The sequence below is a fragment of the Dendropsophus ebraccatus genome, chromosome 1, assembly GCF_027789765.1.
Source record: "Dendropsophus ebraccatus isolate aDenEbr1 chromosome 1, aDenEbr1.pat, whole genome shotgun sequence".
NCBI lineage: Eukaryota > Metazoa > Chordata > Amphibia > Anura > Hylidae > Dendropsophus > Dendropsophus ebraccatus.
The window spans coordinates 143,970,223-144,042,311 of NC_091454.1; the positions used below are offsets into that span (position 1 = coordinate 143,970,223).

Below are 72,089 nucleotides of genomic sequence, written 5' to 3' on the forward strand. Positions count from 1 at the left end.
ATGCTGAGACCAAAACTCTATGGAGAACAGGTAATTGGTTCTGAATCCCCCAAAATGTCCTCCCAAAATGAGAAAGAAATGTAGATTTAACAGAAAACTAGTAGACAACTAATATGGATTAAGCAAGTCCTTACATACAACAGTCAAAAGAGCTACTGGAAGCTGTACATTACTTTCTATGTAGAGAACAGGCCCGGATTGGTAATCTGGCATACCGGGCAAATGCCCGTGGGCTGCCTGATTGCCAATCCGAAGGGCCGCCTAGTGTGCATGTTAAACTGTATATTAATATAAACCAATAATGCAGCGGCTGCATGCCACCACGCTGCTGATAAATCTTCTGAAGAGGGCCACTTGCTGACACTGCTCACAGTTTCATCCTGTCTCAGTGCCGTGAGGTGCACACGCTGCTGGATTCTGCAGAGCCGTCACTGACGGCACAGAGGAGGAGGGGGAGACAGAGCCAGCTGTCTCCTGTTGCCTGAGTGACTACTCACATGTCTGCAGCCAAGCAGGAGAGAAGAGGAGCGCTGGCTGGCGCAGTGACCTCCCCTGCAGGTAGATTCCCCTGGACCGGTTGGAAGGTCCCTGTAGGGGCTGCTCTCCTCTGATTCCTAGCCCCAGACAGGTGCAGAAGCCAATTTTCAAGCAATGTCCGGAGCTAACATGTATTCTATGTTTCCTGTTTGGCTCCGCCCCCTGACCTATAGCCCTGCCCCGCACCGGCCCGTGATGCAGTTCAGGACAATGCCAGATTACACACCTTCTTCTAGCAGCCAGCTCAGCTCCCTCAGGAGCCCCCAAGCCTTCCAGAAGGGTGAGTTAGTTGCACTACTGTTTTTCAGCGGATTAATCCTATATTGATAAAAGCCCACGTGACAGGAATAGGGACTGAAATTCTGCCCACCACCTGTTCCTGTCATCCTAGTGATATGACTTTTGGGGGGCTGAATCCCTACAGAGGTCGTAGCAATAGCAGATAAAGGGAAACTATCAGCCTGCAAACTAACTTGCTGGTACCCCTGCAGCTGCGGACATCATGTCTGTGACAACGGCCCCAGAGCGCCCCCTCAACCCACCTGCCGCCTCATTCAGTGACGTCTACCAATGTACAGATGGCTGCTGTTCCTGCACTTGCGCATCAAAGACCGGAATGAATGTGCATAAGTAGGCGTCACAGAATGAGGCGGCAGGTGGCGTGAGGGGGTGCTCTGGAGGGGGGCAGAGGAATGCCCGCAGTGCTCCCAACTAGCTGATATGCATATTTGCTTTAGATAAAACGACACCAAAAAAAACAGGACCAAGGAAAAAAAAGTTTGTAGCCACAGACACGATGTCCGCAGCTGCAGGGGATAACAGCGGGTTTGTTTGCACTCACCTTTAAAGTCCCCTGATGCATGCAATACAGGCTGGATGAATCATGATTTCTGGTCCAGTTTTGCAGATTTTTTTGTGTGTTTTAAATTTATTTATGTGCACACTATAGAATTTGGGTGGAAATTTCAAGTGGAGTCCGGGCAGCGGTCTTCACTTGAAGTTCCGCCTGTCCCATAGACTCAATGATATTCTGAAGCTCAATCCGCCCAAAGAATTGACAAGTCAATATCATTGAGTCTTTGGGAGAGGCGGAACTTCAAGTGCAGACCACTGCACAGACTCCGCTTGAAATTTCCACCCAAATTCTGTAGTGGAAACATACCCTTACGCTATGTTCACACAACGTGAGAGACCGGCCGTTCCTTGACCCCGGCCGGGTCACGGAACGGCTGGTCTCTGCACGGATCTCTGCAGTACCGGCCGGATGATCTTTTGGCCGCAGGGTTCTGATGCGGGTGCATCAGCGCGCGCCCGCATCAGAACCTCCCACAGCATACAATGAAGCAAGCAGCCAGAGCCGCTCGCTTCATTATGTGAACTGACAGGGTTTTCTACGGCCGCAATTCATTGAATTGCGGCCGCAGAAAACTGACATGTCAGTTATTTGCGGCCCCGTACTGGATCCCGGCAGGAGCGTATACGATGTGTATATGCTCCGGTCGGGATCCCATAGAAGATAAGGCTATGTCCACATCGCACAAAGTATGGCCATTGTTGCCGATGGCAACAACGGCCGCACTTTTACGTAGTGTGAACATAGCCTTACTGTATAGGTATAGAGTTGTGGCTACAGAAAAGAGGGGCAAAAAATGCCTCAGCAAGAAAGACATTGTCATGGTGGTTGGAGCCAGGTGAAATAGGAAACAATGGGGGGCATTTGTTAAGTCTGGTGTTTTTTGTGCCGGGCTCACAAATGTTCCTGCAACTCTGACAGTGTGGAGATTTATGTAGAGGTGCACTGCCTCTACATAAATCCTGAGCTGGTTTCCTTATTTTTCAATTCGCAAAATCATAAATTCATAAAATTCATAAATTCCGCCCCCCCACACACACTTCTGGTGATGTGGCACTACAACAAAGAGAATATTTACATCCAGACATTCATATATTTCCAGGATGAATAAAAGAGGAACAAGATGCTCTGGAATCCTTAATGGATAAATCATTTGCATAGTTGTATTCCCTAAAGCAGACTGGTGGCAGATTCTCTATCAGGCTCCCACACAAAATTTTGCTCAGTTTTTTGCAACCAAAACCAGGAGTTGATTGACAACACATATAGGCTATATTCACACACTTATACTTCTAATCCCACCTGGACATACAATGATAACTCAATCTATATCCTCAAAAGGTATTAGTCCAGATAATCCTCAAAACATCAACACCTCATATATTCACACACTGTTAAATTGAGTGGCTGGCCGTAATTTATTGGCAAATAACGGCCATTATTTCAAAACACTGGCAGTTGTCTTGAAATAATGGCCGTTATTTGCTGTTGCAAAAAACTGACCAAAATACTAAGCAAAAATACTGTGTGGGAACATAGTCTAATAGTACATGTAGTGCATATGATCAGCTCTGTATTCTGTACTACAGTTGGCAGTGTGATCATACTTTCCAGTTTATTATGTGTTATACGGTTCTTTGTGTAGTGTTAGTGAGGACTTAACCCTAACTGTGTGATTAGTTTCTGTGGTACTTTTTTTTTCTTCTTCTTGTGATGATGGTGGAGGTCACCTATTAAAATGAGTGGCAAGGGTTGTGACCTAGTAAGTTGGAGTTTGCCACAGCGTGCATTCCGCTCTGTATTAAAGGGCTACTCCGACGAAAATCTTTTACTTTCATATCAACTGATGTCAGAAAGTTATATAGATTTGTAATTTACTTTTGTTTAAAAATCTCAAGTCTTCCAGTACTTATCAGCTGCTGTATGTCCTGCAGGAAGTGGTGTATTCTTTCCAGTCTGACACAGTGCTCTTTGATGCCACCTCTGTCCATGTCAGGAACTGTCCACAGCAGGAGAGGTTTTCTATGGAGATTTGCTGCTGCTCTGGACAGTTACTGACATGGATAGAGATGGCAGCAGAGAGCTCTGTGTCAGACTTGAGAGAATACACCACTTCCTGCAGGACATAAAGCAGCTGATAAGTACTGGAAGGTTTGAGATTTTTTAAATAGAAGTAATTTACAAATCTGTATAACTTTCTGACACCAGTTCATTTAAAAAAACAAGATATTTGCTGGAGTACCCCTTCTTTGTTTGATAATTGGCCTGTCTAAAAAGTTTTTATCACAGAAACCTCGGCTGATCTTATCTTTTGCACAGGCAGTAAAATATATAGCTATCCCCCGCACATCTCACTGCACAATAGCAATAAATTTCAATGGCCACATGAACAATACAGTGATCGTTCGTGCAGCCCGGCTGCTCGATTACTCGTACATTCTGAGGGCACTGCAAATGAGCGCCGGGGGTATTGTATGTGGGCTGGTAGGGTTTGACTGCCAGGGCTGCTTTTTAGTCCCAGTCCGGCCCTGGTAGAGGACTGTAGCATTTTCAGGGTCCTGTACAGATCACACAGGGTCCCAGAAAAATAAAATGAAGCCGCCCTCATCTGGTCTACAGGTAGAGAGCAGTACAGAACATGTAGTATCACACTGTAGTGTAGAGAATCACTACTAGATAGCCAACCAGTGCATGCACTACAGTAATACTGGGGTTTTACCAGTAAAATGGCCCCTTTTATTGGTCAATCATCTAGGTACTTACATGTTCTGCAGATCCTGACCGTCTGTAGCATTGTATGTTGAGTCTGGTCTCAAGTTATGATGGTCCAGAAAGCAACATTGTATGTTGAAAATATTGTATCTTGAGGCCATTGTAAATTGAGCGATTACTGTATATAGAAAAACTAGAGATATGGCATTGTGCCAATTGCTGCTGTGGAGTGGGTCGGCTTATAAGTAACACTGGCCGTGAATTTTTCGCTCCTACATATCCCTGCTTCACATACACCTGGATCCCACATTGGAACCGGTTACATTGGAAAGCACTGCAATCTGCAGGCTTAAAGGGAACCTGTCACCCCCCCGTGCCGGGGTGACAGGCTCCCGACCCCCCGTTAGAGCCCCCTATACTCACCTAATCCCGCCGGGTCCCGCTTCTGGAGGTGGTCGGGTGATGAAGATCTCAGCCGCTGCAGCCAGGCGCGCGCGCTGAGAGATGAGTCCAACACCCATAGAGAATGACAGGAGAGTCACAGCATAATGCTGTGACTTTGGCGTGTTAGATGCATCCAGGCATGCTTCTCCTGCTGTCCCAGATGCATTCCAGAGGTGTTAGCATCATTTTTTAAAGTGTCATTGTGCACTTGCTGACCTGGTGGTCGAATTTTGATTTCCAAGAGTCAAGCATTTTTCTCCTTTAAAGGAGAAGTCCAGCGAAAATTGTTATTAAAGTATTATATTGCTCCCCAAAAGTTATCCAAATCACCAATACACACTTATTACTTAAATAAAAATTTTGGCCGGACTTCTCCTTTAATGGGATTAGATATTCAATCGAATAGTCTATTATTGGGGTCTATTCGACTCGATATTCAAAAATTCGAATATTTCACTATTCGCTCATCTCTATTCACACACAGTAAAATAAAAGCAAAATACGAACATACAGTACGAAAAAATGTCAGTAGTAAAGTGGTACTTTAAAGTCTATGGAAAAATGTTTGTCTCTGTACACACACATAAAGCAAACATCAGCTGTTTTTTCTTAGACTTTAAAGCAGACATTTCAGCAGCTTTTTTGCTGACTAAAGTAAAGGCAGTGTACAATACGGCTTCTTGGCTGGAATCAAGGGATATACCTCTTATTTTAATCTGTCACTCCAGTGCAGAAGAAAAATAAAAAAATAAACATATATATATATATTCCCATACACCTTTAATAACTTACGGCTTATCGCTTGTCTGTCAGTTATTTCTCCTGTCCACAGCCTGTCTTGCCCATACACAGGAACGTTCAGCGGTCAAGCCACAGCCAGAGTGGCTTTTCTATCCTAGAACAAAGGGGTCAGGCAGTGATTTTCTATCACGACTGACTCCTACCTCCACCGACATAATCTGTTGGTAAAGCCTCTTATACCTTATATCGACATGAGCAGCAAGTACAGCCAACAGAAGTATAAGGTGTATGGGGACCTTAAGAAAATGTATTTTTCTCTTTTTTACAGATGTATTTTGTTTTTATTTTACTGTATGTGAACATAGTCTTAGAAGCATGAGGCGTAGACTGATCAGAAAGTAGAAGCATTTGTTGCTAATAGTCTAAGGGTTAGTATCAAATAGATAAACACATAATGATTCTCATGCCAGTATGAAGATTTGCAAGAACAACATGAACAGGAGCAGCTCAATTCCAACAATCTGTTTAATTTTACCTCACTATTGTCTCATGTGCACATCAAATAGCAAGGGGATGTCATATGAGAAGGAGCAGTTATACACAGTGCATGTCTGCATTAGCAGGTATAAATATTCTTGCAGCTCTGCAGCTGTTGCTGGAAGTTATAGTCCCATAACAGCTGTAGAGTCATACGCCAGTAAGTGCTAACCTCTAATTGTTTATTATACATTTGACTTGCCAATTTCTGTGATTCTGCATGCTAATAGATCATTAGATTTTCCCAAATTAACATAAGTGGTGTAAAAAGAATGGACAGGGCAATGTAGAATGTGAATTACATCTTATTATTAATAGAAGGAAAAAAAGAGGGTCAGCTCACCACCAAATCCAATGGGGGAGATTTATCAAACTGGTGTATAGTAGAATTGTCTCAGTTGCCCCTAGCAACCAATCAGATTTCACCTTTCATTCCTCACAGATTCTTTTAAAAATGAAAAGTGGAATCTGATTGGTTGCTAGGGGCAACTGAGACAATTCTACTTTACACCAGTTTGATAAATCTCCCCCTTTATGTTCTCCCCATGGAACAGGTTTATACATCCAGAAGTACAGATGATAAGATGGTCAGGCTGACTCCTGATAATACATAATGTGTGAAGATCTCCAGCTCCAGATCTATACATAAAAGTGCTAACTTTTATTAGGACTTATTACTATTTGAAAAAAAATAATCCATAAAATAAACAAATAAATGTTGACATTTCCAATAGTAACAGTTCTTACGCATGGTGTAAATTACAGATAAGACTTTTATGGCTAAAATACTGAGTGTGTGAGGAATGGTACACCTCCCCCCCCCCCCCCCCCCCCCCCCCCCCCGCATCACAGGCTAGGAGGAAAGACCAATGGTAAGACCATGGAGAAGAGACACGGGTATACTCTACTGAAAACAATCTAGTAGACGTACACCAGATTGCTGCATTGCTGAATGTAAACAGCAAGGAGGATCACGTTGTAGGCCAGATTCACAAGCCTGTGATTAAAAAGTCTGCAAGCCCGTTTATATCACGGACTGAACTCTGTCTGTAATGGGACTCCCTGCTTTATAATTTATAGATATGATAGCCCAGTGTTTTAACTGTTCCGGAGCTCACTGTATCATAATGAATTATGATGCAGGGAGTCCCTTTCAGATTTCAGTCAGTGATATACATGGCTTATGGACTGTATATTACGGATGCTTGAATCGTGACACAGGATCCAGAAGGCTTCTCGAGTAGAGGGAGCCTGAGTCCAGTTCCTGCCCTGCAAAAGTAATTGTACCATCCCAAACCCAATGATCTTAAAGGAGAAGTCTGGTGTTTTCTAAAAGCTGGCAGCCTGCAGGGGGAGGGGGAAAATTTATTTAAAATATGCACTTACCTCACCCCGTGTCAGCGGTGAGCAGCCGAAGCAGCTGTGGGACCCCGGTTGGAAATCATTTTCCTTAAGTTGTGCTGCCTGTCCCGGCTGATGGACTGGCTGCTCAGCCAATTAGTGACTGGAGCGGCGCCCCGCCCCACTAACTGACTGGCTGAGCGTCCAGCCCATCAGTTGGGTCATGACGTGGAGATCCTGGAGCGGAGGTCCCATTGCCGCTCCAACCGCTCACCGCGGGCACAGGGAGAGGTAAGTTGTTACTTGAAATCAATTTCCTCCCCTCCCTCTGCAGGCTGCCGGCTTTTAGAAAATGACAGACTTCTCCTTTAAGGTAAGTTGTGTAACCATTATCTTTTTAACACAGGTGTTTAGTAAGACTATACAGTACATGTGGCATACTGATGTGTTCTTTCAAATTGCAAGTTGTACAACCAATATACAGGCATTTACATGCACTGCATATAGCTGAGTAAACTACATCAGTAGTTTCACAGTTTATAAACATTTTGATAAAATATGAATTGCCTGTCACAATAGTTGAGTTGAGATTAGTGGAATTCACATACTTTGCATCTAGGATGGTTACATTTGCAATTACCAAGTTGTGAGGCTGCTAATCATAGCAAGTGAAACTAGATAATCTAGATGTCAAAAACAAAGCAAAATAAAAATTCCCTTCAAAGTCGGGCATTACGGCTGCTTGTAGCCACTATTAGGTGTCCCGTACTTGACATGCAAATTCTTTGAGCGGAGGCACACAAGAAATCCCATTGAAGCAATAGGACAGGCAGAATGTCAAAGAAGAACCTTAGGATAGGTCATCAATATCATATCATCACTGCAGATCAGCTGAATGAAGGTGTTGGGGCACATTTATCAAGACTGGCATACTCGTGTGCTGTTCTTAAAGCCCCACCCTCTGCCCCCCATGGGTTTACTAAGAGGCCCACACCTCTAAGTAAATCTGGCAGGACTTACGCCTGCCACGTCGTGGGCAGAGCAGGTGTATGTTACAACCGTGTCTGCGGAACGTACGTCTTCCCGCAGCCGCGCTGTCGCCCCTGGCGTCAGTCGGGCTCGTTCCCCTGGCTGCACAGGGTCCCGGACGTGCCCAGGCTTCTTCTCCTCCCGCATGGTCTGGCATGGTGTGCATCCTCATCTCCTAGGGAGTGCACACGCCAGCTCTGCTTAAACTTAAAGGAACAGTGTATCCCTGGCTGTGCACATAATCACCTCCCTATAAAGCTGCACCTGTCCTCACATTCCCTGTTTTAGCCTCCGCATGCTTTCAATAGTGTGTGGTCCTAGCTCACCGTGTTTCCTGCTCGTGTTTCCTGCCCGTGTTTCCTGCCCTTTGGTTCCATCCATTCCTGATTGCAGCTACCTGTCTGCTGCTCTGGTTCCTGCCGAAAGTTCCAGCTGAGCCCCAGCCTGTGTGTCTCTGCTGCACCCCTCCCACTGCCACTAGCAGCCAAGAAAGGGGTAGCGACCTGGGGGTTGCCTTGCGGTGGGTCCTGGTGAAGACCAGCGGCCCCTTAGACTCCACTCCCTGGTGCGGCTTACATCATCGTTAGTGGTGGTACAGCAGATCCACGGCTCCAGTCGTTACAGTGTAGATTTCTGCCATGACTTATACCTGTTCCCAGGCATAAACCATGATAAATCAGGTACCACGCTGTGGTGACTGCTCTGCTGGTGTGCAGTGACAGACGGCCAGTCACAGTTTAGATGGAACAGTGTGACTCCACTGATGTAGTGGTTGGCCGAGGTATAGCCCTGCCTGTTGGTATTTTGTTGTGACGCCAGTGCCGGTTGGGCACACAGGTATGCTGGCACACCTGCTTTTACTTTGAGTGGGCTGGCTATACCTTTCTCCCTGTGGTCAGTAACCTTCTGGGATGTTTGGGGGTCACTTGGGCAATTATCACTGTGGTCGGGAGTGGAGTAGTCACCCACCCGGACTATTGGCACTTTCTGTGGCTACCCACAGAAAGGGGAGATAACCCAAGGAAGCTGTAATTACTGTGTAGGTGCTTGGTGAAAAACCACATTAGAGTCCCATTAGAATAAATATACTTTCTTTACTGTAGAAATACTTGATACAGGAACATACAATATACTTTCGTCTTGATAAGTTACTTTAGACTTGAGAAACCAGATCTGTACTGAGAGTTGAAATAGTGATACTGAGAGGTTCTGGTACTGAGAGGTAGAAAAGGATCAAAAGAGTAGAGAGGAGGATGTCAAGAGAGTCCCAACCCAAGTAGTACTGTGCTCTGCCAGAACGTTGGAGGTAGAATAAGTAGAATACTTGAAAGTAGAGAGAATACTTGTGCCCATGTTTTGACTCCTTGGTTTTCGCACCACCTATTGCCCACCAGCCCTTGTTACCTGGGATGAGCAGAGTGGTCAGAGTTCTCTGATTACCCCGCGCTACGAGATGCCTAGGCTTCTAGCAACTTTGCTTTATCGGGATCAGTTCCTTTACTTCTTGTGTATGCTGTCCTGCACTGCGTTGAGATGTCCATGGCGTGGGTTGGAATGATCCCTGACTTGTCCTTTCCAGTAGTGACTTAAAGGGGTAGTGCGGCGGTAAAAAATTATTCACAGAATAACACACATTACAAAGTTATACAACTTTGTAATGTATGATATGTCTGTGAATGGCCCCCTTCCCTGTGTCCCACCACCCCCACCCGTGTACCCGGAAGTGTAGTGCATTATACATACCTGATCCGTGCCGACACGCGTCCGCCATCTTGTGCCAAACGTCATCTTCGGCCGGCCGTCCCGAACACCTCTGATCTTCCCGAGTGCCGGCCGGCCAAAGATGAATAGTGTATACTTGTGTTGCTTGAAGGAAAACTGTGTCTAGGTCTCGCATATATATGTGCTCTTCTCAACATCTAGACCACACATGAACTAGGGACCTGGCAGGAGCCAGGGCCCAACTTGACTGCTGTGGGGAGCATCCTAGCTTGTGTCCTTCCTCTACAGAATCCAAAGTAAAAGACCTCTACACTTTCTCTACCCATGTGACTTCCTTCCTACAGCATATGTAAAATGTGCTGTGAGTGGGTGAGGAGTGCGTGTGAAGGATGCAAAGAGAAAGATGAAAGGTGAGAAGAAGAAAAAACTCTCATTGGTGCACAGATCCATGTGGTACAGAAGAAAACAATAACCCTTTAATTTCTACAGATGTGCAGTCTCTAGATATGAATACTTGTAACAACGACATCTAGTGGTTAAACTTTGGTACTGCTACATTACCATTTACACTTATAAGTACCTTCTTTTGTGAAGGGTGTAACCAATAGCAACACCCATGGTGGGACACCACAATGCCTCCTCCCCACCTTGCCAAGCCCCCTTCCCGCCCATTATGTGAGTGGGGCTTATGCAATGGAAATTGTGTGGTTTGGGCAAAAATTGGTGTATGCCAGGGGCGCAGTTCATAAATCTGCTCCATTGTGGGTACAACCATGCCTATATGTGATGGACATAATTTTGCCAGCATTATCTGGGAAAATCGTGTGGTCCGTATCTTGTGCCGCATCCTTTGAGCGTGCTTCCATAGTAAAGTACATCAATCATTACAAATAATGTTATACCAAATGTACTTACCCATCCGTCCTGTCACCACTTTGAGTCTTATGGCAGGCTTGGATACTAAAACAAGAGGCAGTCTTTTTAAAGGGTACCTGTTAGTAGTTCCATACTGCCTGAGCTACAGGCAGCATGAGACACTGACAGGCTCCTTATCCATATGATCTATTATTCACACAGAATAACTGTGCTGCTATAAAGTGGTTATAGTTGTTACTATGGCTGGGAATGTGGCTCCTCATCATCAGAATGGTCATGCATATCATGGTAGATGTGTCAATTGGAATGGCACAATGCTTATGACTCACTAGTCACAAGTATATTATCTATTTCTGTTAAATAGCACAGCCATTTAGAGTGAATAATCGATCATTGTGATAAGGGAGCCTGTCAGTGTTTCATGCTGCTAGTGGTTCAGGCATCATGGAACTACTGACAGGTTCCCTACAAATCAACTTTATGTTGACCTCGGTTCTATTTATATGTGTTTGTACTATGCTTTGTCTTGCACTTGGCTACCTGGAATGAATACTTGAATTTGTACTGATGTGACCTGGCTTGTTCACTATCTCTATTAGGCTGGGTTCACACTACGTATATTTCAGTCAGTATTATGGTCCTCATAGTGCAACCAAAACCAGGAGTGGATTAAAAACACAGAAAGGATCTGTTCACACAATGGTGAAATTGAGTGGATGGCCGTCATATAACAGTAAATAACGGCCATTATTTCAATATAACAGCCGTTGTTTTTAAATAACAGCAAATATTTGCCATTAAATGGCGGCCATCCACTCAATTTCAACATTGTGTGAACAGAGCCTATCTGTGTTTTTAATCCACTCTTGGTTTTGGTTGCAATACTGACTAAAAATATACTGACTGAAATATAAATATACTGACTGAAATATACGTAGTGTGAAATCAGCCTTATACTGCATCTTGGTCCCTGGTTCGGCTTGGCTCCAGTTACATTTTTGTCTAATTCATGTTTCTTGACATTTGCCTCATCTGATGACACTCAGGCCTATTCCAGTACAGCAGATTATAAGCGACCATCTATACGGGATCTGGAATCACAATATCATTGTCCTACCAGTATCTGCAAAGTAATACAGTGGTACCTTGGTTTAAGAGTAACTTGGATTAAGAGCGTTTTGCAAGAAGAGGTTTTTCAAAATTGTGACTTGGTTTAAGAGCATCGCTTTGGTTTAAGAGCTCCCTGTACTGGGTGGGAGGGTGAGTGGGGGAGGGGCATGGTCTCCATAGCGGGGTCTACAGCACTGTACTCTCACCCAGGAAGTCTCCCTCACCTTCTAAATCATGACAGATCCACTTCAGGCTGGGGCTTACATATGGGGACAGGACTGTGGGGGTAATCTCTTCATAGCTGTAACCCCTCTCTCCCCGGTGGGAGTGCTGCATTTATGTGCCCACATCTGCCCTTCTCACTCCTTCTATACTCATGTATAGACAAGTTTCTGTTACTGTACTCCTGCACAGCTCTGTGATTCTCACTTCCTGGTCAATGCTGAACCCACCCCCTTCCCCATTGCTTTCATGTGACCACACAGATCTCTGACAGCAGCCCTGCTTCTCTATTCTAGCCTGTTGTACTACACTACTGCACTATGGGGATCTGCAGTTCCATCCTGTATATACAAACTGCTTCTGTGTTATCAAGGTTATGCAGTTACTATACATTATACACCACATGCTGATTGCTATACTGTACAGTAACTTATATTATCACGTATTCAGCTGTTTCTCATTGTTTGTGTCATCTGTTTTACATGTTGTTCAGAATAAAAAATCATTATATTTGGGGTGTGGAGCCAATTGTCTACATTTCAATGATTTCTTATGGGAAAATTTGCTTTGGTTTAAGAGTGGATTTGGATTACAAGCACAGTCCCAGAACGAATTATGCTTGTAATCCAAGGCACCACTGTATTATCTGTTGTCTTAGCTGGTAGCAAAATGACTGTTCTTTGTATTGTACTATTCTGTCAGGGTGCTCACGGCTGACATAAATTTGCACAACAGTGTGTGCCAAAAATAAAAAGTTGCCTTTAATAAATTACACTTACACAAACAAGAATCCATAAATGTAAGTTGTAAAAGTAAGCATACATTAAAATTTAAAGTTGCAAATTTTTGAGCAACGAAGTGAATGCACAACAATTTGCAAACGTTTGACACATACAGCCATTTTTAAATGCTTGGCAAATTCTCTTATTTAAAATGGAAGAAAATGAGCATATAATTTTTGTCTGGATGCTTCACTAATGACCATGTGTAGACCGTTTGTAATACATATATCACCAGATAATAGTGCCAGTCATTGTATAATAGTGCCACCTACCTTGGCCTCCCTTATTGCATGACATACAGTTTATGTACCATAAATGTATACACATTTGGTTATCTGGACTGTGATAGAAAAATAGTGTATGTACATAGCAATTCAATTAATTTATTACCTGATTTCTACTGCTAATCTCATTATCTTGCATGCATCTTTACTTTCAATTTCTCTGGAGGACAGAGCTATATGGTAAGTGGGATGTTTGAAGGTTAATAGTCTGGAAATGCATTGCTGCTATGAGATTGGTATGTTGCAGCAGAAAGTACATTGACCTTTGGAGAGCAATCACCCCCCAGATATTGGATAGTGGTTTTGATGAAAGCTTTTTCCTTCTAATACAATGAGCCTATGTTATTGCAGTAGCCCTTTATATATTAGTACTACATATAGGGCTAATGATTTACTATGCTGGAAGAGACAAAGACACGTTACACTTTAGACTTGCTATTTATCCTCTTTAATTGTATACATGTGAGGTGAAGATTTTGCTGGCGCAGGGACAGAAAGACATGTGAGGTCACAGTAGGAGATGTGAGGTTACAGGGTGGGTTATGAAGGGCCCCACTCTAGTGCCCCCCAGTTTATACGAAAAGGTTAAAAAGTGCACCATATATTGCCCATATTATATTAGTGTGCAGAGATGTCAACATGACACCTATTTAATCAGTTGTTCACACTGCTTTTTTCTATGCATAAAAACCCTTCAGATCTGCCATTTCATCCATTCAAACATTCCACTCATTCACCTGCTCAAGAAATATATATATATATATATATATATATATATATATATATATATATATATATATATATATCTTTTAACAATTTAACAACTGTCTCAAATGTTTCTATAGCTATATTTTCTTTTACTATTTTCTATGTATTAGACCCCATTTCAGTCTTCAGCTCTGTTCCTTCTTCCCTTTTTTTGGCACATATGGTAACACAGTCTGGGTGCTCTTGTCACACACAGTCTGGGTGCTGCAGTTCCTTGTGCCCCTCTTGACTCCAGTCATTCCTCCTTTACTGCTTCTTATAACATTACAAGGTACAGCAGGCCTAGGAGGTTCTCGAGGAGTGTCTTGGCTATAGGGGGGGTCTTCACTGTCATCACAACATAGTGCATGGTACAGAACTTTGTCACTGAACCTAACTCGGTCTCTGGAGCCAGGGGTTCTTGTTGGTACGGACTTCTGCGGCGGGACAGGAGCTTCTTCACTAGAAGAATCTGGACCATTGGGTGTAGCTCCACCATTAAGTAGCCTAAAGTCAGGAGGACGGTCTGAGCCATCTCCAGAGTCAGAAGGGGTGGAGGCTTCTAGAAAAGAACAGAATTCCCAGCTGTCTGAACTCAGGAAATCCAGGGGTCCCAGGTCACACAAAGGACCTCCTTTTTCACTGCTTGATGTGCTGCTTACAGTCCCTGGGGTCCAGTCATCAGCGTCCAGCTCAAACTCAAAGTCCGAAGTAAGTCTGTCTATCTGCTCCACCACCTAAAACATACATACACTGTGTTACATGGCTGTTGTCATGAAATAAATATTATCACAACAAAAGGCTCACACTTTTTAAAAAACATTTGTACTGGTATTCTAGTTTTGATGTAGCATTATATGTCTGTTGCCTAACTGTACTCAATATTTTTGAAATATATAAAAAGCAGATGAAACGTCCACTCATCGGCTGATTTGATCCTTTTTTGCAGATGGAAAAATGATTGTTATTGTTGACCACCCTGTCTAAACAATGGCCACCCTATACAGCAATCAATTATTGTGCTTTGTAAAGGCTCTAAACAGGTTCTAGAGAGATCTATTCTTATACCAAATTCCTATAATACAAAGCACTAGGGTCCTAAATATTTGGTTTAACCTTTCTTTCACATTTGTGAATGAAATTAATATATAGAGTTAAAGGGAACCTGTCACACGGCATTACTGTGCAAAGCCCGTCCGACCCCCCCGGTGGAGCCCTGGATACTTACCCTTTCCTGCAAGTCTCGTTCCTGGAACTGGTCCCGGGATGGAGATATCGCCTTTGGAAGCCGAGCGCACGCTCTGCAGAGATGAGTCTGACACCCATAGAGAATGACGGCTCATCTCTGGTAATTTGCATACAGCACGCGCTCACCTTCCGGCGCCGATATCTCCGTCCAGGAGCGGGACTTGCAGGAAAGGGTAAGTATCCGGTGCTCCACCAGGGGTCGGGCGGGCTCAGTGCCGTAATGCCAGGTGACAGGTTCCCTTTAATCTACTTGCATATAAACAGGAGATTCACGCTTGTATCTACTGCTCATCTGAAAATATCTGCTGATCTTAAACTATCATTTCCATGGAAACCATACATATATTATGGACAAGTGTTTTAGTCAACCCCTCATCTTCATGTCATTGAAAATAAACAGTTGCGTTTTTATGCCAGTATGTTGCAGCAGGGTGGGCATACAATGGCTTTTATGGAACACTTATATCATATCAGTTCATGCAGTTTAATGGTAAATTCTTAATTAGGTTTATAGTTAATAATAACTACAGTATATGTGTGCACGTGTACTTTGTATTACTATGCTCCTAAGGGCTATTTGGAATAAAGAAGAAATAACTAAGCAGCTATAAAATAGAGAACAGTCATAAGGGAGCCACAGCAAGAAGGAAGGAGAGCGCAGGAACAGAACAAGGCTAACTGAAACCATCAGGGGTAGGGAAAAAGCATTAAAGCGGCACTATCAGCAGGTTCTTCCAAGAGAACCTGCTGATATGTCGCAGTAGCTGTGTCCCTCAGTAGTATATGGCAGGAAGTTTAACCCCTCTCCTCCCCCGCATTGTTTGTAAAATTGCTAAATGCTCTTATGCAAATTACTTGCTTAAAAGAGAAGTCCGGCCAAAAGTATTTTTTAAAATGTTATTACTTATGGAAAGTTAGACAAATTTCTAATGAACATTTATTATGGGAAATGCACATATACTGCTATTTCCCTTAATTTATTAGATCATGGAGTGTTAGAATTCTCTCAGAAACCGTGACATCACGACGAATGGTGTAATTCCTATGGAGTGTCTAGCAGGGGGCGCACTATATATAGAAGTCAATGAGTACCATTGACTTCTATATATAGTGGGCCCCTGCTGGACACTCTATTGAATCAATGGATGTGTATGTAAAAATGTTATGTACAGTACGTTTTGATTGAATACATTTATGGAATACTTTGGGGAGCAAGTGTCCTTGCTCCCCAAAGTATCCCATAAATGTATTCAATGAATACATTTGGAGGGCACAGAGCAGGGAGGGAGAGAGGTGCCTGTGCATCTACCTCCCCCCTCCCTCCCTGCTCAGTGCTGGGCACATATACACAGTACTACTACTCCCATCCTCTGCTCATAGTATGAGCTGAGGGTGGGGGAGTAGTACCTGTGCTATCCCCATTACGCCACCGCTGCACAGATGCTCATCACAAGGGCTTCATCATGCCCCCTCTGCTGCTCCCCCTCCTTCCAGTTTCCAATTTCTAACTATCCCGCCGCCACTGGCCGGAGGGGGAGCAGCGGAGGGGGCATGATGAAGCCCTTGTGATGAGCAGCTGTGCAGCGGTGGCGTAATGGGGATAGCACAGGTACTACTCCCCCATCCTCTGCTCATACTATGAGCAGAGGATGGGGGAGTAGTACTGTGTATATGTGCCCAGCACCGAGCAGGGAGGGAGGGGGGAGGTAGATGCACAGGCACCTCTCTCCCTCCCTGCTCTGTGCCCTCCAAATGTATTTATTGAATACATTTATGGGATACTTTGGGGAGCAAGGACACTTGCTCCCCAAAGTATTCCATAAATGTATTCAATCAAAACGTACTGTACATAACATTTTTACATAAACATCCATTGGTTCAATAGAGTGTCCAGCAGGGGCTCACTATATATAGAAGTCAACGGTACTCATTGACTTCTATATATAGTGCTCCCCCTGCTGGACACTCCATAGGAATTACACCCGTCGTCGTGATGTCACGGTTTCTGAGAGAATTCTAACACTCCATGATCTAATAAATTAAGGGAAATAGCAGTATATGTGAATTTCCCATAATTAATGTACATTAGAAATGTGTCTAACTTTCCATAAGTAATAACATATTAAAAAATACTTTTGGCCGGACTTCTCCTTTTAAGAGCATTTAGGACGTTGCTCGGGGCCGGGGAGCATCGGTGCACCCTGCCCAGCCCCCCCCCCCCCACTATGAATATTGAATATTCATATACGCATAGGGGACTCTATACACGGCGCCTGCGCAGGGAAGCAGGGCCGCCGCCGAACCTCTCCGAGATCTCTCAGGAGGTACGTATAAGGTATGTATAAGGAGGGTCAGCGGCGGCCCGGGGGATTCACGCATGCGAAGGAAGCAGCCCGTCTCCGACGGGACTGCTTCCCTTCGCAGCCGCCATTTATACAGCCCACTATGCATATATGAATATGCATAGTGGGTGGGACGGGTGGGGGCGGTCTGGGCGGGCCCCGAGCAACGCCCTAAATGCTCTTAAGCAAGTAATTTGCATAAGAGCATTTAGCAATTTTACAAACAATTCGGGGGAGGAGAGGGGCAAAAATAACTGCCATATACTACTGAGGGACACAGCTACTGCAGCCTGTTAGCATGTTCTTTGGTGCCGCTTTAAGACTATGTTCACATTACGTAAAATAACGGTCATTGTTCGCGCCGCAAAACTACGGCCGTTGTTTTGAGGTCCCTATAATGACTGCAATGCAATGTAACTACAGCCGTTGAATTCACACTACGTATCAGATAACGGCCGTTGTTTATACAGCCCCGTGAAAAATGAACATGTCAATTATTTCCGGACGGTAATACTGCAACAACGGCCGTAGATTTCAATGCGGGTGCGAATGTAAAACTTATGTCTGCCGAATTAAACTTGATTTTGATGTAAAAAAATTTCTGAGTGGTTTCTCGGGCTGGGCGCAGTATTTAAAGTACATGACCTGTTTCATCCTGTTTATAAACATGCTAGGAATCAAAATTAAACAACGGCCATAGTTTCACGGCCTGTACGATCGTAATTCTACGGCCGTAGTTTTAGTTGCAAAAGTCCGGCCGGTGAAAACAACGGCCGTTATTTTACGTAGTGTGAACATAGCCTAAAGCCTAGGATAGTTGCATCAGCAAAATAGCTAAGGAAGTGTTGGGGAGCATTTATAAGTATTTCATTCTGTGGTGCTGTATATAGTTATGCCCTTACTTTATGGCTTAACATATATTAGTGGGCACAAATTATATTAGTGGTCTCTCATGAAGAATTAGACGAATTAGTTTGGCCTCCAAAAAAATAAAAAATAAAACGCCAGAAAAACTGCCAAAGATTACCTTGGCTTTTTTTCCTGCCATTTTTTTTGCCTTTGATATTTTTGTAATAAACAGAAGAAATTACAATGCTCTCTATGGGAGAGAAACACTACAGTATGTAGAAAAAAAAACACAAAATCCTCACCATGTTGCGTTTTGGAAATACCGCCACAGACCAATACAAAAAAACAGCAGACAGGAGAGATAAACGCCACAGTAAAAAAAGGGAAGTATGGCATTTTATAAAATTCCATTGACTTAAAGCTAACTTCTGGCTGAAGCGTATTTGCTAAAAAAAAAAAAAAAATTCCATGGCGTTTGTTTTGGTTTTTTAGCAAAATGTTTATTCAGTGTGAAACCAGCCTTACAGATTTTTCATATTTTTCATTGGGCTTGAGAGCCTCTATATTACTAGATGTAAAATGGCATGTGGTGCTGGAGTGTACAGTGATATCGTGTTACTACATGTATGAATACAAACATAAACTCAAGCAAAATAAATAAAGATACAGTCTGATGGATTTTTGGAGTAAAAAAATGTACACTTACCTCTCTCAGTTCTTTGGCCACTTCCTTGAGATCCCGTAAGATTCCTTCTAGCTGACCAATTACAGCCCGGACTCTCCCTCGAATTCTCTCCCTCTCCCCAGCTCTGCAGCTGCGTCCCCCTTGCTCCGTGGTCTTCCCCACCCCCCGAGAGCACATGATTCAGAGAGAGGCCTCCAGCCTCCTCTACAGCTTCTCTCCTCTGGGGGGAGCTCTGCATCTTAACGTCTAACCCCCCTCTTGCCCTGCACCCCCTCCCTTTACACAGCTACACACAACACTGCCCAGCCTCCTTTTTAGGAGGGCTAATAAATGTCAAATAAAACTAATCCTGGGATAGCGTACTATAAAGTTGGTAGACAGATGATGCAAAACTGTAACTGTTTAATAGTGGATGCTGAAGATGCACAAGAAGTTTAGGAGGCAGGGTTGTGCAAGTCATGAAGATTTTAAGTGTTGCTACCTGTAAAAAGGAAATAAGAATTTAAATTGAAGGTAAAGGTATAAAATTTTTTCATTATTATTTAATTTAATTTTTTAAGTTAAAGAGAAAACAGTCATTGTACACCACCTCAGCTGACACTATACTGTACACAGAAAGCAAATCAAGAGTTATATTCGGAGTTGAAGAATTAAAACAATGGGAGACATTTACAAAGGAGTCTAATATGTGTAACTATTCAAATGAGGATTGGTGGATATTTTTTTTCCAATATTTTGTGACTGATTTATTAAGATTTAACACTGCCATAGTGAATGCATCTAAGTAAAAAGTTGCAGAAAAATTCGCAAAAATGCAAAAAATGCGCACGCATATTCACCTGGTACTGAACAGATGTAGGTCTGCACCTGTTTGTTCAACTTTCTAAAAAGTCGCAAATGATAGATTGGGCGCTAATCCTGGATTATGGAAACTTTTGGGTGAAAAATCAAAACAGGCAGAGTAAAAAAGTCACATCTAAAAATTATTTGCCTGTTGAATACTGGGGTATAAATAGACCATAAATGGGTGAAAAATTATTATATTATTATTATTACAATTATTCACCTAAAAATAGGTGCAAAACCCTTGATAAATTTCCCCCAATGTCTACAAAATGTACATAAGATTCAACTTTACTTGCTAATCAAGTCCACACACAGTACACATTTCAAACTGGTGTTAAGTAGAATTGTCTTAGTTGCCCCTAGCAACCAATCTGATTCCACCTTTGATTCCTCACAGGTTCTTTGGAAAATGAAAGGTGGAATCTGATTGGTTGCTAGGGGCAACTAAAACAATTCTACTTTACATCATTTTGATAAATCTCCCCCATAGAGTTATGTTTGTTACAACTCAGCAGTCAACAACTGCAATTCATATCCAGAGAATGTAAATTGTATATTCATTACAAAAATACATAGAATGTAGTCACCAGTATGCTAAAAACAATTACATTCCCACGCTGTATTGAAAGGAAAAGTATATGCGGATCCTGGTAGGCAGGCACTCCTAGACCACCCGTCAAGAGATCCTTAAAGGGAGACTACTGCTTATCAGGGTCTGCACCTCTAATTTTCCCTTAAATAGATACTAATTACATATGGTGATGCCATTGCCTTCCCTACAGTTTACAACCTCAGGCTAACGTAATGTATTCACTTTGTATCTTGCAGTTTTTGCCATGTCTTGTTATATCATTATAGATCTCTTCATAACATTATGTAATACTGAAAAGAAAACACTGTCCCAAACTAACCAATAAAGTCTACATCTAGACACATGTTTGTTGCAACCTATGGAGGGTCCAACTTGTACCAAGTTGGAAAACCACAGCAATGACCTGTAGATCCACTGTGCCCCTAGATCTTGCACCTAAGTGCATATTCAAGTCTTCATAGAGGCTAATCTCTACCTCCTAACAAACTCTACACTCAAGAATGATTACCTTAATAGGTCAGTCAATTTTAACAGTAAACTGTGTGCTTCAACCATTGCTTACTGATGCTGGGCCATGCCATAATTTTTCTAGGAACACTCTTTTACCCAATGATTGGTCCTGGTAAAAGTACCCTAACACTACAGCACAACACCGGGTTAATACATGGCCCATATTGTCCACCATCTGTTATCATCTGTAACATTTATGGCATATCAAGAGGAGCAAAATCACATTTAAAACAATGAAATATATTTCAATTTAATGGCAAATGGTTGGGTGAACTAACACCACGTTTCCCTGAAAATAAGAGAGTGTCTTATATTAAGTTTTGCTCCCAAAAATGGTCTATGTCTTATTTTCAGGGGATGTCTTATTTTTCCATGAAGAATTCACAAAAAAATGAACAAAAAAATGTTGACATTTATTATATCCTGTATAGCAGTTGTCATCACAAACCAGAATAACCAGACCCTGGTGGTGGAGGATGGCGGCGGGGTTCTTATGTTTGAGGGATGCCTTACTTTCAGGGGGATGCCTCTTTTTATGTTATCCTGTAAATCCTTTACTATGCCTTATTTTCGGAGGATGTCTTATTTTCGGGGAAACAGGGTAGTAGGGATTTGAGCTATGATATGAACTAGCTGTTAAAAAGGAAGGATCATCAACCTTCTGATCTCAGGAGCATCCCTGCAGATAGAGCCTTTAGATCTACACCAAAGTGAGTGTTACGCTGTAGGGGGCAACCTTTTATTTTGCCCTGTCCTTCAAACCACACATGCATGATCTTACCACCTTCTGTCTCCTTCAGCTCAAAAGCTTTAACTGAATTAACTTTATTCTCAGTCTTGGTTCAACCAAAATTTCTTCTACATCATCCATGTGGTGCTACAATTTCCTGATCTGACTACTGCCTACTCTGTAGCCTTTTCTCTAACCCAGTTTTCGGGCTCGTTCACACTGAGCAAAAGCAGCTGAATTTCTGCACTGAATCAGCGCTGAAATTTCAGCCGTTAAAATAGGTGCAGAGCTAATTTCCATTGTGTTGAATGGAAATTCTGCTCTGCAGTTCACACAGTGGAATTTCCGCACTGAACTAATCCGCTTTCTGCCAGAAGAATGAACATGTTCATTCTTCCGCTAGCGGAAGCCTATACAAATCAATGGGGCTCTGATTTTCTGTTTCAGCGCGGAATACGCGCGTATTCAGCGCGGAATACAAGCGTAATACAAGCGGAAATTACTCGCTGAATCAGCGCGGAAATGGGGAAAAGGGGGGGGGAGGAGGATTCTAGTATATGTTCTGGTATAGTCTAGTTTACTCACCAAATACTCGCTGAATTTCAGCGCTGAATGCATGCGGATTCAGCGCGGATTCCTCGAGTATTCCGCGCTGAATTTGTCAAGAGCTGATTACGAGCTGAACACTTTCCTAGCAGAATACGCAGGGATTCTGCTTACATTCTGCTTATATTCTGCTCGGAATTCAGCGTCAGTTGATTTCAGGCGGAAATATTTCCTTGCGTAATCTGCTCCTTTTGCTCTGTGTGAACGTAGCCTACCCCTACAATTCATTCTTAAGCCTGCTGACCAGCTAGTCTACCTTTCCCTTGGTCCTCTACTGTCTTTGTTTCATGATCATCTCTTAGGGTCCTATTACATGGAATGATTTTTAACGATTAACGACTAAACGATCGCAAACGAGATTGTTTATCGTTAACCTGAAATCGTTCACCATATTACACAGAACGATAATCGTTAGTTACGATCGTTACTACGATCGTTATTGTGATTGTTACTGTGATCATTTATTCCTGATCCCAGCAAAACAATAGGCAATGTGCAATTACACTGAACGATTAGTGAAAAAATGCGGAACTTGAGCGAACAAATGTGGAATTACAGTGAACGACTAACGATAATTTTAGGATCTAAATCAACGATTAACGACTGTTACACAGAACGATTATCGTTTAAATACGAACGATTTAACGATTTTTTACTCGATAATCGTCCCGTGTAATAGGGCCCTTACTTGCTTACCAGTTGTCCATCAAACTCATTTCAAAATAAGACCAGAGACATGCTGGTCTGCCTGCAATCTGACCCTCCAGACATCTGCACACTAATCCGATAACTCCTCACATATTATGCAGTCACAAGACCTTTTATCTGTTCAAGATGGCAAGTGAACAGAAATTGTATAAAAGTATATAGATCTGAGCAGCTTTAACAAGGGATAAATTGTTATGACTAAATGACTGGGCCAAATAAGTACATGACAAGAAGCCTCTATATTTTCCATCTCTTTAGTCTTGATCATGTACTGAGAAAAAAAGGCTTATCCATTCAGGCCCCATCTACCAACTTGCAAGACTATAAAGGGCATGTATCCCCTACATATTCATTTAATCAGTAAAGACAGATATTGAATTATGTTCTTTTATTCCACTCTTTTTCTATTTTCTGATCTTGTCTGAGCAGTTTTTAACAGCATTTAGTGACATGCTTTACCGCAAACCCAATGGACATTAACAACAATAGGCAGGACCTGATCACTTGAGATGAACGTAAAACATTACTGCACGTACTCTATGACCTTTGAAAAGGTCATTTCATAAGGAGCTGCTATTGTCTTATAATGGGGCTTTTATTGTCTTATACTATTGTCTTATATTGTCTATCTACTGGTGTCACCTGTCACTGTAATGCTGTACAGATCAATATACAGCAGCCTTCTGCTTATTAACAAAGACAGAACAGGAAGTTCCAGCTGTGTTTCAACCTAATGTTGGAAATTAAAACTGCAGTGTTTCAGGATTATTTTATAAAACACAAAGTAAAATGGAAATTAAAAAATAATAATAATAATTTCTTATAAAATACGTTTAACATAAAAACTTCCCTTTAATGTTTTTCTTTCCAGGACTTTTAAATGTAAAACGTTTTATCAAGGGACTATGTCTACAGGCATATAAGAAGGCAGCATAAAGTAATAACAGATACCCTAAGCAGTTTGTCCATTGCTTATCATTATGCAGTAGTTTTCATAAAATCTCAGTTTTTCAAGTGAAGCATTAGAGCCGTATCAATGATCTGCACACACTAGAGTCCTCCGTATTCATAAGCAATGGGCTCCCATGACAGGATGTACAGTAATGGGTAGTAGTTGTCTATTAGAGGTAGGAGGGCAGGATTTGTACTGATCTTAGGTTATATGGCTCTTGATAAGGAATGAATGTCTATGGGGGCCTTTTCTATGTCAAGATAGCAAATGTTTGAATGTGTTAGATTTCTATATGCCCGAATCCTAGTGTGCATGTACTGTATATGGGGGGATCGGGAGAGATAGCTGTTGGCCAAATGAACAGCTAACTAAAATGTATGTTCAGCTTTATACACCCACATTATCTACCTGCCTTGTCAGCTTTTCTGTAGATTTTCCAGTGCTTGCTGATAATACTGCTAATGATAATACTACCTTTCCTATAACTAGAAGTCATCAGAAGTGAAAGGGCGGAAAAAAAGAGAAGGCTGGAAATCTTCGGCTTCAGACAGGCAGGAGCAAGAAGTGAGTTGATCCAACAATGTCAGAAACCAGAAGCTTCATACTGGTGGTTTCCTGCAATGTTGTATGACATGTAGGGGAGCCGACTGCTCCCATTAAGCAGTACAGCTCACAAAAGAAGGCTGTCACAAGCTCTAAGCAACTGAAAGCCCCTCTGACAGTACAAGCATGATGCACAGGATGCACATGGGCCTGGGGTTAGGCCCCTAGTGCTGTGCCTGACAAACTGATTTTATTACAACTATTGCATACTAACAAGTAACTAACACACTGCTGTAGGCAGGGTGTCTGTACCTACTATTATATTGCTCTTAAGTCCATGATGGCTTAGAGATGTTTTGATGGCACAAGGAGAGTCATGGATTTATTGTTATGGCCGTATATACAGGTCACTACGTGTAGTTATGTCAATGAGTGTGAATATTGCAGAAAGTATCCAAGGGTGGTCTGAGAAAAGGTTTTCTTATGTTCCAGAAAAGCCAAACTGCAGTCCATGGGTTGTATTTGGCAGTACAGCTAAGCCATCTATAAGTGAATAATGCAAAGCTTCAATATCAGACCGTCCTTGGACAACATTGGGGGGATTTTTTGGGAAAAGTTGTCTGACCATTAATTTTACACTCATCTCCCATAAGGTAAAGCTCATTGGATGAGAAAAAGTAAGAAGCAGCAAGAATGGCAAGATAAATGACAGTGGAGTATAGGGGTTCAATAGACTATAACAAAGACCTAGGTAAGCACAGATGCAGCTCCAGTGGTTAAAAAGATGTTTAGGTTTACTTTGTTATGCCTAGAAACTCAGGTATTAATCACTGTCATTGTATTTGTACCATTATCGCTATGCGTGTGCTTACAACTGATAGAAAAGGAGGAAAAGTGAATTATAATTAGTTAGGCAGGTTTATAAACATGCGGGAGCCTTTTAGCCGTCACAGTTCAAAATCCAAGCATTAGAACATAGTACATAGTCATAGCATGAAAATAACAAGATTTATATACCTTAAACTAACATCATATTTTCCAATAGCAGCTACTTTTTCATTATATACAGCGTACATACACTAATAGGGTAAGATGTATACAACAATAAAGTACTGTTTAGACTTTTTTACATTCATGGCATTATGTGCCCACATTCTTCAGAACACAATCCAAAGTGATACATTTCCTAAAAGTAGTAGATACTGTAGCAAAATAATTACTCTTTTCCCATCTTCTCATGAAATAGTCAATCTAAACAGGAATTTGTCATTCCCGCTCCATTAGGCCTGCAGCTTTGACAGAGTAACACAGAAGCAGTATAGTAGTTACCCAGAAAGCCACTAACATTAATAGGGGGAATATCCTGCTCCAATCCAATTATAATGCCAGATTTATCAGAATGAAGGATTAGGTAATTTACTATAGGAAGTTGTTGTTCATTCCTATAACACCACAGAACGATTTTGAATTGGAGTTAAATGTAAGTAGAATTATATTATAATGTGTTCCCCAATTCTGCCCCACCATTTTTGATCAGGGAAATAATCCTCTCCCCACTTTCCTGTGCTGTCTAGCACTTCCTAATTTTGTACCCATGAGCAACCCCCTTCCCTTGACAGTTTGCCTGACTAGTTAGAAAGCACTGAGCATATATCTGACACACAACGCTAGAAAAAGCTATAAGGTGCCTCTGTACATGCCCAGAATTAATTTCAGATACCAGATATTTATATTGGTTTGGACTGGACATGTGTAGTATTCTAGGAAGTTACATGACTGGCTGTACCCTCTGGCAACAAGAAACAAAATCTGCAAAATGTACAAAATGAGGAGAGGTCAGTATCCATCATCTGAACAGACCAGGGGTCAAGACCAGTTGAGTATGCATGCACAACAGGTATGATGAATCGGAATAGGTTGGCTTAGAACTTGATGGACTGGGACGCACAATGAAATTAGGTAGACCATAGAAGACCAAGTGAGACATCCGATGCAATGTACTGTGCTAAAAAAACAGGTGAGAGAGACTAAGACTAAGCCAGAATAGGAACCAAGACCATACACAAAGCCAGGCCATGCTTGAGAGAGACACCAGTGCAGCCCTAAAGTGTTGGCATACCTTAAAGGGGAACTCCAGCGAAAAGATTTGCCAGAGATTTGTAATTTACTCCTATTAAAAGTCTTCTGGTACTTATCAGCTGCTATATGTCCTACATATCTATGTCTATGATATACAGCAGCTGATAAGACTTTTTTTTTAATAGAAGTAAATTGCAAATCTCTATCACTTTCTGACACCAGTTAATTTGAAAAAAATAAAAAAAACATTTGCTAGAGTTGCCCTTTAATTATGTTTTGGAGGCCGATTGGAAAGTACAGTATACTAAAACTAATACTTGCCAGCTCTTCTCTTCTCAGTGTCCCACATACTCACCTCTCCCCATTCATGTTTTTTTTTCTACTCTTGGGTGCCTCTGCAGATAATGTATTGAGTCTGATACCCAAGAGTAGAGGAAAGCAGGAATGGGGGGAGGTGAGTATCTGAGGTATACAGGAATGGTCTCTATCATTTGTATACTGGTCTGGGATGTATAAACAGAAGGGTTCTAGTCTTAGGTCGGTATATTGGGGGCGGGGTCTGGACTGTGGATAGTATACAGGAATGTTCTGGCCTAGGGTCTGTATACTGTGTTTGTCTGTATACAATTGATGTCTATCTAGGCTGGAGTTTTTATTTTGGGGGTCTGGCGTGTTATTGTAATCATTTTAAGTCCACTGGAAATGTGATTGAAATGCTGAAAAATGATCTTCCATCTCAAAAATTGTAGTAATAATGAAAAAATTGTATAGAATAAACATTCATGGATCCATTAGTTAGGTGGCATATGGTAAACGTTGTCTATGAATAAACCATATTGTGTTCTCATATTAACAATATATATCACACAAGAAATTCTATATATTCACACACAAAATAATATAATCTGTAATGCCTTCTTACCATTCATCCTACCAGACACAGAATCTGTCCCCCCAAAATATTTAGCCTGGTGAATGTCCAATCATTGTGTGACTTTATGCTAAGCAAGTGATGTATTTCCAGTGAGAGATTATTTATAGAAATAGGAGGACCTCCTGTAGAGAGGTTAAGTGGAGCATGCATGGCCTCATTATAATAACAGGGGGGGGGGGTATTACAAATGGTTGTCAGATGCAGAATATTATTATTATTATTATTATTATTATGTATCTTTTTTTTCTATTGACTTCTACATTTTCCTCCATGCCCTCATCCATGCTGTATACTTTGCTTCTCTCTCCACCCCACCCCCAATCCTCCATCTCCTTCTCTCCTTCACATTTTGCCAGGAGTGTGAAGGGGAGAATGTAGCTGTATCTTACCTGGTCATGGAGATGGCTGATCTGACTATGCTTGGCAACTGCAAAAGACAGAGGGAGACCTTCTGTGTTTTATTATTGTTCAGCTCTGATGATTAGAAAATGACATCCAGGCAACCCCAGTGTTACACGCAATCCAGACCAGGGAGTTCTGCCTCCCAATAATTCTCACAAGGCCACCAGAAGAAGAAATGTTTCCTTTATATGTCCAAATCCAGATCCCATATAAAACAGCGGGGGTTGTTTACAGGGATTGGGATAAGTGAAGAGCAGTTTCTCCAACCTATATAGATAGATAGATAATATGTTAGTAATGTCACCTCCTTTCCTTCAGCCTTTCTCCATGCCCTTCTCCTCCACCATTTCTCCAGAAACTCCAGCTTCACCTTTGCATAGGCGATATATGGGATCATTTGTTATACAATGTCTTCCTTCCCTTTCCTTCTCTCAGGGTCCCATATTTTTCCTCTTTTTTCCTTGCATGCTTTACATAATAATCATGTCTATTTGCTTGCAACCTCTATATGTACATGTGTTCTTGCTTTCTCCCTCTACAGCTCCACATTTCTCCCATTCCATCTCTCCAATAATCCTACCTTTCTATGTATTCCAATGTAATATGTCCCTCACCGTGCAGTGTTGAGCATTTGCCTTTCTCCCTCCTGTGGTAGCCAGGAGCAGACACACAGCTCAGGCCTCATCTCTCCCTCTCTGGTCCTGATGCTGGCACACAGCTGATTCAGTGCTGGATGCTTCAGCCCTCTGCGACATTCCTTCTTCTCTTCCCTTCTCTTCTTCCTCTGCTGGCCTGTGGGAGGGGGCACTCTCACTCCTCTCTTTCTATCATGGGGGATGCACAGCTATCACTCGCTGTGTCTCTGGATTCCCCCTTGTCAAGCACAGTGGCCAGAGCGTGTGCCCCAGCTCTGCCTAAGAAAAAGAGGAGGGGGAGGGAGGAAGTGATGGAGGAGGGAAAGATACTGAACATTGTATGGACCTGCAGACTATTGCCTTGATTTCCGATAGACACCTATGTTGTGTCCTTTACTATACTGGAACATTTACTTAACTGTCTCCCTGCTAGGAATGCGCTATGTCCCAAAATGTTCTTGTATAGAGCACTGCTGCATTAACCCCTCCCCTGCCAGAGAACTGCAGTATGTTTATCTGAACTCATTTATACATTAATAGTCAGGCCATGTAGCCTTATACCCTGTTTTTGGTAACCCCTTCTCCTACCACTTCAAAAAAGAGAGAATATCAGTGAAATGCAGATTTTTTTGCTGTGTCGGCTTCATTTGACCATAACATCTGGCGTGGCCTGTCCTTTATAAACCTCTATATGCCTGAACCATATGACCAAAAAAATAGTCATGTAATGACACTAGTTGTTTGGGAAGGGTTCTGTAAAAATTCTGACTTTGCTGGACATATATAGCATTCACTCACTGTTGTTCTCTGTTATCTACCATTATTACATTCGATATGCCTCAGACATTGGACCTCAAACGTAGCACATAAGTACATTGGGTGTCTAAGATGGTTTTCGTAATGGTCCTGGCCTTGTCGGATGTATACAGCCCTGCTGTTTTGTATTATCAGCCATTATCATAGGATTATATCCAGAGGACATATACACAGTTGTTCCTTGTCAGTCATTTCTGGACTCCTCCAAGTTTTATGGGCATGCTGCAATAAGTAGAAGACTATTAGGTAGGTTTTACAGTAGTGTAATATGGACTGACTACGGTTGACGGATCTGAACTATTGAGATCATGGTGATCTGTGATGTTGTAAGTCCGGGTTAGAATACAGGATTTTTGGCCAACATATAAACACAAAAATGGCCTGTATTATACCAGTGTAAAATTGGCCTTTGGTGCAGTCTCAATCATCCAAAACGTCTAATTTGATGGTTTTTATTGCCTATGTTTTTATCTGGCAGGAACAGGTTATGCGCTTTACTAGATAATTCTAGATGGGACGATACAGTGCAGCTGTTGCTCATAGCAACCAGTTTGATTATTGTTTTTATTTTAAAACCAGCCTTGAAAGGATGCGTGCTGGAATTGCTACATTTTACATTATTTTAAATAATTACAGCTTCTAGTTAAACTATGACAATAAATAAGGTCAAGTTCAGTCATAGCAGGTGGCGGGCATAAATCTGGACTCTGCGGGGGGATTTATTAAGACCGACATTTCATGCATTCCTAAAAGGAACCAGTCAGTACCCGGACTAGACCCAATGTGGTGACAATGTAGGTGGCAGGACCCTTGTGAGCATAGTACCTTTAGTGAATTCGTCCATGCAGTAGATTCTGAGCAATCCTGGGTCTCATACTGTAATCATGAGTCAAAGACAATTTGTGGCTCAGCGTTTATCACCACTACTTCATGCTGGGGGACTGAGGCCAATGCCTTCAGTTAGGACACTTAACGCGCATGCACAGCTCCTCCTGCCTATGGTGCCTGTGCAAAGCTGTGGGCCGGCCAGCAGTAAGGGTACGTGCACACTACGGAAATGCGACGTAAAATCCGTCACGGAATCTGCCGCTCACGGACTGTGGCACACGCGCGTCTCTGCCCGTGTCATAGACTCCATTTTATGCACGAGTGGATTCCGCTTTCCGTCCAAAGAATGAACCCTGTGTGCCACAGTCCATGAGTGGGCGCGAGCAGTGGCTTCCGCAACAGATTTTACTTCACATTTCCGTAGTGTGCAGATACCCTAAATGTGCATAAAAAAGAGGGAGGAGAAAGTAGTGGTGAGGACCCCCTACTCCTCTTCGACTCTTGATTACAGTACGAGACCCAAGATTGCCCAGAATCTACTGCACGGCTTGCATTCACAAAAGGCACCATGCTCACAAGGGGCCAGTCACCGACGCTACACTGTCAATACATAGGGTCCAGGTTTTGTCAGATTCTCTTTAAAAATGGTGGCACCTGGTGGCACACAGGCTCACAAAATCCCAATGCACACCAGAACTTTTCTGTACTCAAGCAGTGAAACCTGGTGTACATTTCACTCTCTTATTTCTAAAAATGCGTCCACACCCACTGTCCCGACCTCTCCCCACTGCTCTGGCGGGAGCAGGGCATAAGGCCATGATGCAAATAATTAATACACAAAACAAGTGATTATACATAAATTATGTGAATATTTGCCTATTTATCTGTCCCTTGCATCTTCCTCTGCATGTGTGGTGTACCCCCGGTGTGATGTTATATCGGAGGAGCGGCTAGTCACTTGCTAGGTATTGTAGTGTGACACCACTTCTATGGTGCATGGCCGAGATACAGCCGGACCTTAAAGTGTTGTCACGTGATGCCAGTACCTGGTGGGCACACAGGTGTGCTAGCACGCCTGCTTTTATTTTAGGAGGTCGGCGGTACCCTTTTCCCCTGTGGTCAGTTTCCTGCCAGGATGCTACCGGGTCCCTTGGGATGATGCAGTCACGGATGATATAGTCACGGATGGCCAGATTGGTATAGTGACCCTCCACTCACAGAAAGGGGAGAATGTCCCAAGGTTGCGGTGTGTGTACTGTGTTGTTGTTGGTGAAAAATCACAGACTCTTGAAATAACGTTGAGTTGGTTTACTACTTGTAAATGTGCAGCAGGTAATACAGAACGTCTCTGAGATACACTTTACAAAGTTCCAATAAACACTTGATAAGAGGACGACCAGATCTGTAGGATAAGTGCAGTGTAGGAGATAGTCGTTTTGGTTGAGTTGTGCGGTGTAAAACAAGAAGTAGAGTAGCAGAGAGGAGGATGCTGTGAGAGTCTCAACTCATGTAGTATTGTGCTATGCTGGGATGTTGGAGGATGAGGTAGAATACTTGTAAGAAGAATAAGAATATGAAGAACACCTGTGCCCGTGTATTGACCTTTGACTTTAGTCTTCAGACCACCTTATACCCACTAGATTTGGCTGAACCCTTTTAATGAGTGACACAGGCCCCAGACTTTGTTACCTGGGATGAGTGGAATGCTGAGGGTTCCCTGCTGACACCTGCACTGCGAGACAAAGTTCATAGGCTCCCGCAACTTAGCTCTGTCCGGATCAGTTCCTGGCTCTGTGGCTCTAGTATGGATACTGTCCTGCACTGTGACTTCTCCTTGTCCTCGGCGTGGGTTAAGGTTGTCTCTGGCTAGTCCTCTCTTAGGGTGCCTTCACACCTACCCGATTCACAGCGGATCTCAGTTCTGCGGATTCGAAGCGAGAACCGCTGCGGATCCGGTATCAATTCATCCCTATGATAGCACATATTCGCAGCGGGATTAACATCCCGCTGTGAATATGTGCTTTAACTCCCTGGTGCCCGCAGCCCCTCCGTCGCATCCCCGGCGCATCCCCCCATCCCGGCCACATCCCACCATCAGCCCACCCCCAGCCGGCCGCCGCCCGCATCCTGCCGCCGAGAGCATACAGTACCTGCTCGGCGGCGCGGCTGCAGTGAGGCTCCCGGCTCCGCTCCCGCTTAGATCAGCTGAGCGGGACCGGAGCCGGGAGTCTCACAGCAGCCGCGCCGCCGAGCAGGTAATGTATGCTCGCGGCGGCGGGCCGGAGATGGGCTGATGGGGGGGATGTGGCCGGGATGGGGGGGATGTGCCGCCGCCGGGGATGGGGGATGCGACGGAGGGGCTGCGGGCACCAGGGAGTAAAAGCACATATTCGCAGCGGGATGTTAATCCCGCTGCGAATATGTGCTATCATAGGGATGAACTGATACCGGATCCGCAGCGGTTCTCGCTTCGAATCCGCAGAAGTGAGATCCGCTGTGAATCCGGTAGGTGTGAAGGCACCCTAAAGAGGAGTTTAACAGTGCATAGTGCTTTAGGCTGCGTTCACACTACGTATATTTCAGTCAGTATATGTATATTTCAGTCAGTATACTTTAGTCAGTATTGCAACCAAAACCAGGAGTGGATTAAAAACACAGAAAGGATCTGTCCACACAATGTTGAAATTGAGTGGATGGCCGCCATTTAATGCCAAATATTTGCTGTTATTTTAAAACAACGGCTGTTATATTGAAATAATGGCAGTTATTTACCGTTATATGGCGGCCATCCACTCAATTTCAACATTGTGTAAGCAGATCCTTTCTGTGTTTTTAATCCACTCCTGGTTTTGGTTACAATACTGACTGAAATATACTGACTGAAATATACGTAGTGTGAACGCAGCCTCAGAGTGTAACTAATGAAGAAGTTGGTAGCAGCGTACTGTCTTGCATCCTTCCCATGCGGGGTACTGACTAAGACTGACCTTCTCTTCCTGTCTACCGCTTGACTCACTTCCTCCCTAGCATGTAAGGTGCACTGAGAGTGGAAAGGAGTAGGAAGGAGATGATAGGAGAGAAGAAAGCAGAAATCCTACTGGTCTACAGATTCTGGTGACACATAAACAGTGCTTGTTGTACAGTATTAGTAAATGAACTCACTATATATACTGACAGCAGCTCCCTTTGTACTTGATAGAGCTAAAATCATCAGACTCCCCTCCTCCAGGCTGTGATTACAGACCAGGAGCCGAATCTACTTTGGAGATACACGCTGCCCCAGTGCCTAGAAAAACACTGACTTGCATATGGTGTGGAAAAGAATATAAGTAAATAGAAAAGGTTCACAAAATATGGGGAGAAAGCCTGCAGCAAGTTTTAATAGCCCATTTTTTAACATATAGGATGACATTTATGAAAAGTACACTGGTCTTAAGTTAGGACCCATCCCCAATTGCCCCACTAGATTCAATAAGAGGGCCTGACCTGCATCTGCCGTACGGTGAGGGCAGCAATCTACACCTGCTGAGCTCCTGCTCCTGAGCCTGCAAGCAGGTGTAAATCATGGTATATCAGGCGCGGGTAGGAGGCCCCTGAGTGGGGATACAGAAGGTGTATGCCAGGGAGAAGGGGCGAATCTGTAAAGTAGTAAATAGTAAATGTCCCCCATGATGCCCTGACCCAAGGCGCAAGCAGGCCTGCTCTTTCTAATGTTAATCAATGGAGCAGGCAGGCCAGTTTGCGCGATGGTGGCAGTGCTCCTGCTCCAGCTGATAGTTCCCCTTTAAGGCAATACAGGACTATGTGACAGGCCTCATACATATTACAAAGTGGCTTTGCACCATAAACATAAATGCAGTAAATAGCCCATTAAAATCCAGCTACAGTAGTTGTTATTTTGTTTCATTAAGGCTCTTTCACATTTACATTATGCTCTTTCCCTCAGGTGTGCTGATATGTTCGATACCGAATAGCACAGACTGCAGTACAATTCTTCCCACTGAAGTACCAGAACCCCAGATGGAAACCCTGCAGATCCTGTTATAGGTCAATAAAAGTCAATATGAGTCATTTTCTATAGTAATGAATATGATTTGTTTCCAACCTTAATATGTAATACGGTGTAGCTGGTTTCTTATGTATTCATTATATGTGATTTTGCTTCAAGTAATTTGTCTGAGCACATGGAAATTCTTATTATAACAAAAATAATAGGCAACTATGTCACTCTGATATTCTTTAAGCATCCTTCAGACATACATTTTATGTGGCTGTTTTTTAGTTTAAAAGAATCCACCACAAAAAATCCCTAAAAACTGCAGGCAGATTCTACTGCTTTTTGAGTTTCTCTAAACATTTTATTCTGTCGCTTTTCCCAAGATAGTGGTCTATAGGATTTTGGAAAAAATGCTACTGAGCCAAAGAATGGCAAAAAGGGCAGAAAAAATGCCAGACAGAAGAATGCCTATTGACTCCCAGATAATATCTGGCTGCAGCAGACAGAGAATATGACATTTTAATTGGCTTGGCTTGATTTCAAAGAAACCCAACAGTGGGTTAAAAAATCTTAACGGACAGGGGGTGAAATAAAAAAAAAAAACGATGCTTACCGCTCCACCCGCGCTGCACCACATCAAGGAGCTAATGAAAGAGGACACATTGCCACAGTGTTTGTAGCAAATTCTAGATTACATTCCTTAAGGATATGTTCACACTGAGCACTAGGCGAGGATTTGAAAAGGAAATTTTTCTCTTCTTGAGTTGGAGCAGAATTTGTACAGAAGAGGCACAGAATTTGAGCTAAATTTGAATGGAATTTGAGCGGAATTCGAGCAGAAAGTGGAAATTCAAAGCCCCTGATAGGGTGGTATTACACGAAGCGATTTTTTTCAATTAACGATTAACGATAAACGATCTCCAACGATCGCAATAGCGGTTGCCTAATAATCGTTCGTTTTACTACACGGAAAGATTATCGGTTATATTGGAGCAACAAAATTCAAGAACACTCCCCTTTCAATTTGCGAATGAACAGGGAACGGCTAACGACATCTTATTCAAACGAACGATGTGCGAACGATGTGTAAAAGACAAACGATAAAAATAGATTCAAAACCTATTAAACTACCAGCGACCAATCGTTCGTCGTTTAATCGTTGTCTACTATTACACTTAAAGATAATCGTTCAAATACGACCGATTGAACGATTATTCGAACGATAATCGCTTCGTGTAATACCACCCTTAGAGTTTGTTCATTGTGTGTGAATTCGATTGGAAGAACCAGCCAACGCCCAATCTCTCTCTGACCTGATTCACACAGGTCATACTGTGCTGGCAGGGAGCCGACACGCAGCTTCTTGCTTCTCCTGACTCCTCTTCTCTGGTGCTCGTGGGGTTAAGCCTTCAGGTGTAGGTAGCTGCTCCTGAGTCTTGCTCCATTCAGAGCACAGGAGCTGCTTTCTGGTTGCTATTGGTCTCCATCACTGCTGTCAGACTCCTTGCTCCTATCAGCGGCTGGGGCGGGAGTTCTGGCAGCATTTAGTCTTGACTTTACAGGCAGAAGTTGCCAGTGTATGTTTGGTGTCCAGCTACACCAGTGTATCCATTATACTGCTTGTTATTTGACACTTGGACTCTGCCTCATCCTTCTGTAATGCGTTACCTCTTGTGCTTGACCTTGGACTGGACTCCGTGACTTTGCTTACTGATTTTGACGTTACCTCCTGTTGCCGACTCGGACTGTCTGACCTGTTATTATGTACCTGTCTGTGTGTTCTGTCTACTGCCCTGTATCCCTAGTTAGGGCCCTATTCCACGGGACGATTATCGTTCAGATTATCGTTAAGTTGTTCGAATCTAAGCGATAATCGTTTGGTTGAATAGCAGTTAACGATTAATGACTGAATGAGAAATCGTTGATCGTTTAATAAGACCTGGTCCTATTTTTATCGTTGCTCGTACGCAAATCGTTCGCATTGAATAAGACGTCTGTCACGGCCGCGGCGGCGTCCCGTGTTCCGGGCCGCCGCCGCGACCTCCTCCTGCCCCATGCAGCCGCCGGGGTCCTTGTGCAGGGACCCGGCGCTGCTGCTAGTTCGGCCCCTGGGGGCGCCTCACTTCTCCTCCGCTCCTGTCTCCGTCTGTGCCGGCCGGCGCGCGCGTCCCCGCCTCCTAGGGCGCGTGCGCGCCGGCTGTCTCAGATTTAAAGGGCCAGTCCGTCCCTAATTGGTAGTTGCACCCAATCACTCCCTATAAATCCAAGCATGCCCTGTCCCTCGTGTTGGAGCCTCTACATGCTTCCCATAGCGTTTGGCCCAGCCCCCTGTTGTTCCTGATTCCTATCCGCTACCTGGTCCCAAGTCCTTGTTCCTGATACCTATCCGCTACCTGGTCCCTAATCCTTGTTCCTGGTTCCTGCTCCCCTGTCACTTCATTGCTCCTGTGTTCAGCCCGTCACCTGCGGTTACGCCTACAGACCTCTGCCAGCACCATCTCCTGCCTACTGCTCCTGCCACGCCTCGCCTGCCGTCACTAGCAACCAAGCCAGGGGTAGCGACCTGGGGGTCGCCTGCCGCAGCAAGTCCATCCCGCCTTGCGGCGGGCTCTGGAGAAAACCAGCGGCCCCTTAGACTCCGCTCCCTGGTGAGGTCAGTGCCATCGCTGGTGACTGTCCAGTGGATCCACTATTTCAGGCGTTACAGTAGGCTCCAACCATGGATCCCGGCGAGGTGCCTGATATCCGTGACATAGCCCGAGTGGTCGCCCAACAGGCGCAACAAATCCAGCAACAGTTGCAGCAGATCCAGCAACTCACTGCCGCCTTACAGCAGCATACTACAGCCCAGCGCACACCACCTCCTGCTGCTTTTTCTACACTTCAACTGGCTCTCCCAAGCAAATACTCTGGTGACTCCAAGTTGTGCAGAGGATTCCTGACCCAATGCACCATGCATATCGAACTTCTAAGCAGTCAGTTTGCCACCGAGCGCTCTAAAGTGGCTTTCATCATCAGCCTATTGGAAGGTAGAGCTCTGGCCTGGGCCACACCACTGTGGGACCAGACCCGCTTCTGCCATGAGGCGTAATGAGCATTCCGCCTCAGGCGGCAGATTCTGCGGTCCTGCAGGGGGCGGCAAAGTGTTCCCCCTGCTGTCATTTTAGTTAAGTTTCACTTAACTAAAATGACAGCAGCCCCGCAGCCGCTCACATGTCCCGCAGCATCCGTCCAGCCGCCCACACTCACGGATGTCCCCCATGTCCCGCCGGGCTCCAATGACGTCACACAGCAGCTCTCATCTTCCTCCAGGCTGTGGTGAGTGCCAGGGGTCGGCAGAGGTCGCGTTCAGGCATTCGGGACGGCGATTGGGACGGCGGGGGGTGAGTGTGGTCAGCAGGGGGGGGGTGGGGTGGCGGATGGCGGTGTTGGCGGCGGTATTCGGGTTGTTACGGGCGTGCACGGGGGGGGGGGGGGGAGTTGCCAGTGAGGGGGCGGCCACCTGAGGTTTGCCTCAGGCGGCGGGGAAGCCAGAATCGGCCGTGTGGGACCGTGATGATCCTGTGGCTGCTAATCTCCGAATTTTCCTGGCCGAGTTCCGCTCTGTCTTTGAGGAACCTGCCCGTGCGTCTTCGGCTGAGACTGCTCTCCTCAACCTATCCAAAGGAACTTCCTCTGTTGGTGACTACGCCATCCAGTTCCGCACCCTGGCGGCAGAATTAGACTGGAATGAGGCCGCTCTAATAGCCACCTTCAAGAGGGGCCTGTCCAGTCGGGTGAGAGACGTACTTTCCGCCCGAGACCTACCTACCTCCCTGAACGAACTCATCCTACTGGCCACCAGGGTCGATACTCGTTTTTCTGAGAGAGAGGAGGAGGTCTGGCATGAACGGCGACTAGGCCTGTCCCGTCGCCATCACCAGCTGGCGCCGGTCTTCCAGAATCCTGACGTTCCGGAGTCCCAGTCGACTCCTGAGATTCCTATGCAGGTGGAACGGGCTCACCTGACGCCTGATGAAAGACTTCGTCGTCTGGAGCTGAATCTCTGCCTCTACTGCGGTGGTTCGGATCACTTTCGGCTGAGATGTCCCCAACGTCCTCAAGCGTCCGGGAAACTCCAGCACCTAGGTCCGGTGGGAGAGGTCTCCCTGAGTGTGAATGCCACCTCTCCAAGTTTGTCTGTGCCAGTTTCCATCCAGACACCCTCAGGACAAACTCACCAGACTACTGCCTTTCTCGATTCTGGGTCAGCAGGCAGTTTTATTGCAGCTACATTGGTCCAGAGATGGCGGCTACCCGTGACCCCACTAGCCAGACCCTTGACTATCTCCTCGGTCACGGGCGAGATTCTTACCGACCATGTGCACTACCAGACCGCACCTCTAGTCCTCCAGGTGGGCACTTCACATCTGGAAAAGATCTCCTTCTACGTCCTGCCCCATTCTTCTTCCACCATCCTCCTGGGACTCCCTTGGCTGCAATTACATGCCCCTAAACTGGACTGGAGAACCGGGAAGATTCTCAGTTGGGGTCAGGACTGTTCCAACCAGTGTCTGAGGTCACCTCAGCCCAAGCATTCTATGCTGCTAGTTCGGCCCCTGGGGGCGCCTCACCTCTCCTCCGCTCCTGTCTCCGTCTGTGCCGGCCGGCGCGCGCGTCCCCGCCTCCTAGGGCGCGTGCGCGCCGGCTGTCTCAGATTTAAAGGGCCAGTCCGTCCCTAATTGGTAGTTGCACCCAATCACTCCCTATAAATCCCAGCATGCCCTGTCCCTCGTGTTGGAGCCTCTACATGCTTCCCATAGCGTTTGGCCCAGCACCCTGTTGTTCCTGATTCCTATCCGCTACCTGGTCCCAAGTCCTTGTTCCTGATACCTATCCGCTACCTGGTCCCTAGTCCTTGTTCCTGGTTCCTGCTCCCCTGTCACTTCATTGCTCCTGTGTTCAGCCCGTCACCTGCGGTTACGCCTACAGACCTCTGCCAGCACCATCTCCTGCCTACTGCTCCTGCCACGCCTCGCCTGCCGTCACTAGCAACCAAGCCAGGGGTAGCGACCTGGGGGTCGCCTGCCGCAGCAAGTCCATCCCGCCTTGCGGCGGGCTCTGGTGAAAACCAGCGGCCCCCTACACTCCGCTCCCTGGTGAGGTCAGTGCCATCGCTGGTGACGGTCCAGTGGATCCACTACTCCAGGCGTTACAACGTCGTTTGGTCATATGCAGTAGTGACAAACGCAATAGCGATGACAAGACAACCGCAAGAACGATCATAAGTAACGATTATCGTTCCATGTAAATGGGTGAACGATTTCAGGTCTTTCGCAATAGCGGTCGTTTGGATTGTTTATCGTTAACGATTATGTGAAAGATAATCATCCCGTGGAATAGGGCCCTTAGGCTAGGGACTGTCCCCCAGTCACTGCGCTGGGGTTAGCCTAGGGGGGCAAGTAGGCAGGGACAGGGGTTGTGGGTCAAGAGAAGGGACTGTCATCTTTCCGGACCCCAGGACTCCCTGACAGCCCCAATGAGTTCTATGGGATTTCTCTAGCAGAATTTGCCCAAAGAATTGACATTTCAATTCTTTGGGCAGAAGGCAGATCCACAGCGGAACATTCCACGCGTAAATTCCATTGTGTGAACAACATAGAAGAAATCCCATTGAACACAATGGGACATTGCTCTTTACATATTTTACAGGCGGAACATGCATAAAATTGAGCTTGAAATTCCTTGCCTATTCCTCAGTGTGATCATACATATCAGGGCTGTGAGCATTTAGACCTTAGGTCTAGCTGGACTGCACCAGAAGCCATATAAAGTACAGCCTCTCTAGAGGACTATTGTAATGCATTGGTCTGTGATCTTGGAACCTCAGGCAGACTTTATAAGGAGGGTCTACCCGGCTGACAACAATGGCAACTAGGTATCATGGTAACCAATCGGCACTCTGCGATTGCACTGTAGAGGTGCTGATCAGGGACCTGACGGCCCATCTATCATTTAGCCTTTTGAATGATGTAAGTATTGATCATGGCACTTATAGGGGTAAACTGCTGGTAAACAAACTGAAGTAACGGGAGTGACAGCAGAAGACCTGGCCTCCTACTTCAAACCTAAAATTTACACTATGCGCTTTGACATCACCTCCCAGCCACAAAGGTCTATAGATCCCATTCCCTCTCCCACTTCCTTATCACCCTTAGCTTTGCATCCACTGACAGAGACAGAATGCTACAAGCTCCTGTCATCCTACTACCTGCCCTAGTGACCCTATTCCCTTACAACTAATCCAGTCACTCTCTCCTGCTGTCACTACTCACCTCCCGACGATATTCAACCTCTCCATCTTTCCTTCCTCCTCTAAAAATTCTGTAATAACAGAAGAATGAAATAGTGAAAGTCAGCTCAACTCAGTAGTGAATTATAATAGGTCTGTTTCGGGCAGTAGCCCAGGGCCCTGAGCTTCTGGGGGGCCCAAGGCCACCTAAAAAGACTGATACTTTTAGTGGCAAAATGTCTTTTGACTACAGTTCTGCCATGATGTGCAAAAAATCGTGGCTTTTCTACAGCAATTTTGCATAATTCAGGGCATCATGACATTATCTATCCCGTACTATGAACACTAAGCTAGTGCTGCCATAGTTACAGTGTGTGTGGGGGGTCCGACACCGGCCTACCGCCAATTCAGCAATGGAAGAGAAATAGGTGGTGGTCCCAGCACTCCAGAATTAAAATTCCAAAAACTTTTATTGCATGTCAAGATAGATAAAAAGCTCAGACAGTGAAGGGGAAGAGGAATTATCAAACAATATGGGGAAGTTGGAAGAATGGAGATAAATGGGCATGATCTTATGATTAACGGGATGGTATATTTGATTGTGACCTATTTGTGTTCTATATTTTTTTGTCTGGTTTGCTCTTCTCGCAGTGGTGGCTCGGCGGGGGAGGGGTTGGAAGGGACTGGGCATGGGAGGTTGAGGGTGTAGGGGTGGACGGGGTAGGTTGGAAGAGATATGGGTTTATTTGCAAGGGTGGTAATGATAGGCTAATAGAATGAAATTGCTTGCAAGTGACTAAAGCTGATGGCAATAGTATAGAAGGGATAACTAAAAAAAAAGATAAAAAGAGAGCTCATGTAGTGGCTGCCAAAAAATGCGCGCTTAATCATGGTTAAAGGGGTTATCCAGCACTACAAAAAGATGGCCACTTTCCCTCTACTGTTGTCTCCAGTTTGGGTGGGGTTTTGAAACTCAGTTCCATTGAAGTAAATGGAGCTTTAATTGCAAACCACACCTGAACTGGAGACAACAGTGGGGGGAAAAGTGGCCATGTTTTTGTAGCGCTGGATAACCCCTTTAAGCAAGACCATGATTAAGCGTGCATGCGCGCGAAATGCATTGTTTTTTTGGCCAGCCACTACATGAGCTCTCTTTTTATCTATTTTGATATGCAATAAAAGTTTTTGAAATTTTATTTCTGGAGTGCTGGGACCACCACCTATTTCTCTTCCCTTCTGTAATAACCCCACTACTGAAAAAAACTCTCTTGACCCGTCAACCATCGACCCGTCTCTAATCTCTCTTTCATCTCTAAACTCCTGTAACGCCTGGTCTATTCTTGCCTAACCTGCTATCTCTCTGATAACTCTCTACTTCATCGCCTACAGTCTGGCTTCCGGTTCCTTCATTCCACTTAAACTGCTCTCAAAAAGTTGTCAAACGATCTCCTGAAAGCCAAGTCACCAAGAAACTACTCCTTGCTGTTTTTCTTTGATCTCTCGGCAACGGTTATGCTATACACAATTGGCTCCTCCTTTCAAGACTCTGCTCTCTTGGCCTCAAGGACTCTCCTGGTTTGCTTCCTACGGGTGGGTTCACATTGAGGAATTCTCGCAGATAAACTCCGCAAAATTCCGCCGGCTGTAAGCACTCACGGATGCGCGCCTTTCCGCCGGCTTCTGTCACGGCCGCGGCGGCGACCTCCCTCTGTCCCATGCAGCTGCCGGGGTCCTTGTGCAGGGACCCGGCGCTGCTACATGTTCGGCCCCGGGGGGCGCCTTACCTGGTCCCGCTCCTGTCTCCGTCTGTGCCGGCCGGCGCGCGCGTCCCCGCCTCCTAGGGCGCGCGCGCGCCGGCTGTCTCAGATTTAAAAGGCCAGTCCGCCCCTAATTGGTGTTGCACTCAACCACTCCCTATAAATTCCTACCCTGCCCCACTACAGGGGTTGGAGCCTCTATATGCTTCCCATAGCGTTTGGCCCAGCTCCCTGTTGTTCCTGACCTTAGTCCTTTTTCCTGTCTTCAGTCCTTGTCCCTAGTCCTTGCCCGCTGCCTTCCCATTGTTCCTGAGTCCTGTCCGCCACCTGCGAGCACGTCTACTATCCTCTGCCTGCACTATCTCCTGCCTACTGCTCCTGCCACACCTCGCCTGCCGTCACTAGCAACCAAGCCAGGGGTAGCGACTTGGGGGTCGCCTGCCGCAGCAAGTCCATCCCGCCTTGCGGCGGGCTCTGGTGAAAACCAGCGGCCCCTTAGACTCCGCTCCCTGGTGAGGTTAGTGCCATCGCTGGTGACGGCCCAGTGGATCCACTACTCCAGGCGTTACAGCTTCATAGACACCATTCTATGGGCCGGCTGATTTCGCATTCCGCCAAAAGAATGGACATGTCAGTTCTTTCGGCGGAATGCAGAATCAGCCGGCCCATAGAATGGTGTCTGTGGTGCAGGTGGAAAGGCGCACATCTGTGAGCGCGTATAGACAGCGGAATTCTGCGGAGTTTATCCGCGAGAATTCCTCAATATGAACCCACCCTCACTCTCTGACTGTTCATTCAGTGTATCCTTCTCTGCCTCTATTTGTTATTCTTTACCTCTTACTGTTGGGGTTCACCAAGGATCACTCCTCCCTCTGTACAGGCCCTATTGGACAGACCATCAGCATTTGGCCTTCAATACCATCTCTACACTAATGACAGTCAGCTATACACCTTTTTTCTGTGACATCACTCCTGAATTCCTCCAAAATACCAGTGACAGTCTTTCTGCTATCTCTAGTATTATGACCTCTCTATTTCTTTTTTTTTTTTTAACATAGTTTATTGAAGTTTTACATAAATACAGGGTCATAAAAAACAATCATACCATTAGTGAATTATATATAAAGTACGACAGGTATATAAAATTAAATAACATAACAAAGCATAACTCTATTTCTCGAGCTCACTCTTTCTATAATGGAACTTCTTGTATACCCTCCCTGTAACCAACTTAAACCTGACATCTCACTATCAGTCTGTGGTACTAGCATAACTCCTGTACATTAAACTCAATGTCTTGTGGTTATGTTAGACTCTGATCTATCTTTTACTCCCTATAGTCAAGATCTTGCACACTCCTTTCACCTACAACTCAAAAAAAAAAAAAAAAATCTCCAGAATCCGCCCATTTCTTACCATTGATACAGCTTAGACTGTTAGTGTCACCCTGATCCATTCTTGACTACTGTAACTCCCTACTAATTGGTCTACATTTCTCTAAACCCTCACCTCTCCAGTCTATCCTGAATGCAGCAGCCAGACTTATCTCCCTCTGCAGCCATTACACTGCCGTCTCCCCCCATGCAAGTCACTGTACTGGTTGCTTATTAAATCCAGGATTCAGTTCAAACTCCTCACCCTCACCTATAAAGCTCTTCACAATTCTGCTCCTACATACATCTCCTCTCTTATCTCCACCTACCATCCTACCCGTGCTCTATGTTCTGCTAAAGAACTTACTCTAACATCTTCCATAATCAGAACCTCTCACTCCTGTCTCCAAGGCTTCTCTCGTGCTGCATCAGTTCTCTGGAATGCTTTACCCAAAGACATTAGACCCATTCCCAACACTCACAGTTTTGAGTGTACCCTAAAGACTCAACTTTTCAGGCGTGCTTATAACATTCCTAAACCTTTTACTCTATATCTTAGACGGTTCCATGCACTGTAGCTAAACTGGCTCACCCAAACATATAGGCACTTTCCGAATCTATGTACAACGACTGGACCGTTTGCAAGCCCTTACTGCCTCTTGTGTCACTCCCAGTGTGGTGTCCCTCCACGGGTGTTGCTTATTGTTGCACCCTTCGCAAAAGTCTGTACTCCAAGTAAACTGTGGTAATGAAGCAGTACCTAAGTTTTACCACAAGATATCACTGTTGTATGTAACTGTACTTATGTTTTACACAGCTGCAGGTAACCAAAGGGTTATTGTTTATTGTGATCTGTACACCAATGAGGACCTTCTCTTCTTCTCTACCTGTCTCTGAGCTCCTTTCTTCTATGCTTGTCTTCTCCACCACTCACAGGGGATATTATACCACCTGTAGGAGGTTGTCACATGCGAAGAGGAAGCATACACCCACTTTAGTCGGTAGTTTTGGTATGGTCGTTAAGTAGAGAGGAGGCAGAACAAGTTGGTCCCTGTTGTGGTGATGCCAGGAGTATCGCCTGTGACTTCTATTGGCTGCTGTGGCCATCTGCTTCAGGAAAGAATAACCAATGCACCAACCAGAATCTAAACCGGAGATCAGCATAGGATCGGAGAGGTACCTGTTTGTTGTTTTTAATGCATTTAGGGGCATTGAGTCCTCTGCAGATAGAATATGGACATTCTGGCATTAATGCAGACAGTACATATAAAAAAGGTAATACCATTGTCATTTTCACCTCATATCAGCATATTTAGCACATGTAGTTTATTCTTGATATACCTTTTTCCTTGAACTGTAAAATCATACATCTAATCAGTGTCACTTAAGCATATTTGTTACCATAGCAACAAAGTATTGAAGCAATTGTTTGCTTTACTTCTTTTCAATCACCTGGAATTCTGGTAAGGTCATTGAAGGAACAGGTATACTTTGTCCTCATTTTGTCAGGATTATGGCTATAGAGAAGTACACTGCCTGTTTGCTCTCAGTTTTGATTGGCAGACCTGAGGTAAATTAATATTCAATATTACCTTCTGCCATACAAAAGTGATTGGGGGCAATCCAAAGTTTAAAGGGGTTGTTTGGGCAGGGGACTTGTGATATATGGCTGGGGAGGGAGTGACTGAAAATAATAAACTGCAGTCCATTTCTGATTTGCTCAGGGGGCCTACAATGTCACAACCTTAGAAGCGGCCACACAGCAGGAGCAGTAAGATACAGATGGCGGCTTAGGAGCCAGAGAGATAAGTGCAGTTTTTCATTTTCAGTCACCCCTTCACCAGCCTTATACCAAAAAAGTCCCCTGCCTGGAAAACCCCTTTAACTACTAGCCTTTATATAAAAAGAATTAAAAGATTATACAGTTTTCCCTCAAGTTACAATATTTTCATCATATAATGGTCTTTCCTAGACCATTGCACCTTAAAGTATTACTGTCATAATCAACAGTATAAGTGAAGTAAAGCAAGTTTGCAATGTACAGTTTTTTGTTGTCATTATCATGCTGTAAAACAAAGCTGAACTTACCAGAAATCCAGGCCCATTCTCCTAAAGGCAGAATTTTAGATCTGTGCTGATTACAATGTACAAATATATGAATGGACAGTACAAAGATCTTTGTAGTGATCTTTTTACTCCTAGGTCCAGTGGCGGATTATAATGTGGGCGGTTTGGGCGGCCGCCCGGGGCCCGAGGCTCTGGGGGGGCCCATGCCACGCTGCCCACATCATAATCCGCCACTGACTTTCTTGTACTGTCCCCCGGCTGATGCGTGGCTGCCGGGGGTGTCCTGTCCTATCCCTGGCAGCGTGCGCATCAGAGAGCTCCCTGTGCGCCTGTGGCTGTGACTACCGGCGCACGGGGAGCTCTCTGATGCGTGCGCTGCTGGGGATAGGACGGGACAACCCCGGCAGCCGGGGACATCAGCCGGGGGACAGACCAGGAGGCAAGAGGCTCGACGGGGGAACGGATGGCAGGAGAGTTGTGTTTTTTTTTGTTGTTTTTTTTTGTGTTATCTGCTGACTGCTGTGCACAGAGGGGGAAGAGGGTGACCATCTATAAGGGGGGGGGGAAGAGGGGGAACATCTATAAGGGGGGGAAGAGGGAAGAGGGGGACCATCTATAAGGGGAGGGAGAGGGGGACCATCTATAAGGGGAGGGAGAGGGAAGAGGGGGACCATCTATAAGGGGGGAAGAGGGGGACCATCTCCTATAGGATTAGCACCCTCCTCTTCTGACATCCTCTGTGCTGCTGTGACCTCCCCTATAAGATCAGCACCCTCCTCTCCTGACATCCTCTGTGCTGCTCAGACCTCTCCTAAAGATCAACACCCTCCTCTCCTGACATCCTCTGTGCTGCTGTGACCTCCCCTATAGATCAGCACCCTCCTCTCCTGACATCCTCTGTGCTGCTGGGACCTCTCCTATAGGATTAGCACCCTCCTCTCCTGACATCCTCTGTGCTGCTGTGACCTCCCCTATAAGATCAGCACCCTCCTCTCCTTACATCCTCAGTGCTGCTGGGACGCTGTGACCTCTCCTATAAGATCAGCCCCCTCCCCTCCTGACATCCTCTGTGCAGCAAGGGACCAAACATTATGTTTATTTGGGCCAGCAGGGAGAGGAGGCAGGCAGTGTTTTTTGGGGGCAGTAGTGGATTACAATGTGGGCAGATTGACCGGAGGGGGCAGGTTGGGTGGACAGCCCAGGGCCCAGGGTACATTTAATCCGCCACTGCCTAGGTCTGTAACCATGACAAAGGGGCATCCTCTAAGTCAGGGGTGTAACTACCACTGTAGCAGCCATAACGCTTGCCTGCTCCTGCAATACACTGAGTCCGCCTGAGCTGTCATGATTTCTAGCACCAGGTGGGCCTCCCGGTTCTGCAAATGTCTCTTTAACTGCAAGCACTCCTGACGTGTACTTGCAGTTATGACTAGACTAGACAGCTTACTGGTCAGTCGGGAAGGGGGGCCCAATCAAAAGTTTTTTATGGGGCTCAGTCATTTTTAGTTACGCCCCTGCTCTACATCTAGAAGAAAGGTTTCACCATCAGCACACATGCGGATTCATTACTGTAAGAGCAGTAAGACTATGGAACTCTCTGCCACATGATGTTGTCATGGCTGATTTATTAAATACGTTCAAGGGAGGCCTGGATGCTTTTCTTGAAAAATATAATATTACAAGTTATGGGCATTAGATTTCTGGTGATACGTTGATCCAGGGATTATTTTGATTGCCATTGGAGTAAGGAGAGTTTTTCCCCTGTGATGGTGCAATTGTTATCTGCCTCTTAGGGGTTTTTGCCTTCCCCTAGATCAACACAGGAGGGTTTCTCTTGGTTGAACCTGATGGATTCTTGTCTTCTTTCAACCTTATTAACTATGTTACAACCCCCATGATGTCATGCTGACAGTTCATGATTGGGGTTGTAGTTCTGCCAGCTAAAGAGCCACATGTTGCAAAACTACAACCCCCTACATGAACTATCAGTATGACATGCTGGGCGTTGCAGTTCTGCCAGCTGAAGAGAGACATGTTGCAAAACTACACCCCCATCATGAACTTTCAGCATAATTGATGGGGGTTGTAGTTCTACCAGCTGAAGAGCCACATGTTGCAAAACTTCAACTCTCATCATGAACTGTCAGGCACAGAGCCACAGATTGCCCCACTCCCTCTGTATACACAATCTCTACAGTGTCCAGTGCCCCCCCCGAGTACAAATTCTTCATGGTGTTCCCAGCCTCTGCTCACTCACCCCTGCTTACTCATTGGTCATAAAGAGACAAGTGGTAGAGCAGTCAGCCCAACAGAAAGGTGAGCAAAGAGCAGCACATAATTTGGGTGGGGACCAAGCAGGTGTGTGGCATGCAGTCCAGTCGTAGCTGCATGATCCATGGGTCTGTGGGACCTAGGCATGCAAGCAGCTGCAATAAAGAAGTCAGGGAGTTCAGTTAGTGGCAATGGGGGTCGGGTCAGGATAAGCTGCTGAGGGTTATTTCATTTTATGTTTGTGTGTACTATACAGAACACTAAAATGTCCCCTACAATTGAGTGCCGAGCCGGGATCAACGCCATTATGGCGCTGACCCCGGACGGGATAAGACGTGTGGATCCTCCCCACTAGACACCAGGAAAGTGCTGCAGTAAGTAATCGGATGCAGCTGTCCACTTTGACAGCGGCATCTGATTACTGTATTAGCGGGCACGGCAATCGGACCGTGCCCGTTAATAGCCACGGTCCCGGGCTACGAGCGGGGAGGTGGCCCTGGACGTTCGGGTACGTCCAGGGTCGCCTAGGGCAGTGCTTCTCAAACTGTGAGGCGGGCCTCACCAGTGAGGCGCCCCCTAGTTGTTGGTGAGGCCCAGCTGGGGAGCCAGTTTTCACAAATGTAACTATGATCTGCACAGTCCTTTTGCTGTTTGCAAAAATCTCAATTTTAGCAACAATATTAATTTATTTTGTACTTGCTTCATTAGTATATAGAGCTTGGGAGATGGGTAAAAGGTAGCCCTAGCATTATTCTTAGCTTTTAAATGGACTTCCACCACAGATAGTGAGGCCCAGGTGCCCTCTTGGTCAGTCCGGTGAGGCCCAGGCATTGCCTTGGTCTTTTGGGTGAGGCTCCATTAGAAAAAGTTTGAGAAGCACTGGCCTAGGGGTTAAAGGGTGTTCTCATCTTCTAAACTTTATTGATATATATTAATGAATTATTTGATAGAAAATGAAAAAGTAAGCAATTCTGCAAATGCTTTTTATTAGCAAAATTACTCACTTTAGTATTTTAGTCCTATCCTCTTACTGTATAGTCGACAACTTGTTGCCTAGGTTACCGACCACTGCTCTGTTAGTGGTGTCCAGGATACCCGGGAGCTGTAAGCATGCTTTTTACCCCCTTTATGTCTCTGTCTGACATCACAGACATCTCCAAGGCTTATGGATTGTCCATAAAGGCATGTGTAATCTCAATGAAGGAATGAGCTGAGCTGATCCAGCTCAGCATCACTATGTCCCAACCTCACTCACCCCATGCCCCCCCCCATCCTACCAAGCCAGAAATTGAGAGCAGGTTTTTATATCTTCCCATATTGGCCTGGTCCCTCCTCTGAGTGCTCATCATGGAAGCGGGAAGAAGAGAGAAGAATGGGGGATTTGGCATTGCCAAATAGTAGCTGGTAGAATTATTGGGGGACAGGGGCTAGGTAGGTATGTTTTTGTTCTATTTTGTATGTTGCCTGGCACAATATTAATTTTATGTAGGGCTGGAATTTGTTTTTGTTTTTTTTTTGTTTTTTTATACATATTTTTATAATGGGCAAGGTGGTATTTTAAACTTTTATTGGGGGGGGGGGTTATAAGGGTTTTTTCTAATAGTTTTAAACTTTTTTTTTTTATTACACTTTTTTTTACACTTTTATTTTACAGTCTAACCTGCAATCATTAGTTTGCATATGACATGGAGAGAGAGGAGCAGCTGCACATCACACCTATGGCTGATACTAATGCCGCTACGCTTATTTTAAAAAACCAACGCCAGGATGTTAGTATATAATTTGATCAAACCATACTGCCCCGTGTACCACGTGCAGGTCCCCTAGTTCACACGGGTCCCTACGCTAACTCCGCCAGCCCCGCAAAGCGTGCACATGCAGGGAAGGGAGGCAATGGAATGGCCCTGCAACCCTAATGTCACAGGACCAAACACACAATGCCCCACCAAAACCCAGCCGGCACCACCAGTGGGGAAGGCTGCCCCCAAACAACACAAGTATGAATATGGTATTGCACTCACCATTGCTGCTGCAGACAGAATGGGAAAGACATAAGGTACTGACATGTGAGTACAGGTATATCCTGCCAATTTGGGTCATGTGGGTCTTACGAAGGGAGTGCCAGCTGCTCAGAAAAGGGACCACTATAAAATATGACATGGAGAGAGAGGAGCGGCTACACATCCCACTAATGGCTAATACTAATTCCGCTAGGCCTATTTTAAAAAACCAACGCCAGGATGTTGGTATATAATTTGATCAAACCATATTGCCCCGTGTACCACGTGCAGGTCCCCTGGTTCACACGGGTCCCTACGCTAACTCCACACCGTGTCGGTCAGGAACCGCCAACCCCGCAAAGCGTGCACATGCATATACTGATCTATGCTAAGCCAGAGCATAGCACAGATCAGTACTATCGGCGACTGGTACATAGTCTGCCTGAGAGCAAACTCTATCTACAGAACGCCGGTACGACAGGACAGAGGTAGGTGTTTTACTCCTGCCCATCAGTACAAGTGATAGGGACCCCTGCAACATGGCGTCCATGGGGTCCTGATCAGTCCGTAACAGGTGCTTAACCAGTCACTGACTTCCTTAAATGCCACGATCGCTATAGATTGTGGTGTTAAAGGGGTTAATGACAGGCAGCTGCGGGATGTCATTATCTTCGGCTCTGCACACACTGATGCGTGTGGGTCCGCTCACACTGCAGCGGTCCTACACACATCTTAAGCCCCTAACAGTAAGGAACATATATACACATTCCTGCTGCAAGGCGCATCTGCAGCAGGAACGTATATATATATGTATTGCTGACGTAAAGGGGTTAAGTGGTGCTGAATCGGCGGTCATGTATCATATAATTATGTATCTCGGCCTCAAAGTTTTTTTTACACACCTTCTACAGCCCCCCTCATCCGGCACAGTGTAACTTAAGAGCCCTATTACATGTAGCGATAATCTGCTGAATCAGGCCAATTTGGAAGATCATCGCTCCATGTAATAAACACAACGATCATCAGCTGATGTCTTTAGGTCCTGATCTAAAATCATTGCCCCCGTGTGTGCATCACTATGTGTAACATCGATGCATGGCCAACGGCTGACAATTGTGTAAAAAAATATTCAATATTCAAATATACAATTGTGTAAAAAAAAGTTCATATATAGCTGACCACGCTCCCCAGTGCTTCTGCCCGCTGTCCCCAGACGCCGATGGAAATATAGAGCCAGTGGCCCATCACTTCAGAGGCCGGCTCTGCAGTACTTGCAGCGGCTGCGGGGCTGGGCAGAACACAGGAAGGTACCGGGAGCTGGCAGAAGCAACGGGGAGCATGGTCAGGTATGTATAAACTTTGTTATTTTACACTAAGTAAGGGCTGCACAGAAATCACTATCAATGGCCGTGCAGCCCTTGCTGCACAGTGGTCGAGCCGTGGAATAGGCTCATAACTGTTCAAACAAATTGAGGCTTTACAGAGTAACAAAACATTATATAATTAAAACAATAGAACTGAAGGCCCTGCACACAAAAGCTTATAGTTTATAAGCATATACATATTTTATTTAGAAAGACAAATTGCTAGCCTCCTATTCTGAAAAAAAAAAAACATCCTGAGACTCTCCCGGAAGTGCTAAGAAATAAAATATAAAATACAATGTAATTTCACTGGAGCGCTATTGTTTTTGTTCCCCCTGACAAACAAGTTATAGATATCTTTCATACTAGAGTACAATAGAAAGCAGGTTACCAAGTTATATATGTGTCTTATAATATTAAATTATGCAGCCGTCTGCCGTCATTATTGCTGAAGTGATAAAAACTATGATAAAAAGTGGCATGTTCATTATTGCTGCTGGATTTGCAGGCACAAGGAGAAGTGTTTTTTTTATAACATCTATATGTATAGTTGGTGCTGCTATTGTATGGTGGGTGAGAATGTATCCCTGTTAGCAATTATCTTGGAAAAGTTATGCATCAATACAAGGCTTGTCTCATCATGGCAGCCCTTTGGATTTATTTTATTAGGGCATATGGACATCAGAAAGGGGAGGGGGTCCTGCTTGAGAGACCCCTCTATGTGCTAAATGGAGAGCTGCTGACTTAGGGTACCATTACATGAAGCGATTTTTCAACGATTAACAATAAACAATCTCAAACGACTGTTATTGCCAACGACCTGAAATCACTCGCCCAATTACACGGAACGATGATTGTTACTTATGATCGTTCTTGCAGTCGTCTTGTCATTGCTATTGCTTTCGCTGCTACTGCAAACAACCGAACGACGTCTTATTCCATGTGAACGATCAACTATAAAAATAGGTCCAAACGCTATCAAACGACTAACGATTTCTTCTTGGTCGTTTAATCGTCTGCTATTACAGTCATGGCCAAAAGTTTTGAGAATGACACAAATATTATATTTTCACATGATCTGCTGCCCTCTGGTTTTTATGTGTGTTTGTCAGATGTTTTTATCACATACAGAAATATAATTGCAATCATATTATGAGTAACAAAAGCTTATATTGACAGAATGAGTTAATGCAGCAAGTCAATATTTGCAGTGTTGGCCCTTCTTCTTCAGGACCTCTGCAGTTCTCCCTGGCATGCTCTCAATTAACTTCTGGATTAAATTCTGACTGATAGCAGTCCATTCTTGCACAATCAATGCTTGCATTTTGTGCATTTTGGTTTTTGGTTGTCCACCCCTCTCTTGATGATTGACCACAAGTTCTCAATGGGATTAAGATCTGGGGAGTTTCCAGGCCATGGACCCAAAATCTCTATGTTTTGTTCCCTGAGCCATTTAGTTATCACCTTTGCTTTAGAAAGGGCATTGTTGATCGCCAAACTGCTCTTGGACGGTTGAGAGAAGTTGCTCTAGGAGGACATTCTGGTACCATTCTTTCTTCATGGCTGTGTTTTTAGGCAAGACTGCGAGAGAGACAATTCCCTTGGCTGAGAAGCAACCCCACACATGAATGGTTTCAGGATGCTTTTAGTTGGCATGAGACAAGACTGGTGGTAGGGCTCACCTCGTCTTCTCCGAATAAGCTGTTTTCTAGACGTCCCAAACAATCGGAAAGGGGATTCATCAGAGAAAATGACTTTACCCCAGTCCTCAGCAGTCCACTCCCTGTACCTTTTGCAAAATATCAGTCTGTCCCTGATGTTTTTTTCTGGAGAGAAGTGGCTTCTTTGCTGCCCTCCTTGAGACCAGGCCTTGCTCCAAGAGTCTCTGCCTCACAGTGCGTGCAGATGCACTCACACCTGCCTGCTGCCATTCCTGAGCAAGCTCTGCACTGCTGGTAGCCCGATCCCGCAGCTGAAACACTTTTAAGAGGTGGTCCTGGCGCTTGCTGGTCTTTCTTAGGCGCCCTGGAGCCTTTATGGCAACAATGGAACCTCTCTCCTTGAAGTTCTTGATGATGCGATATATTGTTGACTGAGGTGCAATCTTTCTAGCTGCCATACTCTTCCCTGTTAGGCCATTTTTGTGCAGTGCAATGATGACTACATGTGTTTCTTTAGAGATAACCATGGTTAACAGAAGAGAAACAATGATGCCAAGAACCAGCCTCCTTTTAAAGTGTCCAATGGTGTCATTCTTACTTAATCATGACAGATTGATCTCCAGCCCTGTCCTCATCAACACCCACACCTATGTTAATGGAGCAATCACTGAAACGATGTTAGCTGGTCCTTTTAAGGCAGGGCTGCAATGATGTTGAAATGTGTTTTGGGGGATAAAGTTCAGTTTCTAGGCAAGTATTGACTTTGCAAGTAATTGCTGTTAAGCTGATCACTGGAGTATATGCAAATTGAAATTTTAAAAACTAATGCAGAAGACTTTGTAAAAATAAATAATTGTATCATTCTCAAAACTTTTGGCCATGACTGTACACTATATAATTATCGTTTAAATCCGAATGATCTAACGATTTTTCGAACAATAATCGTTCGGTGTAACAAGGCCCTTACCCTTAGAGATTGCCTTGCTCTGTTGGACCTAGGTATTCTGTTATAATACATATAGAGCTGGGTAATACCGTATTTTTCGGACTATAAGGGTATATTCACAGGGGCGGGCTCGCAGTGAGATTCTCGCTGCGAGCCCGGCAGGTCCTGTCAGTTCCCATAAACTACATACTTGCTGCGGTCTAAACGACCGCAGCGAGTATGTAATTATACCGCGCTTAACCCCTTCTACTCCCGCCGGCTGTAAGCAGCATACATTACCTGTCCTTGCTGCACGGGTCCGGCGTCCTGCTCTCCCGTACGGCCAATTAGTGTGTTGCCCAGCCGCAGCCACTGATTGGCCGGGCGGGAGAGCAGGACGCCGGACCCGTGCAGCAAGGACAGGTAATGTATGCTGCTTACAGCGGGGGAGCCGGCGGGAGTAGAAGGGGTTAAGCGCGGTATAATTACATACTCGCTGCGGTCGTTTAGACCGCAGCAAGTATGTAGTTTATGGGAACTGACAGGACCTGCCGGGCTCGCAGCGAGAATCTCGCTGCGAGCCCGCCCGTGTGAATATACCCTAAGGCACACTTAAAATACTATGATTTTCTAAGAAATTGTAAGTGCGCCTTATAGTCCAGTGCGCCTTATATATGGACCGGGATAGCTCCGGCCTCCATGGCGCAGATTGGCTGCCGACCTCACATCTCCCCACCACACAGAACAGCGCAGCGCTCCCTCACCTGGACTCCCGGCCCATGGCTCCGCAGGCCTTTCCTGCTGTCCCGCTCTCCCACTCTCAAGGTGTCCCGCTCTCTCCAGCAGTAGTAAGCTGAGTGTCAGGGATGCACAGATTGTCAAAGGGATCCTCTACAGGCAAGGACTTAACAGGAGCGGAGGCAGGCAGAAATGGATGCAGAAGAGGGCCTGAGCGCTGCTGTGCTGAGGAGCTGTCTGAATTCCGAAGGGGAGGGGGAGTCCGAGTGGAGGCAGAGGGGAACTGATGCTGCGGCTCTGCGGCTAAGCCCGGCAAGGGTCCGGGGGAGCCGGTATTTGCAGGCAGGCTGTTCCGATTGTTACCTCTGTCAGATGAGGGAAGAGCTATGGGCTCCCTGTGTGTCCCCGCTGATGCTGTGTGTGACGGAGCAGTCTGCCACACCGCTCCGCCGCCGGCATATGAGCAGGATGGAGGGGGAGCCGCAGGGACTCCGGCGCCATGTTGCTTTGACCGGGCAAAGGGGAGATAGGCTTCCAGCTTCCTCCGTGCTTCCTCCGCCAAACTTATACACTATAATGCGGTGCGCCTTATAGTCCGGTGCGCCTTATAGTCCGGTGCGCCTTATATATGAACCTAGATGGCTTAGCAGGCTAAAATTGGAGGTGCGCCTTATAGTCCGGTGCGCCTTATAGTCCGAAAAATACGGTATATATATATATATATATATATATATATATATATATATATAAAACACTTACTAATTCTTTTCTTAAAGGAGGTATTTAAATCTCATGCATGCATGTCTATAGGTTATGCCATAAATGTCTGATTGGGGGTGCCCCACTCTCCTCCCGCCTGCCTGCTCATGGTGCTTTGTTGTTTACATAAAGTCTGTTACAGTTAGGCTACATTCACACATCAGTATCTTTTCAAGGATGAAAATCTGGATCCTCTATTTTTCATCTCCAATCTGCAAAAAATCATCTGTTTTACATTCATATTGTGTTCCGTATTTTTATCCATTTTTTTGCAGATCCGCAAAAAAAGTTGTAGTGAAGGAGAAAAAAGGGGATGGCAAAAATGATGTCATTAGCTGTCCCAACCCCCCATAAAGGTTACATAGCCATCTGGGGCCATTTTACAGCCATTTCTATCAGGCAGGATATTTCTGGCAGGAGGAGTTTGGTGATGTCATAAAAAACAAATCCGTGATCCGGATGGTTTTGCGGACGGTTTTGCAGATTGAAATGTACTCTCTGCAAATTTTGCACTCTCCATAGACTTTAATAGGGGTGTTCGTTCCGTAATCACGGACTGTATTACAACACGGTCCGTATTTTCATCACTGATTGCTGATCCGCAAATTTACTGGATGTATGAGTAGCACTATAGAAAATAATGGGTTGTAACGGGTTCAGTATTTACAGGTCCGTGAAAATCTATTTATTTATTTTTCTACAATGAAAAGAATTTCTTTGTATGTTTTACTAGCAAACATTATGCTCCAGTCATTGGTGTACACTCATTGGATACAACAGTTATCTAAATGCACACACAAAATGAAGTTGTATGTTGGCATTTGTCCTGTGAAAAATGTCCTTGTCCAGCTTAAGTCTGGTGTATCTGCATATTCAGGATGGTTGTGTTCTGTAACCTTGCTGGGAGAAATGAATCATTCTAGATGTATAATGTGATAAAACTGTGCATTGTGATGCACTAATTAATCATATTGTCATTTAACACTTTGGTGGAGGGTGAACTACTGAACTATTGTACAGATAGATACAGGGAGATAGTCACCATTCATTCCTAATGTTTTTCTTCATCATAATAACATTTGGAACACCACTATTATTACCTAATTTTAAAATTAGGAAAACTGCACCATATATACAGGGTTTTCAAGCTTATTTACACATTACACCCAATATCTTCCTCCTCAAGTAATCTGCAACAAACAACATAGGCTTTATCTCAAGTATATCTCCTTACTTGTTCCTCTTCTGTTAGTCCTAATGTACACAAATTTGCGATCCATCACACAATCAGCCAATCAGTGGCTGTGTGGTGTCCCACCACAGGTGTTTTTCTCTCTCCTGTGCACCTCTCAAAAAGCTCTTTCTTTCAGACAAAAAGTGGTGACGAGGTATTCTAAAGATTCACTACTAGATGTCAGTATTTTCTATGTCTATGTATTGCACAGGTGAAGTCAGTAATGGGTTATGGTTTTAAGTATACCATTTGTTTATTACTGACCAATAGGTGCTCTTTGCTTTGCAGCCTATCTCTTTTCTTCTTTCTTCTGCACATACTCATCTCCACTACTCACAGGTAGGCATACAGAGGCCCTTGTAGGAGGAGTTACATGGTGGAGGAGGTGCAGTTCAGTCTTATCCAGATTCTTAGGGAGGAAAGACGCAAAAACCTACTGTTCTTGCAGTAGTTAAGCCAGAACCTGGCTGATGCCAGGTACCCTGTCGGGGACAACAAGTTCAGTTCAGTGCAGCCTAGTCTAGTCACGCAAGTGTGCAGATGCAGCTAGAGACCAACAGTTCTTTATCTACCTCTACTATATCTACTATGCAGTGCTAAGCACTTTAAAGGAAGAGGTCACCGAGGAACACCCTAACCCACACTGAGAACACACAGAGCAGGGCAGTATCCTGAAACAAGAGGAACTAGCCTCAATAGGACAAAGTTACCTTTAAGAAGGTCTACGTATCCTATCGTGCAGAGCAGGTAAGTGGGACACCCCCAGACACTTAGCTACACCCAGATAACCATGACTGGGGCTTGTAATACCCTAACTGGACCGGTAGCTCAACACTGTAGGGCAAAATTTGGTCAGACCAAAGTCGAAAGACAACTACAAGTTAACATTTCACTATAAAGTATATCTTCAGGTTCCAGCAGAGTACACAGCTACATTAGGTTGGGGCTCCTCTGACAAACTGCTCTACTTTAGTCTTCAAGCAGCCCTACAACTGCCTCTCCTCTACTCTCAAGCACCTCCTTAAGAACAACAAAATCATGCACTAAAGTCTATGTGAACATTTATCTATTATTATATTGAAGAACTTGTTAGTAAAGCTGTTTTATTTTTTTACATTACTGGGACTCATACACAGACTGCACATCTTGGGTTATTTTCCCCTTTCTGTGGGTAGCGCTATCAATAGTACGGGTGGGTCAGTTGCCGCTCAGGACTACCGTGACAAGAGCCTAAGGGACCCACCACAACCCAGCAGGTTACCGACCAATCGGGGAACACAGCCAGCCATACAAACAAGCAGGTATCAACATCACACCTATGTGCTGGACAAGCACTGGCATCACGACATTAACACCACCGGCTGAGCTGACACAGGTAAACAACACCTGCCTCCCACCACAGCTGCAGCTGTGTTCTGCCAGGTAATAGGCTGGGCAAGCCTGCAACACCACATAGCCAATACCCAGAAGCAACAGAATAGAGCTGCAGTATAGTGGTGGCAGCGCTCGAGCCAGCAAGGTAAGTGTGATTTATTGTTTTGAAACAACCCATGCCTGGGAATATGTTTAAAAATCTCCCATGCCGAAGTGCCTCTTTAATTCCTTGCAATATTAAGAGTGATTTATTTTTTGATAGACAGCTGGGGAAACATACATGATACTGTTCACTCTCCTGGACTGTACCTTGGGAATGCAGTGGGTTTCAGGAATGAGACCCAGTGTGATCAGTAACCTTTGACAACCTTTTGACATCCTTTAAAGTTACTGCAAATGACAATAACACTTTATGTCATTATTTTTGTACTAAACAAATTGGCAGTACCTACAAGGAAGTGCAAATTTAGAAACATATTTCTAGTAACCTCTGTGAGGTACTGACCCAGCAGAGAAAAGCAAGAAACATCTGATAGGTGCTTTAAGGGTACAAACCCACTTGAAGTATTTGCTGCGTGAATCAGTCTTAAAAATAAGCAGGTAAAACGCAGGTTGGCTTTATACGATTGTTCTGTGTTAAAATACGCAATTGCGTATTTTTGAAGCGTGAAGCTTGTTGTTAGCAAAGCATAAGTTGTTAAAATACGCAATTGCGTATTTTTGAAGCGTGAAGCTACATGCGTTTTTCGCACAGGTTGTTAACAACTGATGCTTTGCTAACAACAAGCTTCATGCTTCAAAAATATGCAATTGCGTATTTTAACGCAGAACAATCGTATAAAGCCAACCTGCGTTTTGCCTGCTTATTTTTAAGACTGATTCACGCAGCAAATACGTCAAGTGGGTTTGTACCCTAATGGAGTATGATTTAGAGGAGCACAACACAGTACATGGACAGGAAACTGGAAAAAACTAATGGCAGCCAAGCAACAGGCACTGCGTGTGACTAAAATACATGCCTCTGGCTCATTCTTTACTACCATCAGGCTGTAGGACACTAGGCAGCATGGCAGGTAAGACAAGAGGCTGCACATACAGAAAGAGAAGTTGCAGAATGAGTGCCAGAATGCCAGGCTGCACAAACAGAGAGAGTTCCAGTTAGAGATGGCACAAATTCAAAGGAATTAGAAGTTTTTGCAAACCCAGTCCCAAGATGTAAATCCATCGAGACCCCATTTTGAAAACTATTGTGACAGAGGATTGGAACGTGTACATTTTTCTTCAGGATTTAGAAAAACTGGCTGACAATGTCATCTGTCCCATTACCAGTGGATACAACATCTTATTACAGAGTAAAAAAAACCTTTTTGCTGAACTACAGTACCACCTCACCTTGATAGATACAGTATTATGATGCCATAAAATTGGCAACAATGTATAAACCAACTCCTGAAGTGTAACACAAAACGCTTTGGAGACCACATTTAGAACCAACAGATTGCTATGCTGATTGTATGGATAGCTTTAGGTTCTGGAGGGAGATCGATATATGGAGAAGTTAGTTGCAGCCATAGGGAGTCCTGGAAAACATGGATACAGCCATAGGCTATGTACACACAACGTAAGTTCAGTAGTAATCATGGCCGTTGTTGCTGATTTTCAACAACGGCTTTGATTACTACCAAACCTACATTGTGCTGCAGGCTAAGGAAATCCCAGCTGGAGTGTATACACATAGGGGGACATGTATGAAAAGGCGCAAATGCCTGTTGTAGGCGCAGATCGGCGTAAGAATATTCGCAAATGGTGTTCTTGTGAATATTTTTTTCGCATCTGCCCCATCTGTGCCACCTTCGCCAGGGGGTGCGGCAGCTTGCAGAGGGGGTGCGGCCTCTGCGTGCGCCGGATTTATCATTTTTTCTATGGAAAAATGATACTGAAACCTGCGCTAGCTCTGAGCTGGTGTAGGTTTCAAAATTTTCGCCAGGCTCAGTGCGGTTGGGATTTATGTAGAAGCAATGCACCTCTTCATAAATCCCCTGAGCTGCGGGGACATTTGTAAGCCCGGTGTAAAAAAACGCCGGACTTTATAAATGTCCCTCATAGTATACACTGCGTCCGGGATCGCTAGCGGCGTCAAAAAGCTGTCAGTGCACACAATGGAGCATGCAGCTCCATACACTGATGCGCCCACATCCGAATTCAGCAGCAGTGAAGATCATCCGGCTGGTACTGCAGTCACGGAACGGCCGGTAAACGCTATGTGAACATGGACATGTAGGCTGTATCTATGTTTCCTGGCAGCCCAGGGGTTTCATCCAACTTGTCCAGATGCCGGGAGTTAAATGCAGAGCAGTCAAGTTCGACAAATGTTGCCGAACCCAAACTTGGGCAAGTTCACTCAACACTAGTGTGCACGCAATCCTAATTCCCAGATACTGTGCACAATGATACTCACATTATACATTATAGATTCCTAATCAGATTTTTAAGGTCTCTCTCTTTTTTTTTTTTTTCTTCTTCAAATAAAGAAGCAATATAATTCGTTTCTGTGGGAGAATAACCAACCTTTCTCGTGCTTTTTTTTTAATATACCTCCTCCCCCAACATGTTTTTTCACACTACAAGAAATGTAACTGGATTTTGCGTTAATATCTGATGAGAATTTTAGATAAGAAAGATTTAACCCTGTTCAATCCCCACCCATAATCTAAACGTGTTTGTAATAGGCTTACATGAATTGGTCTATTTCTCTGCAGCACATCGTGATTCACACCCTGAAGCTGCTGAATCAAGCCAGTGGGGCAGATACTACAAGACAGGGGTGGGTACCTGGCAGTTGGCTCTGAGGTGCAATGCATAATGGGAGATGTAGTTTCCTGGCCGGGTGCCATGGTGTAAAACTGGGATGATTTATAGTTTAAATCTGGGGCTAGGAGCAGGGTAGACAAATGGAAACGGTATCAATCAGTGGGGTAATTAGTTAGTGCATCTATATGCTTTTAATGCATTTTATATTTTTATGGAATCGATGGAGTTACCCTTTAACAACAGCCTTCTAAAGCACATTTGGTGTTAAAAGAAATCCAAGATTGGGATACAAAGAAGGGGTATTGTAGATGTCTACAATGGCAATAGAAGCGAGATAAGCGAACTTCGGGTATGTTCAGGTTTGTCTGAACCCAAACTCTCTGCATTTGATTACCAGTGACTAAAGAAGTAGGATGCAGCCCTAAGACTATCTAAAAAACATGCATCCAACCTCTTCAGCCCTCAATTGCTAAGAGTTTGGGTTTGGACCCAAACCTGTGACTGCCAGGCACCTGATACTCATAAAGGCCTCACTAACCACATGGTGCCTAAGCATGGAGTAGCCTATTATTATATATAGGGATATATAATAATAATAATAATAATAATAATAATAATAATAAAAACTATGTGACAAAAATAAGGTGTATAGATTGAGGTGGAGTCATTCAAGTGATGCATCTCTTGCTTTCCTAATTATGTGCTGTCTAAAAGGGTTAGGAATATGGCGAGACTGCTTGGTTGCCACAGTGAATTAGTCCAGTAGTAAAGCTTTTATATGGACATATATGAGTGCTAAAGGTCTGGGACAATTGTACTTCATTGATGGCATCATGAATTATGAGATTTACTGTAAGATCTTGAAAGATAAGATTTTACCCACTTTATTCACCCTGGGTCATCAAGCAATCTTTTAAAATGAAAATTATTTCATTCTTTCTAGGCCACTGCTGTATTCTTGGGGAAGAATGGGTTGAAAGTGATGCAGTAGACAATTATGTCACACAACTTCAACTCTATTGTGCCCTGTAGCACTCCCCATTAAGCATCAAGTCACTTAAGGCAGTCATTTTCCAGGAATGGAAAATGATAGATGTGGCTATAACTCATGATCTCGTGTAGTCCATGCCAAAAAGGTCAGCACATTATTTAAATGTAACAGAAGTCATGTTAAGTACTAGTGTGTTACCAATTTGTACTGCAGCACTGAATCTTATTTTTTCAAACCAGGATTTCAGCAAAGTTGGTTAATTTAGTTATTTTACAGATATTATTGACATAGCCTTTGTGGGGGTTTAGCTTAGGAGTAGTTAATACACGGGCACAGGTGAACTTCTGAAACCAAGCGCCTAGTTTATTGAGCAAAACAACACAAAAAGTCCAACCTCTTTAGAAGCCCAACATAAGGAACAGTTCAAAGTTCACAATCCATCAGGAGGCCACGCCTCCTCACCTTTCTGTGCCTTTGGCCTGCCCATTAGGTGAGACAGGGTACAACAGTCAAAAGGTGCAGAATTTTGCGCTTTAAAGTCCAGAAACCATAGCAAGATAGAGAGACACCAACACTACTTACATGGAATGTGTCCAATAAGTCTTCCTCTAAATTACTTGCTGATCCTCCTTCAACTGAGCTCAGTGGCTACAGCAACAGCAAGTCTGATGCATTTGTGGTGAGCCCCGGATTATGTTATAGCGGTGGGATGGCCGGTCACTTGCTAGATGGAAGTGTGACGCCACTCCTATGGTGGATGGCTGAGATACAGACGGATTTTAAGGTTTTGTCACGTGATGCCAGTGCCAGGTGGGCGCACAGGGGTGATGGCACGCCTGCTTTTAAGGTGTAAGGCCGGTTGTACCCTTTTCCCCTGTAGTCGGTGTCCTGTTGGGTTGCTGCCAGGTCCCTTGGGATAGTGTAGTCATGGGTGATGTAGTCACAGATGGTCAGAGCAGTATAATGACCCTCCCGGATAATAGGACCCATCACCCACAGAAAAGGGAGATGTCCCAAGGTTGAGGTGTATATGCTGTGTAGGTGGTAGTGAATAATCACAGACTCAGTGGATAACGTTGACTTGATCTACCATTGGCAAATGTGCAACAGGTAATACAGACAGGCTTAGATATACACTTGATAAAGTTCCAATAAATACTTGAACATAGGACCACCAGATCTGTGTGATAAGTGCTGAGTAGGATATAGAAGAGTTGGTAGAGTTGTACTGAGGTAGCATAGTAGAGAGGAGGGTGCTGTGAGGGTCTCAACCCAAGTAGTAATGTGCTCTGCCAGGAGGTTGGAGTGTATAGAAGAATACTTTTAGAAGAAGAAAAAACCCGTGAATGTGTATTGACCTTTCTAGAGTCTTCACAGCACCTTATTCCCACTAGCGTTGGTTAAACCGTACTAATAGGTGACACAGGCCCCAGACTATGTTACCTGGGATGAGCAGAGTGCTGAGGGTTCTCTGGCTGACACTCGCGCTGTGAGATGGGGGTTCATAGACTTTTATAGTAACTTTGCTCCACCCGGATCAGTTCCTAGCTCTTTAGTGGATACTGTCCTGCACAGTTGTTACTCCAAGTCCACGGCGTAGGTTGAGGTGATCTGTTGGCTAATCCTCTCCTGAGGGGTTTAACACTGCATCATGCAGGGTATAGGCACAAAGGGAGAAGCTTGTAAGAGAGCACTGTCCTGCATCCTACCCATGTGGGGCACTGACTAAGACTAGACCTCTTCTTTACAGAGGACCTGGCATGGCGCCAGAGCCACGTTAGGACCACCGTGGAAAGCTATCTGGTCTGCGTCCTTCCTCCACAGAATCTCGTCTAAGACTCCTCCTTCACCCAAGGGACTAACTTTCTATCCAGTGTGTAAGGCAGGCTATGGTTGGGTGGAAAGAGTACAACAGAAGAGCAGAAATAGAAGAGGTGATAGGACAGAAGAAAGTAAAGATCCTACTGGTTCACAGATTCTAGTACACATAAACACAATAACCCTTTGAGACACTTCAGCTGTGCAACTGTGCACACTTCAATACATAACACAGTGACCTCTAGTGGTCATCTCTTAATACTACTTTGGGTGCAATAAGACTACAAAAAGTACAGACTTTTGCGAAGGGTGTGAACAACAGTAACACCCCTAGTGGGACACCTCACATTTACATATAAGAAGAGCAGCCACGGCACTTTATCTTCAGTAAAACGATAGTACTTTATTTTAACAAAGCACAAGCCAAAAAGACATGAGATGGCTGCACATCGCACTAATGGTTGACACGAAAGCTTGTTCAGCTACATTTAAAACCAACATCAGAAGTTAGTATATAATTTGGCCAAACCATATTGCCTCATGTACCAACGTGCAGGTCTTCTGATACACATGAGTCCCTAACCAAAAAACATCACTGTGTCGGTCACGGTCAGCGACCACAATCCCCCCAAAACGTGCGCAAGCAGAGAAGGGGGGCCACGGAGTGGCCCCGCAACCCCATTGTCACAGGACCAGACCCTAAAGGGCTCCCCGGACCCCGCAGGCGCCACCGGCGGAAAAAGTGGACGCCAAGCAACACAAGTGTGAACAAGCTCTTACCTCTCACCAATTCTCTTGCAGGTAGAATGGTAGAACACTAGGAGATCCTCCCCTTATCTACACAGGTGCTTCCTGCTAATTTGGATCACATGGGTCTTACAAAGCACGAGTGCTAGCCACAATGAAAAAAGGGACAGAATACATAAAATATGCACAAGCCAAAAAGACAGAAATTTATTTCAACAAGTATGGCTTGAGGACATGGACCTGGAAGACGCATGTTTCTTGCTGGTAGTGCTCTTCCTCCTAGCTCTACGTCATCCCTAAATCCCTAAATCTGCCTATTGTATATTGTATATCCCATGCTGTTTAAACACTTATTGGCTGAGCAGGCATCTGCTATATGTTAGGATAGAAAACAGGACAGCAGGGTGGACACCTCCAGAACAACACCTGCAGGTGACTGGTGGGAGATGAGTATGTGTTTCTTTATTTTCTCTCCTCACCTACCCTCCGCAATACAAATGAAGAAATATGTCTCCAAAATATCTCTTTAAACTTGGGTGAGATTTTATTGTTTTTCATTACTCCCCAAATTATGTTTTTAATTACATATAAAATATTGCTCAATCTATTTTATGATATATTTATACATATATATTGGAGTTGAGTGAGAACGCTCAGATAAAAGTGGTAATGCAGGATTTTTCAAACACAGACACTGAATGTGAGCCACCCAGTGGGAAAACAACAGTACTGAAGCGTATTTGCTACTTGTCACTTTTGTAAGCAGGCTACCATTCCACAGAACAGAAGCATCTAACCTTATATTTCTCTTTAGCACATAATCACTAAGGATGAAGGTAAGTTTCTTACCTCCATCCTTGGTGCAGTTTTTGTGCTATTAGCAGTTTAATATGTCGTTTTGGTTCACTGAGGCAGGGCTACTGCCCCCAAATCCCCAATCCACACCCAACTGGCCCACGCCCTGGCCGGCCCTCTCTGTTAATGTGTGGTGACCAGGGGATGCTAGGTGGTGTCTAGCTGGGCTAGATGGTGGTGCTCCTGAGGCACTTGTCACGGTGGCCAGGAGTGGTATGCGCCCACCCCTGGATACACCGACAAAACACTTTTGAAAAAAAATGGGTGTAGATGTGCAGATACATCACCAGAGTCAGTTTAAAGTTGAACAAGAAAACAGTCTTTACTATAATCCTTTGCACGCAATACAGAGTAGACAATCTCTTTCTTTAAACAGAAGTACAATACAGATATATACATGTAATCCAATCCTTTGAACGGGGTATTTGTAAATTTGTGTACACAGCTTCTCGCTGGAGGAATAATACTTGAATGATTTGTTTATTTAGACACAGCTTCTCGCTGGAGGAATAATACTTGAATACTTTATTGTTTAATAGCAGGGGTGTCAAACTCAAATACACAGTGGGCCAAAATTAAAAAATTGGACAAAGTCGCGGGCCAACCTTGATAATTATTGATAAGTGCATGTGGCATTTCTGCCACTGCGTATCCTAAAGTAATTGTCCCCACATGGTAGTTACCCATTATATCCCTCAAGCAGTAGGTAATCCCATAATTGTGCCCCATGTAGTAGCCCCCCCTCCCAATAGTGCCCCACATACTAGCCAGGCCTACTATTAGAGCCCCACAAAGTAGCCAGCCCTCCAAATAGTGACCCATATAGTAGCCAGCACACCTAATAGTGCCCAATATAGTAGTATAGTTGCCAGCCCCCCCGATAGCGTCCCATATAGTAGCCAGCCCTCCCAATAGTGACCCATATAGTAGCCAGCACACCTAATAGTGTCCAATATAGTAACCAGCCTCCCAATAGCGTCCCATATAGTAGCCAGCCCCCAATAGTGTCTTATATAGTAGTCCCCCTCCCAATAGTGTCTTACATAGTAGCCAGATCTCCCAATAGTGCCCAATATAGTAGCCAGCCCTCCCAATAGTGTCTTATATAGTAGCCAGCCCCCCAAATAGTCTCTTATATAGTACCCAGACCTCCCCAATAGTGTCTTATATAGAAGCCAGTCCCTAAAATAATCTCTCATATAGTAGCCAGCCCCCCAAATAGTCTCTTATATAGTAGCCAACCCTCTCCCATAGTCTCTTATATAGTAGCCAGCCCTTCCAATAGTCTCTTATGTAGAAGCCAGTCCCTAAAATAGTCTCTTATATAGTAGCCTGCAACCTACAAGATTATAATATGGGCGGTCTGAGCGGCCATCCAGACCACCCATTTTATAATCTGCTCCAACGTTAGGAGGGCCAGATTTAACACAGCAATGGAAAATTGTGGCAGGCCAAAGATAATGGCACCATGGGCCAGATTTGGCCCTCGGGCCAGAGTTTTACATGACTGGTTTAATTAGAAAGTCTTTAAATACTATAGGTTGGCTGACTTTGGTAAGAGGCAAGGACTGAGGGTTACTTTGGACTTATTGGGGCCTACCTAGACCCTAAGGTACTCAACTGAAGGGGCTTTTAGGAGAAGATACCTACGCCCATAGGTATGAAGCCTCCACCTTTCGCTGTCTATGGGCACCTAGTGACATAGAGCAGGAGCTCAGGCCCCACCTAGTGGGTAGAGCTAGCCATCGGGGCGACCCCTAAGGAACCTAGCAGAGTGCAGTAAAGTCTTTTAGCTTACCACTTTTACCTATTCCCTGTCTTGTAGTCCTGTCCTGTAGTTATCGGGAGAGAAAATAGCTGCCCAGTGTAGGTAGGGTATCCCTTTAGTACTTTTTTACCTCAGCTCTTCTAGATGTTATTAGCCAGACATGGATGAGCTGAAGCAGTTGTAAAAAATGTAAAATAAAATAATCCTTGTTCTCATATCCCTGCACAGGGCACCTGGCCTTAACCAGGCCCTAAAAGAAAACCTCAGCAGGAACTCTCTGTAGTGTAGTTTTTTTTTTTTTAATTTTTTTTTTTAGTCTCCTACCTCCCATTCAGACTTGCCAGTAAATTTGGTGTCTTTTTGAGGAAAGGGGGGATGGGGGGGTAGGGTAGCGTATGGTGGTATTGGTCAGGTTTGGTATGGTGGTGTTATCCAGTCACAGTATGGTGGTATTGGTCAGGTCTGGTGTGGCGCTGTTATCCAGTCACAGTATGGTGCTATTGGTCAGGTCTGGTATGGCGGTGTTATCAAGTCACAGTATGGCGGTACTGGTCAGGTCTGGTATGGCGGTGTCATCCAGTCACAGTATGGTGGTAATGGTCAGGTCGGGTATGGCGGTGTTATCCAGTCACAGTATGGTGGTATTGGTCAGGTTGGGTGTGGTGGTGTTATCCAGTCAAAGTATGGTGGTATTGGTCAGGTCTGGTATGGCGGTGTTATCCAGTCACAGTATGCTCAGGTCTGGTATGGCGGTGTTATCCAGTCACAGTATGCTCAGGTCTGGTATGGTAGTGTTATCCAGTCACAGTATGGCGGTATTGGTCAGGTCAAGTGTGTCGGTGTTATCCAGTCACAGTATGGCGGTATTGGTCAGGTCTGGTATGGCGGTGTTATCCAGTCACAGAATGGCGGTATTGGTCAAGTCAGGTCTGGTGCAGTTATCCAGTCACAGTATGGTGATATTGGTCAGGTCTAGTGTGTCGGTGTTATCCAGTCACAGTGTGGCGGTATTGGTCAGGTCTGGTATGGCAGTGTTATCCAGACACAGTTTGGCGGTATTGGTCAGGTCTGGTATGGCGGTGTTATCCAGTCACAGAATGGCGGTATTGGTCAAGTCTGGTATGGTGGTGTTATCCAGTCACAGTTTGATGGTATTGCTCAGGTCTGGTGTGGCGGTGGTAAATGTGACGCCTGGAGCTATTACCTACCAATCTACCAATCCTGGGTGAGAATTCCCTCAGAAAATATGCAGGCGAATCTAATCATTGATTCAATGTAGAAACTAGTTTATGTTTTAAGGAGTTAAAAACCATGAAAAACGCGATTCAGACAATTTTCTACATGTAGAGAAATGCATGTGGCCGAAACCACGATCCCCATCTTCGGGTTTAGTGCCTAGGGCAGCAGCAGCTGTTAATACGGCCCTGCCCTCAGGGGAATAATCTAAATTCCTCAGGGGAATAATCCTATCCCTGATTCGCTGATTACAGACTAAAAGGACTTAATACTGTAAAGGGATTGGCCAGATCGCCTGAGTCACCTAGCTCAGGGATTGGACAGTAACCATCACCTCGTACACAATTGCCAGTTGGGCAGTTAACCCTTTCTTACAGTTGCGCATACGATTTACATGACACAGTGATATCTAGTGGAATCAAATAAATAGAGCAGGCACAAGTATACAATACAGGTACATGTTTCAGAATGTAGATAATTATTACAGGTGGGCAGGAAACATCAGGTACCACACCCACTTCGGGATGCTTTTACCTATCCGGCTGATTCTGAGATTGTTTTCTTGTGACATATTGTACTTCACGTTTCTGGTAAAATGGAGTTGATACTTATAACAAATCTTTATGAAAAAATCCAAAATAACGTGAAAAATTGTGAAAAAATTCATTTTTCCAACTTTGAAACTTTTCTGCTTATACAGAAAATGGTTATGCCACATAAATTATATATTAAATAGTATAAGCAACATGTCTACTTTATGTTGGCGGCATTTATTAAACTATCTTTCATTTTTTTTAGACAATAGAAAGCGTAAAACATTAGCAGCAAATTTCAAAATTTTCAGTAAAATTTCAAAATCAGATATTTTTAGGGGCCTGTTCAGGTTTAGGCTGGGTTCACACTATGTATATTTGAGGCTGTATTTGTGAGGCTGTATAGCAACCAAAACCAGGAGTGGATTGAAAACACAGAAAGGCTCTGTTCACATAATGTTGTAATTGAGTGGATGGCCGTCATTTAATGGCAAATTTTTGCTGTTATTTTAAAACAACGGCTGTTATATTGAAATAATGGCAGTTATTTACCGTTATATGACGGCCATCCACTCAATTTCAACATTGTGTGAACAGAGCCTTTCTGTGTTTTCAATCCACTCCTGGTTTTGGTTGCTATGAGGACCTGACTTGAGGACCAAATACTGCCTGAAGTATACAGTGTGTGAACCCAGCCTTACAGTGTATTTGAGGGGACTGTATGTTAGAAAGCCCCACAAAGCACCCCATTTCAGAAACTGCAGAAGGAGCGCCAATTGGCTTTTGGAAGCTGGATTTCACTGGAATGGATTTCAAGGGCCATGTCGCATTTACAGAGCCCTCGTGCTGCCAAAACACTTGAAACCCCCCACAAGTGACCCCATTCTGTAAACTACACCCCTCAAGGAATCTAACAAGGGGTTCAGTGAGCATATGGACCCCACTGGTGACTGGCACAAATGTGGAACAATGTGACGTGAAAGTGAAAATTTTCATTTTTTCACTTTCACAGCACAAATGTGCCCATCATCAAGGGGTCCATATCCTCACTGCACCCCTTGATAGATTCCTTGACGGGTGTAGTTTCCAGAATGGGGTCACTTGTGGGGGATTTCCACTGTTTTGGCAGCACGAGGGCTCTGTAAATGCGACATGACATTCATCATCCATTCTGGCCAAATCCAGCCTTCAAAATCCAAATGGCGCTCTTTCCCTTTGGAGGCTTGCTCTACGCCCACATGGCGCTTTATGTTCACATGGGCGGTATTTACGGACTCGAGGGAAATTGCTCTACACATTTTGTGTGTTTTTTTCTCTTTTAACCCCTTGAGAAAATGAAAAATTTAAGGCTAGACCAACATTATAGTGTAAAAAATTTAATATTTCATTTTCACGCCACATTGTTCCACATTTTTGCCCGCCACCAGTGGGGTCCATATGCTCACTACACCCCTTGTTACATTCCCTGAGGGGTGTAGTTTCCATAATGGGGTCACTTGTGGGGGGTTTCAACTGTCTTGGCAACACAGGGGCCTTTTACATGCAACAAGGCCCTCGAAATCTATTCCAGACTCCAAAAGCCAAATGGCGCTCCTTCCCTTTGGAGGCTTTCCTTGCACCCGCATGGCGCTTTATGTCCACATGTGGGGTATTTCTGAACTCAGGGGAAATTGCTCTACACATTTTGTGTTTTTTTTTATCTTTTAACCCCTTGTGAAAATGAAAAAATCAAGACAAGATCAATCATTTAGTGTAAAAAAAAAAAAATACATTAAATGTTGGTCTAGCCTTTTTTTTTCCATTTCCACAAGGGGTTAAAAAAGAAAATGAATGCAAAACGTGTAGGGTAATTTCCCCTGAGTAGGAAAATACCCCACATGTGGATATAATGTGCCATATGGGCACAGGGCAAGCCACCAAAGGGACAGAGTGCCATTTAGAGTCTGGAATGGAGGATGGAGGCCATGTTGCAATTACAAAGTCCCTGTGCTGCCAAGACAGTAGAAACCCCCCACAAGTGACCCCATTCTGGAAACTACACCCCATAAGGAATCTAACAAGGGGTGCAGTGAGCATATGAACCCCACTGGCGATGGGTACATATGTAGAACATGTGCCGTGAAAATTAAAAATACAATTTTTTTCTTTTTTACGGCACAAATGTGGCCATCACCAGGGGGCCATATCCCCACTGCCCCCCTTGTTAGATTCCTTATGGGGTGTAGTTTCCAGAATGGGGTCACTTGTGGGGGGTTTCTACTGTCCTGGCCGCACAGAGGCTTTGTAATTGCATCATGGCATCCTCTAATGGGAATGGCGGCCATACCTATTTAGCTGGGGAAAAGGGACAATTCTAATTTATTTGGGGGTGTTAGGCCAATTATTAGTTTATAAGGTTGAAAATGACAGGTGTCCATCAAATTCAACCTGTGTTGATCCAGAGGAAGGCAAAAAACCCTTGTGAGGCAGACGACAGTAGCCTCATCACTGGGAAAATTCCTTCCTGACTCCATAATGTCAATCAGAATAATCCCTGGATCAACGTGACCCCTGAAATAGGAATAAGGGACAGAATTTAGACAATGTAGAACTCCAATGATGTGTGGTACGCCTTGAAGCGATCCAGTATGCAGAGGCCGGGGTGATCAGGACAGGCGTCACACTGGAAAATGGTGTCCTTCCTGATCCCCCTGTTACGCCACACTCAGCACTTCTTCTGGGGTCTCCTGTTTTCCAGTGTGGGGGACGTCACCTGGAAAATGTTGCCCTGGTGCGATACGGGGTCCTTCATATCCAAAAGCGCTGGGTCCGCTCCATGGCTGCTAAATATTAGGGCTCTATTACTGCTTCTGATATGTTCGGATCGTGCCGCAAGCTACAGTAGCTCAGGCAGCGAGGGACCATTAGAGGGGGTGCTGGTACAAGAGTTATCTCCGTACAGGTGGCAACCTTTATCCAGCAGTGGGAAGATCAGTTCCCGAACGATCTTCCCACTAACTCCGAGGATTGGGGGGAGGGGGCATCTGGGGGCTGGATTCGGGGTGTCCCTTCCTTCATACACTCTAAGGGTACGTGCATACTGCGGAATGGCGAAGGATAACCCTTTGTGCATTCCGCAGCTGGCACCCACCGGTGGACTGTTGCGGGCGTGCATCTCCGCTCATGTCACACTACATTCTTTGCACGGGCGGATTCCGCTCTCCGTCCAAAGAAAAAACGTGTTCATTCTTTGGACGGACAACGGAATCCGCCCGTGCATAGAATGGAGTCTATGACACGGGTGGAGACGCGCGCCCG

The 72,089-nt window shown here is 44.6% G+C and overlaps 1 protein-coding gene across 4 annotated transcripts; it reads right to left on the minus strand.

Moving 5' to 3' along the window:
- Positions 1–13,632: 13,632 nt before the first annotated feature.
- INSYN1 (inhibitory synaptic factor 1) lies at positions 13,633–54,768 on the minus strand. Of its 4 annotated transcripts, none has more exons than XM_069956363.1 (4): positions 54,693–54,753; positions 27,951–28,230; positions 19,083–19,542; positions 13,633–14,674 (listed from the first exon to the last, which is right to left on the minus strand). In XM_069956363.1, the coding sequence occupies exons 3-4, from the start codon at positions 19,236–19,238 to the stop codon at positions 14,084–14,086; spliced, it is 747 nt and encodes a 248-aa protein (XP_069812464.1). In that variant the 5' UTR covers positions 19,239–19,542; positions 27,951–28,230; positions 54,693–54,753; the 3' UTR covers positions 13,633–14,083. The 4 variants fall into 4 exon arrangements, with proteins under 4 accessions (XP_069812464.1, XP_069812462.1, XP_069812463.1 ...); XM_069956361.1 differs by lacking the exon at positions 54,693–54,753 and adding an exon at positions 28,578–28,827; XM_069956362.1 differs by lacking the exon at positions 54,693–54,753 and adding an exon at positions 28,544–28,827.
- Between the last annotated feature and the right edge of the window lie 17,321 nt (positions 54,769–72,089).

What these genes read in the sequence shown, in the direction of transcription:
- INSYN1 (XM_069956366.1), bottom strand. Translation starts at nt 19,238, where the DNA reads ATGTGCTCTCGGGGGGTGGGGAAGACCACGGAGCAAGGGGGACGCAGC. An exon ending in TGGCCAAAGAACTGAGAGAG is followed by an intron (nt 14,675 to 19,082) that starts GTAAGTGTACAT and finishes TGTATGTTTTAG; the next exon opens with GTGGTGGAGCAGATAGACAG.